Below are 66,406 nucleotides of genomic sequence, written 5' to 3'. Positions count from 1 at the left end.
TAAAAATCCGTTATGTTACTGTGATTAATGTACCCAAAAACAAAGTATTCTTGCAATTATTTCATCGAAACGACACGTACAAATTTGAAAAAAAAGAGGCAGTTTTTTATATCGTTTTGGTATCTGCTTTGTTTTAATTTCAAAATTACAAGAAAAAAAAATCGAGTAAAATTTCGAAACGATCCATTTAAACTAACAAATAATAATTATTTTTCATTTCTCTCGTTTGTGTATCATTCGCAAATTTGGATTGTAACAATGATAATAATAATTATAATAATCTGGCGAAATATAGCGCTATATTTGTAATGGACAGCCTGAGGTCTGTGCCCAGCAGAACAACTGATCGTGGTGGAGAGCACCAGCGGTCATCGTTTGGCCTTCGCTTAACGGCGACTTTTCCTCTTGCACTTCCTCCTCTTCTTCTTTGGTGGCTAATCAATAGAAATTAATCATTTTTTATTCCCAAAATAATTCCAAAATATTCATACCAATAAAACTCTCATCAAATTCACTTTCATAACAATCGAAAATTTCAATTTATTTTTCGTTATCAATAAATATGTGAATCACTTTATGAAAATAATTATTAAATATTATCATTTATGTAAAATTTATAAAATTGTATTTTAAAATGAACAAAAACCAAACATACCTCGGTCTGGAATTTTTATAAGAAAATTATAATTGGTTAGATTTTTCGTAAAATTAATTTAATTTCAAAAATTTTTCATTAAAAATTTAAAAGAAATAAATTTAATTTAATTTTGAATTAATTTATTTTTTCAACTAAAAAATACGGTAAAAACGGACTATCTCCGCCACACAATCTACCATGTGTTTATGCTAATAAAAATAATTCATATTGTAATGATAACGATTATAGAGCGAACGCCACCAGGGGGGCTGAATATGAAATCAATATAAATATAAATTGTAAATAAATAGAAATTATATAAGTGCTATTGAATTATCAAAAACTGGGTAAAAATCTTGAAAACAATATGAAACTTCTAAATTTATTTAAATTATTAAATGACATTTTTTAGAAATAATTTTCCCTTCGTGGATTTTACATTTTCTCACATGGTATATCAAAAAAAAATTATGAATCGATAGTTAATGCTAGTGATTTTAAATTATATATATATTTTTTTCTTTTTTTCACTGCAGAATCAATCCTTTTAATGTAATCTAATATAAAAAATTTATTGTTTGATATTATACTATACTTATGTGGGAAAGAAAATAATTATATATAAATTGTATTTTTTTTTCAGAGATAATTTTTTCTTCATGCAGTTTTTACTTTCCCACGTGATATCACAAAAATAATTTATAAACCGATAATTAATAAAGTTGATTCTACATTTGAAAAAAAAATGTATTTTTCATTGTAGAATTAATTCTATTAATGTAATGTATATTAATATAATAATCAATTCTATTAATGTAATGTGTATTAATATAATAATCAATTCTATTAATGTAATGTTTATTAATATAATAATCAATTCTATTAATGTAATGTATATTAATATAATAATCAATTCCATTAATATAAAAAAAATATATTTAACTATTAATATATAGAAAATTAAATAAATATTTTTTAGGGATAATTATTTCATTGACATTTTATCTTATATGATATCAAAAAAATAATTTAAAACCAAGTTAATAAAACTGGTATCGAAATCTGAAGAGAATCCGTATTTTTTTATTGAAGAATCAATTCTTTTAATATAATGATGTAATCATAATAAGATCATTTTTTTAAGAGTATTATGCTTACCGGAGGCTGAAATTGCAATCAAAAATTAGCTTTATTTTAATATTTTCATATTGTTCAGTATTATAAGAACTTCTATCCTAAACGCCTAAAAGATTTCCCTTGGAGATTATAATGATTTGGTATATTATTTCATAATAATAATTATTATATTCCAAAATTTTATCTTATCATCTTAGGTTGTTTGATTTATGGAAATAATTTAATAATATAATAATAATAATAATACAATGTAATTGATATTGTTTGATTATTGAATATGTATTTTTATTACGGAACAATTGAGAAACTAAAAAGTGCCACATTATTACATAACGTTTTTTCTATTAAGAAAATCAACTTTAAAAAAATGCTCATCATAGCTTCAAATGTGTTATAAAAGATTTGGCCATAATAAATAATATGCTGCCATATAGTGACAAATTAATACACTTTAGTTTCTCTAGCACGTTGATAGATGGCAGCACAAGCCCTGATTCCATTTGTTGATGAATGAACGCGCTAATTTCAAAAAGGCTAATTTCAATTCACAGGTGGAGACAGACTTGAAAGTCTGAAGGGGACACGGTCATTATTGCTGGGGGGGTCACCATGATGATGATGTCAATTCATATATACACATATACATTAGATTAGTCGACTCAACCTTTGGAGCTGGGAGGCAATACCCTCTCCCCCCTCCTTGTAATTGCCCAAATATGGACAGAACTTAATAATAAATTACATCATATTTTTTATGATAATAAATTAAGCTATTACTTCATTTCCCGTGGTTTTCTTGTGCGTAGGGAGTGACATACTTTCCGTATTTCTCGACGCCCCGTATTTTCACGTACGATGTTGTGGATGACCGCACACAACGGCCGTCCCGACATTTTTTTCTGTAAAAATTACCCGTTTTTCCCGTATTTCCAACCAAGCCAATTTGAATTTATATTCTTCATTAAAATCAGAAATTAAAATTATCTTCAGAACTCAAAAAAATTATAATATGATAATTACGGTTATAAATATCTCTCTCTCTCAGAATATTCATGTTACACATTTGTCGTGGTTTAACGTTTACTTTCGTACAATTCATTTTCATCCACTATAATTTGCTGTAGTTTCATTTCCCACCATTGGCGATTTCTCAGGTGATTTTAGAAATAGTTGGCAATTTTGCTTACTTTTAACATCATTTTTAGAGATAATTTTCGGTGTCCCATATTTTGATTTCCAATATCCCGTATTCTTCTCGAGGAAATATAGTTACGCTAGTTATACCGACATTTTTCTAATATTTTCCCGGTTCTTTTTTTTTTTTTTTTTGCTCTTTTTTTCTCGTGTTTTTCGAATTTATCGTCTTACTGTTATTAGGAACGTAGATAATCTGAATAACATTACAGCTATACAAACATCAATGTTTAACTTTTTTTGAACTTGCATGCATTCTAATTCACACATCAGATATCTCCTCACTAATCCATTCCCAGCCAAATTAAAAATGAAATTCGATTTTTTTAAAAAAATTATTTAAAATTTCAAAAAGTCACATGTTTGAAAAAAAAGTTGACGCTCAAAAGAAGATTTTCAGCAATTTCCTTTGGCATCGATTTCTTCTGTCTCCAGATTTTCAATATAGCATTGTATTAACGTTACGGCAATTGGATACATGCGTGAATTTAGGTATTGCAATGAGCCGCATTCTGGATTTCACTGATCATTATCATGACATAGCCTGCAAAGCTAATAGAATTTCATATATGCTATGTACAGCATACCGTAAGTGTGATGCGCATATGTTGTCATATGCTTTCTGTGTGTACGTTCCTCCGACTCTGGAGATCTGTTCGCAAGTATGGAGCCCTTACAAAATCAAGGACATAAAGCTCCTCGAAAACAGAGGTCGTTTACTAAACGAATAGCAGGCATGAGCGGTCTATCCTATTGCCAGAGACTTCAACTATCTATTAGTAATCAATTTTAAAATTTAAAATTTATCATGGATATAAAGTATGTATGCTTACCGGAGGCTAAATGATAAGCCATCATATTCATTACCGCATAATTCAGTATGTATTTCAAACAGTATTTGACATTTTTTTTTAGGAAAAGTAGCAAAAAAAATTTCGTGATAGATATATTTAAAAAAAAAATTAAAAATAGAAAACTTACGGCGGGCTATCGGAATAAATAAATTTTTATTATCAAAACAACATTTTAAACTCTCTTACATTATTATTAATTTCTAAAACTGAATGAAAACTGCAGTAACGTAATTTCCATAATAGAGATAACTTACCGTCGTAGGCTGTTGACATCATGGAAAAGAAATAAAAAGGAAAATTATTGATAATCACACACAAACACGCACACATGCATTAAAAATTATGCACAATTGGCATTATAAGATAATGTCGATGAGTATGCGTAGATGAAAAATAATATTGTCCGCGATAGAAAAAAAAAGACAAGCAAATATGAAAATCTCACCTCAGGCTAATTTAAAGAAAAAAACATACGAGAATTATTAATAATCAGTACAGATCTGAACTTACAAAAATTCATAATTAAAATAATAATTAATATTCGGTTATCTTACTGAATTTCTGAATGTTATAATTTTAATAAATCATACAAATATTACACGGCCATCTTTAATAATTATTATGAGTTAATATATAAGAACTTGGAGAAGTTAGGCTTACCTGCGGCTAAATAAACGATTGAAATTACATAATTAATTTAAAATTTTAAATTAATTGAATTATTGGGGGGATCGATTCATAAATCATTCTGATACTTATAAAATTTAATCGAGATAAATTTTTAAAATGTGAATTTTTGAATTTAAACAATGAAAAAAAAGGTGTAACTTACTGATGGCTGAAGAGGAAAATTACATTTGAAACGGTTTATTATAAAATTAAATGGCTCTATAAGCGAAACTCGCTCCCCGTTAGGGAGCTACCAAACTAGTCAGACCCAGGTATAACATCAATAACTTTTAACGTCACCCTGTCTATAACGTCATTTTTTCCACAAGTCCAAAGCTCCTAGTTAACATGAATACTGTAGTAAATCGAGTTTCTCGTTGTTAGTCTTCCTGCCTTAAAAAGTCATTTTCATTACGTCCCTATGGGTGACGTTAGATCTAGATCGGTAGCACACGGCTTGAACCATCATTATAATACAGCATTAACTTACCTCTGGTGCTGGCTGTAAAAATTATAGAAAACAATATGCATTGAATGAAATTAACTCCTTTTTTATGCAATCAAAATAATGTGCATAATAATGCAAAACCAGGTCCGGATTAACCATTAAGCAAAATAAGCACGTGCTTAGGTCCTCAGGAGTAAAGGGGCACCACAAAAAATGATCAATCAGTACATTTTTAGAAATGAAAAAAATAGTTTTCCCAGCAGTAGGAAGTCTTAAAATTTTGAGAGCACTTGATTGTACAGCTGAAGATTTTTATCGAAAAGAGTAGACCAGGGCCGAAACTAAAGGAGGGCAGGGGAGGGTCTGTTTTTTTCGCGTGCGTGGGACCAGCAAGGGCGTCGAGTTTATTCTTTTTAAGTTAAAATTTACAGGAGGGGGGGGGGGGGTTGTGCCAAATTACACATAAATGTGATAAAATAATAATGTAGATACACACCTCCAAACGACAGTAAATTTCCGTTTCCAGTAGCGGCCCTAAGGTTGCCTCACCTGGGGAACGTTTCTTTTTTTATATATTCCCTAGGGGGACAGAGCGGGGGCCATGGTTGGTCTGGAGGTCCTAGGTTGACACAAAAGTAGAGAAACCAAGTGAATTTCAAGCAAGAACTCGCTTAAATGATCAGTATTTTTGATTGGGATTTTGTTTTGTTTCCATAAAGTAGGCTCGGAACCATCTCAACAGCATTAACGCCCCCCCCCCCAGGTAAAACAAATTTTTCGGAGGAACCCCCCCCCCACCTAACCTACCTATTTATATATCTATTACACAATTTGCATACTCACTCTCTCCACAACATTAACCAGATCAAATTGTTATGAAGCCTTCCCGGCACTCGAATCTTTCCAATCATGGCATCACACACACACAACCACACCCCTGAAAAAATGATCCATCTGAAACACCCCCCCCCCCCGCATCACCTAAAAATACCTGCTTACCAATTTGCATACTTATCCTAAAAAATTATAAACAAATCTATTTGTATTAGAAGAGGGGGGGCGTGCGTTAATGTTAAAAGTAGAGGGAAGGGGCACCACAAAATCATTTGAGTGCTTAGGGCCTTCATATGGGTTAATCCGGCCCCGTGCAAAACATATAAATTCTACATAAAAAGTGCATAAATAGTACAACATTTCTTAAGTGATATATATATATATTCTAGTGGCCCAATACTTAGCACGAAGTAGCAGCTTATACACTGTGTATAAGCTGTGTGTATAAGCACGGTGTATAATCCTGTTAAAGCAGCCTTTATTTCATCAACCGTCCGTCGTAGTTTCCAATTTAAAAAATGCTCAAAAGGCGTACAAAAAATAGCCTGTACCAGTTTACGAGTGGAGCGCCCGAGTGGCGTGGTGGTAAGATGCTGTCGCGGTCCTGGGTTCGAATCGGAGGGAGGATATAGATAAGATATTTTCCCTAACGAACTTGAGGCGACCATGATGATCTTTTCATGGCGAGGACAGTTTACTCTGTAAAGGGTCCTAGCCCCGCACCTCGTGACGTCTTGCTATCTTTCTTGCTCGTTGTAACCTATCACTGCGTGCTAATAAGAATGTAAGGATTGTAATTACGTTGCTCCGTTCTCTATGCGCAGTTGTGCTGGATTCTGAAAGTAGTCAATTCAAAGCAGTATCCTTTTTTCGTATCATATTTCACTTAAAATAAAGCTCCATTTCTTCACATCCCAATACATTTTTTACATCTCTCTGTGGCTGCTTAAATTGCCAGACATGGCTCTCCTTCCATTCTATTTCCACCCGTAGCCCTCTTAGGATACCTCAGTACCGCAAGGGAGGGAGGGATGTCCCACACGCTCGAAAAACACTGAAATAGTACATATCGGTTTGAAAAAAATTACATGCTATAGATTGCAACTTACACTCTTCTGTAAAGAATAAATAATTGCTCAAAAATATATTCTTCGATAATTATTGTAATTATCTATTTATCTATTGCAATAATTACAGAATAAAATTGTACGTTTCATTTTAAAATTCTTGTAAAACATGAAAAATAATCACAGAAAAGAGAATAGAGTTGTTTGTTGATTGTGTTAAACGCTCAAGAATGATTATTTAGCAAAGAAACAAAAATTGAAGTTCTAAACGCCTGACAATCAAAACATTTTCAGCTTGTAAAAAGTTTGCGCCTCCGCCTTTTACAAAAGGAGTTTTTGAAGCAATCCAGCAGTGAAAAAGTTAAATGAAATCGAAGCTGGATGTAATTAAAAAAAACTATTATCTGAATGTCCTGATCAATTAGCTAAGTCTAAAAATCAATATAATAATTGTAGATTATTCACAATTTTACTCACAGGGTCTTCAGAGCTCTGAAATAAGTCAAAATATCAAATTAAACACAAAGTTTATCATTGATACTGTCAAAAACACAGTATATACAGATACAAAATGTCCAACAAGTTGGCTTGAAAAAACGTCCATAAAAAATATGGCTGTCGAATGTGTATCTAAACTACCCAATAAGAGCAATAAAAAATCAGTAACTATGATTGTCTCATCTAAGTATGGATAGCTTCTCGATTTATCCCACTACCCATATCGTATTTCCTGTTACACATATTAGTAGTGCATATAGATAGATAGATAGATAGAACCGCTCACAACCCCGGACTGATGCAAAGCACCTTACTTCCGTTACCTCAAAAGAGGCAGAGTTGTGTCGGAAAGTTAGCAAAGATTTATAGTTGTGGCTCCCCTTGCCCCGTGCTCGCAAGTTTCGAATTACTCGCGTCGTTCTCCCCATGAAGACCGCCATCAACTCGATACAACGTACAAGCCATTTGACAAAAATGGGTGACTGAATCCAATGACTAGGGAGAAAAATTGCACGTGCGCCCAGTGGCACATAATGGCCGGAGACCACAGCCTGGGATTTCAAAAGAAGGGTGGAAAAGACTTGTGGACAAGAAAGAAGAAAAAGAAGCTGGCATGTTGAAGTGGGAGAGATTTGAGAATGGTCTAAATACACAATGCATACAAATTACATATATACAGCGCCTCGACTGTGACGGGAAACGAAGAAACAAAGCCTCCGTCCACAGCGCTGAACAGTGTGTTCTGCTCGCTCTTCCCCTTACAGAACATGCAATATATACACACACAGATTACACACATAGCCCGCACTGCGACGGGAACAATCAAACAGAGCCTCCGTTGACAGTGCTGGGCATTCACATTTGAATTACATGCATACATTATTTACTTTACAAAAATTTCCCTTTTTTATACTATTGGGAATGCACATAAACATTACTATGAAGGTAGTATTGGGTACAAATATCACCCTGAGCTCATACAAATATATATTCAAGGTTACAAAATTACTATCATACTATAAAAGTGCGGCGGAAAAAATCAAACACAGCTCCCGTTCACAGTGCTGGGTGGCAGCGATCACATTTGAATTTCCCATACATATATTTACATAATATATTTATATAATATACACTATTTACATAATATAAATTTCCATTTTTATATAATTGTTGATACACATAAACATTACTGTGCACGACACATATATTGGAAAAAAATGCCATAATGAGCTCATACAAATATTCAATTACTAAACCACCATCATACTATGAAATTGTATATACAAAAACATTCATAATTTATACAGGGTGTATTACTAAAATATTATAGTTTAGCAGCTTATATAAGTGCGCCCCTCTATGTTGAATCTGCATCTGTTTCAGATTCTACTTCCGAATCATTAGTGGATTGTTCCCTGCTTTCAGTTATTATCAAAATAGTTTCTTTATTATTCATCAAATAGCCCAAGACTTGTTGTAGTTTTCTCGTTGCAGATCTTTGCAAAATAATTTTCCGTTTCCACAAGATCTCTCTTCCGCTCGGCGGCGCCTCCAAATGGTATCCCTTTGTGTACTCACACTGTGTAACATAGTGTATCACGCTTCCCGGATGGCCGCATCTACACGTGCTGGTCTGGCTGATTTTGAACCTTTGCATGTATTCACCGAATGGACCGTGTTCTGTGAGGAACATTATTATTTCTCTCGGCATGACTTCTTTCATTTTACCCACTTTTGGTATAACGTCGAAGACCTTTCTTCCAGTTGTGCATATTTGCCAATGGTGTTGCCATTTCTCTGACGCTTCTTTCGAGAGCAGATTTTTAATGTAGGATGCCGGCAATTTCATTAGGTGGTTTTCAAGTTGATGTTTTGTAGCCTCTTTCGCGAATTTATCCGCCATTTCATTCCCCTCAATGCCTACATGAGCTTTTACCCACCGTATTGTAATCTTCCTGTTGTCCATCAGTATTTTTCTAATGTCATGCACTAGGCTATGAGGGGATTCTACGTCTCGTATTGCCTGTATACATGACATGCTGTCTGTGTTTATAGTTGATTTCTCTGCAAAATGTTTTGCATAATTGACCGCCATCCAGATTGCGTATAACTCTGCTTGGAATACAGTGTTGTTATTGAGCAATCGGCAGTTCCATTTGTCCGTTACTTCACCCATGTATATACTGACGTAAGCGGCCCCTACACCGTCCACGGTCTTTGAACCATCTGTGAAAATAATTCGATTTGTTGATTCTTCTGCATCTGTGGTCAAGACCTGCGTCGGCAAAATATCTTTCACCGGGTGATACGTCCATGGTGGATGTTTATGCTCTACATCTGTAGGAAGATATGTTACATTGTTTATTTTAATCTCACGCTTTAGCCTTAAATTTGCTTTCTGTACTTCGTTGTCCAAAAGTACATGTAGTGGGGGATTGTTAGTTAATACTTGTAAAGCACTGTTTGGTGTTGTGGAATAGGCTCCAGTGATGAATAGCAGGAATTTTCTTTGAAGAGAGTCTACTTTTGTTCTTAGTTGTTGTTTGGGATCACTGAACCATGCGATAACACCATATGCTATAATGCGGATGGCGACAACTTTATAAAGCGTATTTCTAATTTTCGTATTAATGCCCCATGCAGGACCAGCCATTCTTTTAAAATTTTGTAAGCATTTCTGTGTTTTCGTGATCAGATAATTCACATGTTTGAACCATGTCAGGTTTCTATCAAACATTATTCCTAAATATCTGATGTTCATATTGTGTCTTATTGGATTGTTTCGCAGTCTAATGGTTGGCCGTCCCTTTTTGTGAGAAATCCACAAGTAATTTGATTTGGAAAATTCGATCTCTAAATTATTTTTCGTGAGCCAAGTACCCAATAATACCATTGCTGCTTTTGCGTGCTCAGTGACCTTGCGGATTGTAGAATCACCAATTACCATAGCAATATCATCCGCATACACTTGAATTTTTATATTTTCAGGCCAGTTTTTTGTGAGTAAGTCATTTATGACAAGGTTCCACAGCATCGGCCCACTACAGGAACCTTGAGGGCACCCTTTCGTTTGAACTATAGTGGCCTCGCCCTCATCTGTAAAAAGTGATATGTGTCTTTCTCTGATTGCATCAATCATTGTTCTTCTCACATTGTCCGGCATTGAGATGTTGAGAAGTTGTTTTACTATTGTTTTATGTGAAATGTTATTGAAGGCTCCCTTAATATCTACTGATATTAGGGCAACATCTTGTTTTTGGCTCTTAAATGTTTGTATGCTGTCATGAATCTTTGAGAGTGCTGTCTCAGTCGAGAATCCTCTTCTAAATCCATGTTGTTTATCGCTGATCCACTTCGTTTTCTCGATGTAGTAGTTGATCCTTTGTGTCAGCAACTTTTCGAGAATTTTGCCCACTGTGTTTAGAAGAACTATTGGACGGTATGAGTTGATATTGTTCGGATCTTTTCCTGGTTTTAGAAATAGTATCAGTTGCCCTTTCTTGAATGCTGTAGGGAAAATATTGAAGCTGAGGCATTTATTGAATAGAGTCAGGAAAAAGAATTTGTGGAAAGCATGTATACTTTTAATCAATGCGTTTGTTATTCCATCAGGACCGGGAGCTTTTTTCACATTTAGTTTATCAATTAATCTATTAATTTCTTGAATTGAGAAAGGTGGATCGTTTCTAGTATCAGTATTCTGTGTATTTCTTGACTGCCTTACAGTATTTTCGTTTCCCCCATTATTTTGGGGGAAAATTTCTTCTAAAATGTTTTGGGCAGCTTGCAAAGATGTTGTTGGATGATCAGGATTTACGAGGAATGTTTGTGGAGGAAATGAACTTGTATTTGTGACAGTCTTGTACGCTTTCCCAAAAGGCTCCGTCGCTTTTTCACAAAACTTCATCCAGCCTTCTTTTTTTGCACTGTTGACTTTCTTTTTGTATAATGCAATTTCTTTTCGATATAATTGCTTTAACCTTATTTGATTGTCCGGATCCTTTTCTCTTTCACACCTCCTCTTTAGTGCTCTCAGACGTTTCCTTTCTAACGTTAGTTCATCATTCCACCATGCGAGGTTTTGAATTGGTGAAGGTTTTACTTTTGGAAATGTCTGCTCACACATGTTAGTAATATATGCCATTAGTTCCTGGCATATTCGTTGAAGGGTTGTCTTGTCTTGACATTTCCTTAAATTGTATTGTATTGTTTTAATTACGCTTCTTGTTTTCAAGTTGAAAACCTTTAGCTTCCTCACTGTTATTTTATATCGTCGTTGTGGCTTTTGGCAAATAGTCGCATTTGTTTGTATATAAATGTATTTATGTCCGCTGAGCGTCACTTTCTCGTCCACTTTCCAAGATGTATTCAGAAGTGTTGTATGCGAGTTCGTAATAGTCACATCCGGCCATCCTTTCCCATAATCCGTCTCGAAGGTGGGAGGAGAATTACTATGGTTGAGGAAATATAAATTGTTCCTATTAGAATAATCAATGAGCTTATTTCCTCTAGTATCTGTTCTATGGTCTCCCCAAAGCGGGTGATGACTATTGAGGTCGCCGCACAACAATAGGTTCGCTTGTGTGGCCAGTTTCAATAGTTGGTCCATTTCTTTGAGAACATTCTCAACACAATCTTTCGGTGAAGAGTACGCACTAGCTAATATTAGATCATGTTGAGGCTGTGAGATTCTAATCGATGTGATGTTGTTACTCGTATGATATGTCATAGGGTGAATGTCTGGATTGAGTACCAGGATTGCCGCCTTTCCATCTCTGGACATCCATCTTTTCCATCTTTTCGGAAATCCAAGCAGTGGCTTCCCTGGTATTCCTGGCTCCTGTAAAGCAATTATGTCAATCTTGTCCTTGATTGCTGTCTCTATGAGCAAATTTATTGCCGCTCTAGTTCGATCTACATTTATTTGTAGTATTTTGAGATTGCCCATTGAAGATGGTGTCGTTGAATAACATTGAATTTGCTCTTTTCGACTTAATCTTGGGTGCTTTTCCCGTCTGTTATTTTGACATGTTATCCGGGAGTTGGCTATTGCTTCCTTAAGGTTATCTTGAGGCATTGTATATCAAAATGAAATATTAAAATAGTTATCTATTATACCTGACTTATATGAGTAGGAAAACGATATGCTGTCTTGTTATCAATTTTTCAAGTGTAACTTCAACTTGAAATTGTTCGCGACTGCCGAACTTATGACCTTTGCAGCCGACGAGTCTGTACATATCAAAGTAATTTGACCTTTATGTTCATCTATACTAGCAATGAACTCATGTAGATTGCTATATTTTAACTGTTCTTCTAAGTCATTCATTACTTGTTTAATCTCCTTTTGGTCAATAGCGTTGAATGTCAGTTTAGATTCATTGTTATCGGCATCCTTATACACGGTATTACAAGCTCTTGTGGTTAGATTTTTCTGATTAGCACAAGAGATTCCTGCATATGTAGTATGGCTGCTTCGAATTTCACTATGATTCTTAAGGTGGCAACGATTGTAGAAAATCAAGCCGGATCCAAATCTGAATGTCGAAGAGGCCTCTCCCTTACAGCTCTGTTCCTCGGATTCATAGACAATATCACCCAAAAGGTTTGAATTTTTCTGATACATTGCTGTTTTTTTATTATTGAAAGTACGTCCAAGGTTCTTGTTATTTGAAGTTTTAACCCCTTCATATGTTTGCGGTTGAAGTCGGTGCTGTTTAAAAGCATCGGCCCCTGGGCACACAACATATATGTACTGCCGGAGGCTTCGGTTGTTGAGTACAAATCTTTGGATGTTTTTACAGTCTTCTTTAGTGTAACAATCAACTGCCGTACCATTTCTAATGTGTCTGATGTTGTGAATTTTTTTCTCAAATTTTTTGATAATAATTTGGTTGTTACTGTTAGTTCGATGTGATTGAGCCAATCTGTTCTTGTATAACAGCACTGAATAGATTTGCCGATTCTTGTTTTTCCTCTGCTGCTTCTTCCTGTAGCTGACTTCTTGGAAAGGATTTTCTGTATTGGAAGAGAGCTCGTCAACTATGATATAGGAAGATGAACTGTCATTTAATTCATCTACATGATTTGATATTATAGAGTCCTTTTGTTGAGGAGGGGAAGATATGGGAATTGATATCTGTGTGATTTTTTCAGAATTAGTCACAACGGGCAAATTCTTCTCTGCCGATTTTCTCGCAGTTCCGTGTTGTTTTTCAAGGCGTTGTCCTTGTAGTGATGGGGAGTCTGTTTGTGTCAAACCACTGAGTTCTTGTTTTACAGTCTCTACAATCCATTCTACAATAGAATCTATCATAGAGTTGGTTTTTTCCAGTGACGCTGCAGGGGGGTTATAATTGTTGCTTAACCACTGTTCAAGTCTTGTGCGAGTTTCAACTCCAGAGATGCAGGTGTTGACAGCTTTAATACTAGTTGCAGTGTTAATTGATGTGGTTGCAGATGGAGAAAATATAACTTTCTCTGATTGTCGCAGATCATGCGATACTTCTGGAATGTTGGTGTTCACTCCAGCCTCTCTGTGAGTTTTTTTAGCGACATCTCTTTGTGGTTTCGGAGGTTGTTGTGGTGCTCTGTTGCGCATTTCACCCATTGTTTCGATCTGTGGTTGAGCTGAGAGACGGTCTTGATGCGACTGAGTAAAAAAATGTTGTGTAGTCGAAGTGAGTGTTAGTTCCTGAGGAGAAGATATTTCTGTTTGGCAGAAGTTGTCCCTAGTAGATTTGAGGATGTTGTCTGCCCAGATATTGATTGCATCAATTATTTTATTGCTTCTTTTGCGTTGTTTAGCGGGAATGTAGAACCCTACATTTCCTCTGCCATTATCACTTGTATAGGAGTTCAAAATTTCCCGAAGCTCCTCCAGGAGTACTTGTACATTTGGTTGGAGTGTTTTATGTGCTGAAAAATCAGTTGAGATTGAAGTATTGGCACCCATCGTTTTTTGTGCATATACTTGATGACCGTTGAGTTTGGGTATGACTTGAGATGAAGCTTGTTGAGAAGGTAAGGTTACAGAATTATTTGTACTCAAATTATCACTGGATTGCATTTCTGTTATCAAACAGGGCTTGAGGAGATCCTCAGAACCTCCTTGACCCCTAGATATGGCAAGGTTCTTGCCTTTTTCCTTAAGTCTTGATGAACTTCGTCTGACAGGTTTTTCAGCTGATTTGGGTGTTCCTAACCGTCGAGAAGTGTTTTTTGTATTCTTGTTCCGAGAGCAAATTTTGTCTTCACATTGAGTTTGTTTTTTGACCCTTATCTCAAGGTTCTCTTTTTTTTCCTTGGAGGTTTTTAAACTTCCTGTTTCTTGGGAAATGTTCATATTGTCAGTATTGTGCTCCTCACTTCTTTTCTTAACTTGAGACTTGACATTTTGTTTACCAGACCTTTTATTTTTTTTTACACTATTATAACTTTTGGAATTTTTATGCGAAGAGAGATTCTGTACTTCTGCTGACTTTTCTTGTAAGAAAAAGTGGCTTTTATCAAGTTTCTCTTTCTTGAAGTCTAAATAGTCAAGCATTGTCTGAAGTTCCTTGTCGTTCCCGGTGCAATCACTTCCCTCTGGTAGAGAATCCAAATAACTGCCTTCATCCCATGATTCAATTGATGAGTCCATTATTTTCGAACTAAAGTGATTTGGTTGTTGGACCGTCGATGTATTTAATGAGAGAGAAGTTCCTTTCGAGTGAGATTCAGGGTCACAAGATATGTCAGTATTTAGTTTACCAAGCAGTTTGCTCCCGCAAGAAAGTGGTGTGTTTGACAGACCCAACTGACTTTGGGAATCATTGTAATTGAGATCATCAACAGAGAGGAGTGTCTTTGATTCACTGCCCTGTTCCTGTTCCCCGGAATTATTCGTCCTTTCTTCTACAGAGAAAATCTGTAGGTCATGTAGAGTGTTATTATTCAATACCATTGAGGGTTCAGTTTTCGTTTCCATTGTTTCAAGATCTATGTTTTGTGTCTTTTCTGTCAATGGGATTTTCACTGCTACTTGACTTATACGTCCATTATAGGCATCAGTTGCCCGAAAGACTTTCCTCTGACCTTCTGAATCTTCTATGCTGAACTTAAGCGAGTCTTGCTTTTCTGGTTGTTCATTATGCACAAATGAAGATGTTTTCTGTATGTTGAAAATACCAATTTTATGTTTCCGTTTTATCTGCTCTGCTTTATTCGAAATTGATGTTTGTGGGTAGCAGGAATTCAGTTTGTAGACTACGTCTGACGTTGACGACGAAGATGAGAGGGAGCCAATCGATGAGTTTGACGACGAGATTGAGACATCTGAGTTTTCCGATGTTGCTAAACGGGAGCTAATATTGAAGGTTTCATTGAAAGACCTGGCCAAATTTTTAATGACTTTGTGAATTTTGGAGGTTTTCTTGTTGATTCGATTATCTCTCTGTTCTTTTTTCTTTTTATCCGGTTCATTGTGCTCGCTTCTCTCAAGATCTAGTAATGGACCTGTCGTGTTTGTGTCCGTATGGAATGGGTGATCTGTGCAGTCTGGTTGATTTGAAGTTCCCACAAGGGTTTCTTTTATGTCCATGTTTGAATCAAATGCTGGGGTCCCTATAGGTGTCTTATTTGACTTATCCATAGTCTGTACAAAACTATTAACACCACTACCAATTATGAAGAATATTAACACGAGAAATTTATGCGTGACCTGACTGAATGGTCACCAAATCATATCCGTTCACAAAAACTATATTAAAATGTTCTCAAAATGTAAATTCAGTACAAAACTATTAACACCACTACCAATAAAAATAACGCCAACACATGAGAAACATGTATGCGACCCGACTGAATGGTCACCAATGAAATTCGTTCACAAATATTATGAAAAATGTTCAAAAATGTAAACTCAGCACAAAACTATTAACACCATTACCAATTGTAAAGAATAACCACTCATGAAAAACATGTATGCGACCCGACTGAATGACCACCCAATGAAATTCGTTCACAAAAAATTATATTAAAATGTTCAGAAATGTAAATTCAGTACGAAACTATTAACGCCACTACAAATTATGAAGAACACCAATACATGAGAAACATGTGTGACCCGACTGAATGGTCACCAATAAAATTCGTTCGCAAAAAATTATAGTATAATGTTTGTCAAAAAACTTTTACCATGGCAAAAGAAAGTCAGAGTTAAAGAAACAATTCAGGACTTCAAATACCAAACATGGCTAAATGCAGTGAAAAGTCCAACAACCATTTACATGTATAATAAAACTTGTCACCTGGTTCGAAAATGGCGAGTCATACACACAAAGCTGGATTCCTTTTAAAAAATCATATCTCACCAATTATAAGAGTTATAGCAACGATTAACAGGTTGAATTATTGCAAATGTTCTGGTTGATGATCTCTGCTATCAAGTTTCGAAAATCACTCACCCCTATGTTGTCCACTTGGTCTTTAAATGTAGTTTAGAAAACCGCTTGAAAACCATTGAAGTTTATATTCGGAGTTTGTAATCATACCATCCACTTCGAACTAATTGGAATGTTTGAACGATCTTCATACCGTTTTGAAGATGACATTCCCGCCGACAAATCAGATGAAAAATTTACACCGATCATCACTGAAAATTTTCAGTCATTGATAGCGGAAGATGATAACCGTCGCCCGTTGATCACGACTGCACCGATATAGCACGCGTGGCATTAACAATATCCAAATTTTTTCCCTACATCACATATGAACCTTTACTCCTACACTTAATAAACAATAATTACGCATTTACTGCTTGCCAAAACCTAATATTCACGTTTTAAAACGAAATTTTAACGGAGCACGAAAATAAACAAACTGCCTCCATTGTGACTTGACTGAGTAGTGCATATAGAAACGTCCTCTCCACTTGTCAATACAAGATTCATCGAAAGACTGGTTATTTGTGACGATGAAGATTACAAGGCAGAAAATTCATCTCCGTGGGGGGCAGTGATGAATTTTCTTCCTTATAATCTTCATCTCCACAAATAACCAGTCTTTCGATGAATCTTGCATATTAATAGTGTTAGAATTCATGACCTCCGGAGGTAAGCTATTCCATTTACAAACAACCCTATTAAAGGAAAAAATTCCTGCGAAATCACACGACCTAGAATTATTCCTTACCAATCGATACTGGTGTCCCCTTATCGAAGCAATTTATTGACGATGTATTAATGTTGCATTTTATCCATCCCTTTGAAAATTTTAAACACTTCGATCATATGTAAACATTCTCAAAAAACCAAGTTTCTCTTCATAGCTTTTTAACCACTGCTGAACAATGTTCAGAAAACCTAAGCAATGAATATTCCCAAATCAGTGACCCTAGTTGCATCCGGAATGGCACCACCATTCAACTCGTAAGTTGAACGTGGGCTGTTCGGAGCAAAATGAGCGACCATGTACTTGCCAGCGTAAATGGTCATGCTCCAATAGTTAGCCCATGCTGCAATCATATTTAAGTTCGTGTGAAGCCCTTTCGCTTTGATTCTCGAGTTCCCATAAGCTTCACATCATCTGCTAATTTGCTCGCAATGCCATCGACAGCCTGATCGAGCTTATCGACAAAAAGTGAAAAAAGAATGGGGCCAAGGACACTTCTTTGCGGAACTCCACTTTTAACACCTGTCCAATCAGAAAATTCACCATAACCCGTTGCGTCCTATTTAGCCACCACGATTCTATCAAGGAATTCACAACCTCCTAGTCCCAATCTCATGTAAACGCTTAAAGAGTTTATCATGTTGGACCCGATCAAATGCCGTCTGGAAATCGAGATAAACAATGTCGACGTTTTAGCTTTTTCGCAAAGCTTTAGTTACGTGATCATAGAAGCAAAGGAGGTTGATTACACAGGGCTTCCCCTTCTTGAACCCATGCTGATTTTCCGACAATACGTTATTCTCTTCTATCCACTTCACCTATCGCCTTTTAATAATAATTTCCGAATTTTTTGAGAGGGAGCTCGTCAAACTCACTGGACGATAATTCAACGCGGTTTCTCTACTACCCTTTTTAAATATCGGGACAACATTAACAAGCTTCCAATCCCATGGGAACGATACCCTATAGCAACACTACTTCTGTAAATCTGTGGAACTGATTGAATGCCCTTCTCTTTTCAAGATGAAGAGAAGGGCATTCAGAGAGTAAAAAAGTGGAAGAAGTGTTCTGTCATCATTTACTGAAAAAAGAATTGCGTTGAAAAAAAAAGCGATAAGGAATAGTGTAAAAAGGAAGTTGAATCGAGATTGACATATCACTGTTAAATTTTTTTTAAAAATGTGAAAATTGAAATTACTCACTTCGGTGTTCTATAAATCCAGCACCAAAATATGTGAGAAAGTGAGAAATAGAATGTTAGAAATAAATCATCATTCGAATAACATGAATCAATGCAGACATCAATTACATAATTACAGTAGACTCTCGACTATCCGGCTCGTGACCAACTGGCCCCCGTACTATCCCGCGTGGTTAAAAAATAATTATAATTCTTCGTAATAAAATGATGAATAATTTACTTTGCCCAGGCGTTGGAATTGCAATCAATTTGTTTGATCATTTAACAATGAAATAAGTTGAAAATTTTTTGTAAGAATTTGGACCACGTTTTACACGATAATATTTTGATAATTTTTCCTGCAATTGTACTCGACATTATAAAAGTCACTAAACCCCCCCCCCCCCCCCGTGAAATGCCATATCTTTTTAGGAAAGTGGTTCGTTAAGAAAAATCACCTGTATAGGATATCTCTGGGTTTGTCAATGCTAAAATAAAAGGCATTTAAGGAAGCGAGATATCTCGTCAGTGCCTCTGGGAATGTTAAAAGTGCATGTTTTCATACTGTACAGCAGGGGTTTTTAACCTTTGGGTCACAGGGACTTCTTGGATGGTCGTAATATAGCCCACTTACAATCCAGGAAAAACGCACATTTCCAAATCAATGAAAAATGATTCCAGAATTGATGAAAAATAATTCCAAAATTGATGGAAAATGAGTCAAGAAGCAGATAATTGAAAATTAAGCAAATAAATAATTCCAGAATTTTAATGAAAATTCAGAATTCCTGACAGATATAATTTTTTTTGAGAATTATTGAAGGCTTTCAATACCCTGCGCCCCCTGTTTTTGACTCGGTATTTGAGTTCAGGCCCTGTTGGCGCGTCTGTTAAAAAATCATGGACTGAGTTTAATAATAGGGTCGAAAAATAAACATTTCGTTATATAATCAGAAATATATTTAATAAGAAGGTTTAAATTAAAAGTTTAACCAATGGATCACGAACCTGATCATGTTATTCATTTCGGGTCGCGGTAGAAAAAGGTTAAGAACCCCCTGCTGAACAGTGTACATGATTTTATGTTTCCTGCAGTTGCATTCGACAGTATAAAATTAATCTTTAAATGTGTACAATATTCTTGACTTCCTTTTTCTGTAATAAATTTTTAAAATGTACCACAAACGTGCGTAAAAACATTTATTAAGTACTCGTCTGTACTTATAGGTCAGAAAACATGAATAAGATTGGGTTTTGGTATAAAAAGGGATAGTTTTTTATGGTATGTTCGGAGATAGAGAGTGAGAATTTATAGAGCTCTGGCCTATCTGGCTTTTTCTGCTATCCAGTCCACTCTACCACCACATTTGGCCTGATAGTCCAGAGTATACAGTAATAAAATTCCATTAATGTAAAAAAATCAATGTTGTTAAATTTCTTTGAATCTTCTCAAATATATCACTTTTTCAAATGATGCAGATTTTCATACTGCAATTTATATTAAACTTTTCTCCATGTCCGGGTACTGATTCCGAAATAAATAATATACAGGCTGTCATGTAAGTCCTAATTCGAGCTTCGTCTCATCATCCGATCGTCGTAGATGTATGGGATGTATGGTTGCAATTTCAAAAATAAGAAAAATGTGTTCAGAAATAATCCTATGAGAGTGAAAATACAATGCGTCTCACCAAAATAAAAAAATCTAAATTTTTATACAGTTCCCCCCACCATGTCCTCTAACTTTCAGTTAGGAAGTTGTTTCCCGTCTCTTCTGAGATAAAAAAAAAATCCCATTCGTTTAACTGTAAATATTCGCTGAGATATTTGAATCCAAAAACAGTAAAAAGTTGGGGGTAGAACAGCATAAATGAGGGGAAAGAAGCGTTGTCCGTTAGTTTATGTTGCTCTCTTTCTCTCAACTTTTCTTCGATTTTTGAAATGAAATATCTAAGTGAATATTGCACTTAAAAACGTGAATTTTTTTTTTTTGTTGGACTCACGAAAGATGGGACAACCACTTTTTCATTGGAAATTAGAGGACGGGAGACCGTATAAAAATTAAGATTTTTTTAATGTTATGACACTATTTTCACTCTCGAAACTCGTACAGAGTGATTCCGGAACACGTTTTGACTATTTTTTTTTAAATCAGAACCATACCTCTAGGACGAACGGTTGATGAGATAAACACCGAATCAGGACTCACAGAACAACCTGCCATGGCCTCCTCATCCTGTAGCCGCGCGCCTAGGCTGGATTATTTTGCGTGCGCCCTGGTCAAACTTTTCACGGGCCTTTCTATTTACATTGAGAAAAGTAAAAAGAGATGATAATTGTCCCGGGCCCTGTCAGCCCCGCCCATGTGAGGGCCATGCGTTTATATTTTTCAATATAATTTCCGAAATAAATGCAATATCACTGAATTCAAATACATCAACTCAAACGTTCACTTACCGTTATCTAATTTGAAATAAAATATATCGATTTATTTAGTACAATGATATTATGACAATGCTTATGACATTATTACAATGATAAATTAATTGACAAATGGAAATAAATTTATGAAACCGATTTGAATAATAAACTTATCGAAATAAAAATACGTGAATTCTACTTACAGTGTTATACTATTATGAAAAAATAATTATGAATTAGTTCATAGTCCACTGTGAACAGCAGTTTTTTCTATTCTTGGGGCAGCATCAGCTCCTCTCCTCACATGTACCATTTAAGGGGGGGGGCAGTATCCATGCAGTAAAACCACTGAGCTATAAGGAAACTGGGAAACTGGAGTGAAGACACGCTATACACTGAAGTGCCAAAGGTTCATGGAGTGCCTCTTAATATCGTGTGGGACCTCCTTTTACACGGCGAAGTACAGCAATATTAAGAGGTGTCCCATGACTTTTGGCACTTAAGTGTACAATAACAAGGACGTGTGTGAGCCGACGCGGAAGAATACAAAAGTGGGCGTGGCGAAGCGAAATAGGCAAAACATTGCTTATTTCAGCATTAAGCGATGGGGGGGGGGGGGGGAAACTTCCATCTTCAGTATTTTTTTGCAGTTGCTTGCACATTATTTCATTAGTATGGTTGTCCGTCTACACAATGGCGTACGCAAAGAGGGGGGGTTAGAACCCCCAGGGGGTTTTGGGGTTCTAACCCCCCCCCCTCCCCCTTGAGCCAAGATTAGTATTATTTTGCAGGAAAAAACGTAAACCCCCTCAGAAGGAGAAAAAATCTGAAAACCCTCCCCCCTCGAGAAAATTCTGCTTACGCCTATGCATCTGCACATACACAAATAGTGATATCATGTTCTGCCTGTAATTGCACCAACCGATGGGGGAAGTCAAAGGAAGATAGCAAATAAACTTCAGTTTCATAGGTAAGTGCACGTGGTTTCGCAAAATTAAATGTTGTTTATTGCATGTAGTTTTCATTTCACATTCAATTTCTGTTTAATAAGCATAATTCAAAATAACAAATTATATTTCACATGAATTACTGTTGAGCTCTGTTTGTAATATTACAGTCTTAATTAGAGGAAAAGATGTAAGTTTCTGGTACCCTTGCAAAATGTGAGAAAACATGACAGTTGTAGAGTCATGATGAAAATAAATCTAATGATATGTTAAAGAATTTCTTATATGCTGTGAATACTGTATATTGCATATGGTTGAGGGCAAAAATCCCTTCAAATTTAGAGAGTTTGTCTGTGTAAAACAGTGTTTCTCAACAGCCGGGCCGCGGCCCAGTACCGGGCCCTAACACTAGTCACACCGGGCCGTGAGTGTGATTCGCAGTTTCATTTTCCCATTAATTTCTGGTTAGTTGTGTGTGCATGATCGGACCTTTCACTTACGCAAAAGAGATTTACCGGGCCGCGGTTTCCAAAGATTGAGAACCACTGGTGTAAAATATACTAGAAAAAGGTCTTCATTGTAACTAGTAATTATTTGATAGCAAAAATAAAAGTGCTCTTGTGAATTGTGATTTTGCTCCATGGACCTGTTTGTATTGTTTATATTGAAAAACTTGTATGTGTACATTCAGGGCCGTCTTAAGAGCATCGTGGGCCCCCGGGCCAAGTGGTTTTTCTGAGGCCCTAACTGGTATATTCTAGAAATTGTTTACCGGATCTCATTTTTGTGAGGCTCCTTTTCTCTTGAGGTCCCCGGGCCCATGCGTTAAGACGGCACTGTGTACATTGCTGTATATTGTAATGGTGGAAATATTCACTGCTACGAATTTTCGAAGTGGAAACTTTCACCAAAATGCTAAACAATGTTAGAAATGTATGTTGTGGTTGTTGTTTTTTTATTTAAAAAAATAGTTCCACTTAAGTTTTTTTTTTAAATGGTATTTTATTTTGTACGAAAGTAAGTATTCATTTTATAAATTTTTTTAAGATGAATAATGCATAACTATTGGCCAAAAAGTGAAAAAAAAAATATATATAGGTCTCGTATTTGGAATTGCCCCCATTGCAATGACACGTTCAGGGAATGTTTTGCCTACTTCGCTCTAAAAGGGTATGATGCGGTCGCGTAGGCGCAAAGCCTCCTAGAAGTAAGTAGTATCTAGGAGGCTTTGGTAGGGGTGACGACTCACACAGTCCTCACTCCAATTTCCTTATAGTTCAGTGAGTGAAACAATAGCTACAGTATAATCGGAAGTTGCTTCGTAATCAATGACTGATCTAAAATAACCGATTTTTTTTTCTTAAATCAAGATCCTAGGAAAGAAACTCCAGAATTTGACAAAATATGTTAAGCATTTCAAATTGCTTCAAGTGTGCAGTTAATTAATTTTTTAATCTATGTATTCCTACATTTGTTTACATCTGGTGAATAGAAAATGTTTTTGTAGCATCAATTAATGTTATATAGTTAAGACAAAAAATTCGATTAATCGATTAAAAATTTTTGACTAATCAGTTAAAAATTTTAATCGGTTCCTAGCCCTAATTTTAATCAATTATGAAATAACTTATTTCATTTATTTTTGAAATTATTCTTTCAATTATTCTTGAAATTATTTCTCTATTTTCGATTTTTGAAGTCATTTCCTTCATATATAATTTATTTATAACATTTATGAATTTATTTTTGACAGCACTTTCTCTGATGTTTTTAGGCTTCTCCGTAATTGCTGCCATCGGGTCACGGCGAGAATCTCCAGTGGCCACATCTGATAGACGGACCATACATTGAAGACCCCTGTTTCAACAGCTTCATATAATCTTACATTATTTTCTTTAAATTAAAATCTGTAAGACATGGAATTTAATGAGTTGGCCTGTCCGGCCAAGAAACGATGGGTTTAGATTCATCGTCACTCATTAAAAAATGATTTACAAGAATTCGAAAAAATTCTTACGTCCTCTTTTTTTCAATAATGTTGGAAGTGTTGAATGATATTATTGCGTGTTCGAATACTTACGGTTCCATCCTACAAACAAAATAAAAACAAGTAAGAATTAATTTAAATTTCATTTCTTTTTTTTTTAATTTATTTCATTGCTAATTTCAAATATTCGAAAACTAAAGATAAATTTGAGTCGGTGATTCCCAAAGTTGGGCGTTAATTTGAGAATGAGTTTTTCTATTAAGGCTTGAAATTTTTCAGAACTTCCACCATTTTTACATCAATTCAAATTTCTTTAAGGAGACAAGGGACGGTCAAAATGAAGATTATATTTCTTTAATGTTTTTAGTTAATGTGGTTTTAAATAGCTTAAACGCAAACAATAAATGCATTTTGGTGAATCTAATCAAATTATCTGAAACTTTTTTATGTTTAATGAGTAATTTATTGAAAAACAATTGCAAAACAAAATTTTTATGTAAAAAAACCAAACTTTGTTATAGAATTATAGAATTTCTCACGAGAGAGGGGTCGGGGAGGTACCCTTTCGGACAAAAGTTCTAGTTACGTGGGGGGGGGGGGGGGTGACATCAGAATTTTCAGAGATACTTTGGTGGGGACATCGCCTAAAAATACCTAAAATAGTTGGGAACCACTGGTAACTTGAAAGAAATGGTATACATACATCCTGTATTTCATAAAATCGAATGTTGAAAATCATAAGACATTAAGACATATCACATTGTTATTAAAACATATCAAAGAAAATTGCGGGATATACACTTCGCACATACACAAATATGTAAAATATTTCCAGTTTTATTCATACAATAAAAGAAAATTACACGCTAAAAACTAAATTAGTAATTGGTCAACTTACTCCGGTTTCCTGCGAAAAGAGAATGTTTTTGTTAGGAAAACACCTTTACAAATACAAATACAAATACAACGCCACAACAGGCAAAATGCCCAACGAGGTGGCTGATAAAAAGATGCCCATAAAAATATGGTTGTCATATGTTTCAAAAATACAGCAACCCAATTAAAAATGCAATTAACACAAATTACAAACAATATATACACATGATAAAATATTATACAATGCCCATAAAGAATACTTATGGTTGTCTTATTCTAAGAATGGATAGCTTCTCGATTTACCCCAACATGTTTATCGTATTTCTTTTTAAACGTGTCAATTGTGTTACAATTTACTACCTCCGGGGGTAAGCTATTCCATTTATTAACAACCCTATTGGAGAAAAATTCCCTGCGACACCATAACCTTGCATTGTCCCTCACCAATCGATACTGGTGTCCCCTTGTAAAAGCAGTCGATTGGCGGTGTACTAAAAGTTCATGGTCCATCCTATCCATCCCATTGAAAATTTTGAACACTTCGATCGTATCTCCTCGACACCTGCGTTCATCCAATGTAAACATATTCAAAAAATGAAGTCTTTCTTCATAACTCAAGCCCCGTGTGCCAATAAGGACACGCGTAGCTCTTCTCTGCACCCCTTCAACCAAGTCTATGTCCCTCTGTAGGTATGGTCTCCAAAACCTTACAGCATACTCCAGTCCAGGACGAACTAAGCCTCGAAAAAGCGGAAGAATGACTTTAGGAGAACGCGAAGAGACCTTTTTGAAAATGAGACCAAGCATTCTATTCGATTTTTTGACAACCGCTGAACAATGTTCAGAAAACTTAAGTCGCTCGTCAATGAGAATTCCCAAATCGGTGACTCTAGTTGCATCCGGGATAGTGACACCATTCAACTCGTAAGAGAACCGTGGGTTGTTCGAACCAAAATGAGCGACCATGCACTTATCTACGCTAAACGTCATGCTCCATTCATTTGCCCATGCTGATATGCTTTAATATATTGGTTGTACACTACAGATTAGTACATAAGTATTACGCTTATGAAGGTGTAGAAACTGCCCTTAATCTGTGTGTTTATCAATCTGTATTAAAAAAATTGTGAAATTCACGATTACTATGCTGCCATTGATAAAGTGCCATCATGAAGGAAGGACATATAGCCTCAAATTTCGCACGAGCTTTGGCATGTATCTGTTCTAGTTAAAGAACTAAAGTTTTAGTGATTTTAAAAAAATAGTCAAATTTTTTGCGTTTAAATTCGATTTTCTCGTTGCGCCTGTGTATTGGAAGCAAAATTACGGCACGTTGAAATACGAGAGAATTTCTGAGTATAACCTAGAATAGCGTTTTATATATCAATATTGTATCCTATTCTTTCGGCAAACTGATGCATGGTACTAATCGAAATTCGGCCACAGGTTGGACTCAAACTAAGTAATATTGTATCGGAAACCGTTTCTGTAAATGACCGTTTCTACAAATGAAGGTGTGATGCGAAAAACAAAGAGTGTCAGCATCATGGTTATATAGTCAGTGCTGTTTCATCTCTTTAATGTTGCGCTTGCCACAACATTAAATGATTTTCGACTTGAAGTATGTAAGTTTGTAAGCTGAGTATACATACTTCAGAACATCACTTTGCAGAGGGACCCATGATGATGAGACATCCATGCATAGAACTCCCACAAGGAGAAACTCTTGCGGGAACTCACTGAATTCTAGCCCAGGGTAGGCGTGAATCCATGGTGGTGTTCATTATGTAGGTTCCTTTTATCGTATTGTATTTTATACACAGACCTACAAATTTCGGCACTTGGGGTATGCCGAATTCTTCCCCCCCCCCTTCCGGATTCACGCCTGACCTAGGGTTACAGAGATCGATCTTATAAAAAAAAATTTCATTTAAAACTAATTTTGACTACTTTAAATTCAAGAAGTAAAAAAGGTCTCACTCCCGGATGAGGGTATGGGGGCCTTGGGTAAGACGGAGAGGGGGTGGGAGCACAAGAAGAAAATATGGTCCTAAGGTGGCCATGTGATAAAAATGGTTGAGAACCACTGCTGCACACTTTGTACCAAAGAAAGGTAGGTTATTCATAAATTTAGAATTTGTGGAGCAATCACATAGGACTACTCTGAACGTATTTCGAGCTTCATTAGAAGAAAATTGGGGAAAGTTTGTTGTGAATTTTTTTTTTAGGAACGACTGTGAGAATATGGAAATATACAGTATACAAAATATACTTACAGTTCTCTATCAAAAGAAGGGTTTAGATAGTTGAAAAAAAAGTCAATTACGTATCAATAAAGAAACACTTATAATTAAATGTATTAAATAAAACTCTCTGGTGACATTTATAGTCTTACAAAATATTCAGTGTTAAAAAAATGATTGAAACTCGCTTGTGAAATAATGAAATGTTATGGATTATATAAAGCTCATTTCCTGAAACCATACTAATGACATTAGTTTTTGTTTGGTAATTTTCATTTCTTCACCTTTTTTTAATTTTCCTTTCTCCCTACTGTTTTTTCTTAGTTTTTCAATTTTTTTTTTGTTTTCCACTGTTTTTTCATCATTTTTCGCAATTTTCTCTATTTTTTAATTTTTTTAAGTATTTTCTTTTTTTATCGGTTTTTTTTTGTATTGCATTTTTTTCCTTTTTGTTTTTGTTTTTTTGGTTTTTTTTTTACTTTTTTCAGTATTTTCCATTTTTATTGAACTATTTTCTATTTTTTATACATGTAATTTTTCTTTTTAAATTATTTTTTTTTTCTATCTTTGCAGTTTCAGTTGTTTTCAATTTTTTTGCATTTTCAGTTGTTTTCAATTTTCTGCATTTTCATTTGTTTTTATTTTTTGCGTTTTCAGTTTTTTTCACTTTTTTGCATTTTCAGTTCTTTCATTTTTTTTGCATTTTCAGTTTTTTTCACTTTTTTCATTTTCAGTTCTTTCATTTTTTTGCATTTTTAATTCTTTTCACTTTTTTTGCATTTTCAGTTCTTTTCACTTTTTTCATTTTCAGTTCTTTTCGCTTTTTTGTATTTTCAGTTCTTTTCGCTTTTTTACATTTTTAGTTCTTTTCGCTTTTTTACATTTTCAGTTCTTTTCACTTTTTTGCATTTTCAGTTCTTTTCGCTTTTTTACATTTTCAGTTCTTTTCGCTTTTTTCATTTTCAGTTCTTTTCGCTTTTTTGTATTTTCAGTTCTTTTCGCTTTTTTACATTTTTAGTTCTTTTCGCTTTTTTACATTTTCAGTTCTTTTCACTTTTTTGCATTTTCAGTTCTTTTCACTTTTTTGCATTTTCAGTTCTTTTCACTTTTTTGCATTTTCAGTTCTTTTCGCTTTTTTCATTTTCAGTTCTTTTCGCTTTTTTGTATTTTCAGTTCTTTTCACTTTTTTACATTTTCAGTTCTTTTCGCTTTTTTCATTTTCAGTTCTTTTCGCTTTTTTGTATTTTCAGTTCTTTTCGCTTTTTTACATTTTTAGTTCTTTTCGCTTTTTTACATTTTCAGTTCTTTTCACTTTTTTGCATTTTCAGTTCTTTTCACTTTTTTGCATTTTCAGTTCTTTTCACTTTTTTTGCATTTTCAGTTCTTTTCACTTTTTTTGCATTTTCAGTATTTTTCACTTTGTTTTTTGAGAATCGTCTTCCTTTTCCGAATTTTTTTTCTTCTTCCGTCTTTTTTTTCTGAATTTATGAAATTTTAGAATAGAAATTCAGAATTAAAAGTTTCTATATTTATCAAAATAAAAATCTGACATATTTTTTTATATTTGTTTAGCTTATAATTTGGCAGAGGCTCTTATACGGGGATATATGTTTCACATATATTAGGCGATACTATAACTCATGTTTATTTAGTTTACATATCTGAATCACTGTACTTACGTTTGACGTCTACAAAGGATAGATAACATCATCGATTAATTATCAGTTTTAACCATCAATATCATTATTGAAATTTTTCCGATGTATAATTAGTAACAGTCAGTGAATATAAAAATTCAAATTCAGAAAAATCTGTAAAATAATATTTAAAAAAAACTTACCTTCTGCAATAAGTAATTTTTGTCGCCATTTAACAAAAAAATTGCAAAATATGTATAATTTATTTCGAATTCTGTCATAGGATCCTTAAATATTAATGAATTACCGGTATGTAATAACATAACAAAATACTTACTCCGTTATAATTGAAGGTATAGGTTGTTTTCTGAAAAAATAGACGACAGAATAAAATAAAATTTATTAACAATCTTTCGAAAGTAATTTATTTCAATTATTTCGACAATTGTGAAAGAAAAAACTTTCTGATGTTCATATGTGTATTTTTATATAATATATCATATTATATTAAATATTTCGATTGATATAAAACAAGAAAAAAAATAACGTGAACTTACTGTCGGATACGTGCGCACATACTGTGAAGTTACTGAGATTGAAAGAAACAGAAGAAAAATAATGAAAAACTTACGGACGGATGCTTGTGCACATACTGTGAAACAACTGAATTCCAGAAAACAAATTCATTATTTTTAATCTTATACATCGATTGAATGATATCGAAAATGATATTTAATATTGAATACGATGCAATTATAAAGACTGATCCCCCATCGGCCGCGCTACGCGATTCTCAGCTGCGTAAAACCGGTTTTTGAGGGGTGACCACGCAAAATCGATCATTGAAATAGAACGCGTTGCGCTAGCCCGTACCTCGAAACTCGTTTTTCGCTGGTTTAGCGAAGCTGCGTATATAGCCACTGGAAACCCCAGCTCGACTTATCCTTCATTTTTGCTAAAAGTGTGTCATCGATACAGTCGCTACAGCCAATAACTGATCTCCCTATGCTGGTTTTCCCCTCCATGATTAGACGTCACTTCGAACCGAAAACTGATTTTTTTTTCACAAAAAAAAAATGGAGGACGATTTTTTGTATCTAGTACTGCCGGTATTTGAAGGTCACCTTAGTTGCGTAACACTGTAAGGGGTTCCGGCTCCATTATTCGGTGTCAAAATTTGTCAAAACTATTAATATTACCACGAAATAAGAAAAATTAAGTTCTGTTCCGCGTAAAACTATGGGTCACAGAATGACTCTTCAAACACTTTTTAGCTGCTCACAGCGAAGATTCTTGTTCCATAGACTGTCTTATGGACACCCTGTATATCTCGTACAATCTCGAATCTTCGTCAGATAAGCACATCATCACATAGGTTATTGTCTTTTCTTTTTTTTAAATTTGAAAAAATATCTTCGAGAATTACTGGAATGAATCTAGGCGTTATTCTCGATGCGCCAAAAAAGCAGCAAGTTCGATAAATGCGTAATTGTCTGTAGCTTGCTTGACCAAGGGCTCCTTGAGACACCAGGCTGATTTATTCACCATCTTTGAGCGAAGTGTGACATCAGTATAAACAGCCAATCGCTGTTCCCTATAGTGCTATTTCAACGATTATACGTCACTTTCAAGAAAAAAACAGGTTTTGCCACTCCGAGATGGAGAATAATGAGTTCGCCCGCCTCTCTAGGTATGCCTTAGCTTAACCTATTCTAGATACACTAGATTCTTCTTCTCGGTGTACATGAAAACATTAGTGTAGACCTATATATTCGCCAGTGAATTTCATAAGAGATCTAGTACTCTGTAAAACCAGACACGACCCAGGCTCTGTCCCTCCCGGGATATAAGCCTTTTACCCGTGTGGGTTGGATCGTGCTGGGGAGAATCAGGGGTGCCGGGCCGGGGCGCCCACTGGAGAACAACCGGAAGGAGTCATTGTCCGACACCTCTGACTCTCTGTCTAATGTCCTAACTGCGAGTGCGAAGCCTGGTCTTCAGGGTTTTCTTTCTTCTAAGGCGGTGGCAGCAGCTTCCCCCGCCCAGGCAGCCAGCCCCAGGAAGGGGCCCACAAACCTGAGCACCACCAGACCCCCAAGACCCGATCCCAAAAATCCCCTGTATGCTTTATTTATTTTGATGAAATGTACAGTTTGTCGCATATGATATGTTGTTTCGTGGCAGCCCCACGCGACATATGCCTCCCCGGGGCGCGGCGTTCGTATTTACGTTGTTCCGTCACGTGACAGATTCCCGTATCGGGGAGCGGTTGGTGTCTTCTATCTGTAAAGTTTATAGTTTGCAAGGTCTTTTTTCAGTGGGAAGTCTCCGTGTAGCCAACTCTGATGGCTCTGGTAAGCCCGTCGCTTCTCCGTGGCCAGCCCAGGTGCTGGGCCACTTCTTCTCTCTCGCTGGCTGGTTGGCTCAGGTGAGCCCGTCAGAGATCTAGTACTAGAGCCATTTCTGCTGTGAACAGGGCCGCTCTTATCAGACCCGGTGCAAAAATAATTTCGGTGCTCTTTAGCCCCGATTCTATATATTTAGTGAGAAGGGATAATTGACATACAAAGATTAATGCATTATCGCAGGAGATATACAGGAATGCTGAAAAATATAAATATTGGAAATATATATTTGATATATGTATATTTTTTTCACATACATTACTGTAAGTCCGGGGCCCGCTATGAGCGGTTCTGGCTGTGAACAAGATCAGTACCAGGAATCTATAACTTAACCGTACATGCACCTTCAACACACATTCCTCTACGGAATTTCTAACGAATTGATACATGTCGGAACTTATGTTTTCAGTGAATGTTTGCCCCCTCCCTCCCCCCCCCACATATTAATATTGTCAGAAGTATGAGTATTTCGTGTTCTACTGGTGGTGCCATCTGTCTTTTTTATTTTCAAGTAAAAATGGGAAGTGACCAAGTTTGACTTTATGTAAGTATCATGTTGAAGATCGAAGATCTGTCTGCTCTCTGCGTAGAAACTTTTTCAAATGGGGGACAGGCTCGCTTCAAAGTTGGAATCTATGACTTGATATACATGGGGCACACATTCATACAGAAGTACACAGTTTCCAGTTGCTGTAAAACAAGTAACAGTTGAAGACACGGACTACAACTGCTGATGCTGTACAGCAGTTCTTACTCAAGGACAGGGATACTTACTCACAAGTTCGCCAGTAATTTGCGGCACGAGGAATTATGGAATCACCCCCGTATATACGTTTAAGGGACAATTCTAGGTTATTGTGTGTGTGTGTCGCAGGGAATTTTTCTCTAATAGGGTTGTTAATAAATGGAATAGCTTACCCCCGTTAGTAAATTCTAACACAACTGACACGTTTAAAAACAAATACAATAAACATGTTGGGGTAAATCGAGAAGCTATCCATACTTGGAATAAGACAACCATAAATACATTTTATGGGCATTGTATGATATTTTATCCTGTACGGTATATGCATTGTTCTTCGTTTTTGTAATTATTTTTAATTGGGATGGTGTGTATTTTAGAAATACACGATATCCTTATTTGTTAAGGGTATCTTTTTCTCAGCCACCTCGTTTGGCATTTTTCCTGTTGAGGCCTTGAATTTATTGTATTTGTATGTGCGGCCCTAACATATCTATGTTGTCTGAGTTATGACTGTTTTTTGTTGTACCGGTGCTGCCATCTACCAACGTTTTGAAGTGGAAATGACATATGCCTGCACTTTCCTGTTATGTAAGTATGGTATTGAGAGTTGCTGTGCTCTCTACTCTCTCTGCAGATAAACACTTTCAAACTGAGACCGTGTTGGACCATCACCACCTAGAGATAGAAGGCCTTCGCACTCTGCTTGTAACGTCAAGTAAGTAGTCCATTTTCCCTCAGAATATTCAGGGGAAAAAAATTCCCTGCTCGTGCCAGTATCAACGTTGCGAGGAAAAGAAATGATCGGACTCAGAGTTGGCGATGTCTATGCCCCACATCCAATCGCGGTATTTGTGAATCAATCAGGAAGATTCTACGCCAAAATAAGAAGAAACGAAATAGGATGCTGTGTTTCAAAATGTGGCAAACTTGCTAGGTAGTCTGAATGACGTTTATGGCAAACACTGCAGAGGCCTTCTATCTCTAGGTGGTGATGATTGGACTCCCTCGGACACCACGTTGAGAAATTTTGAGCCTTTCTCTAGCAGTGAGTGGATCTGTACGATTGTTAGTTAATTTTATCCACTCTTGAAGAATCAACGTGCATATTTGCAAGTCTATCTGTCAGCATGAAATGCAATCCTCAATTTCATTGCAAATGTTTGGTTTTTTTTTTTTTGTGAGTACTCTTGTCACCCTTATTTATTTTACTCTATTTTTATGTATTTTTTATTTTATTTATTTATTTTATTTTATTTTTGTTTAAAGAGTTCACGTGCATAAAAAATGTGTTTTGTTTCATTTAAAGGGGGAAAAAAGCTAGATGACTTCGCGAATTCCGATTGCAGTGGTAAACATGTTTTCCTCTAGAGACGAATCGTTCATCGTAATAAAGATATTGAACAACAAGACAGAGAGAGAGAGAGAAACAGACAAACAATTTATCCCTTTCTAATATGACTCCGGAAATTGCGCAAAGGCCAGGTGGAATGACTGGAATTTTCAAATTTTCAGCTGCGGACGTTTATCTCGTTTAGTCGTTTCATGGAAAAGAAACCTATGCATTTTATGAGATAATTAGTATCATAGTGTTTCTTAACCCTTTTTCGGCCATGCCCCTCCCCCTTTATAACATACTTTCTTCTCGCCCCCCCCACCCCCGGCCAATCCAGAACCCCCTCCACCCTTATCCAGAATCAAAGGTGAATTTATGATTTGGCCGCCCGGCTCTGGTTCTGGTCTAATTTTCTTGGTTGCCCATCTCTTCCCCCAGCTTCCCCCCCCCCTCCGATCCCTGTACAAATACACCTTTGTCCAGGGCGGAATTCTTTCCACACTTATTGGATTAGTTTTTCCAAGTAAATGTATAAACAAAAATTTTATAAACAATGTCTCGATCTCCAGACACATACGCTTCAGTGAGATTCCGTCTTGTGCAGGTTCTATGCAGGCATTTATCACATCATGGTGGAAGGGGGGAGGGTCCCAGTTTTGGGGTCCCGTACTAGTTGGAAGTAACAGCTTACAAATTTTCATGCTTACTCTCGAAAATAATAGAACTAAATCTCTCATCATGTAGGCCGTCTATTCTATGGACATGGGCCCATGATTTTAGGGGGCCCTGGTTCTGTGGGAAAATAAAAGTACTACTGAAAAAAAAAAAGTAGCCACGTTCTTTCCCAAATATTTCACTTGAAAGCCTGATGTAAAGAATTACATCCGGATTTACTTTTCACAGCTCTCTGTGGCCTCTTTAACCACCTGTCATGTCTCCCCCCCCCCCCACCTTTCACTTGATTTCCTCCCTTGGACATCTTAAAGTACTATAGGACTACAAGGGAGTCATATGACCCCCGTTTCAGAACCACTGATGTAGAGTGATGCATTAATGCTGGAAACATTTTCAGAAAAAGCCGGAGAAATTAAATTTATAACAATTGATATCTAACGCCTCTCTAGGTGGAGGACCGGGTTCACACAATACCACCTATAGAACAAGGCCACCACACGAAGCTTGTGACGTCACTGAAGAAGTCTCAAATTGCCATTGGATATACTGCAAAAAATGGTAAAGATATCGCATGCGCCTGCTATATAGAATGGCAATAGGTGAAATGGCCTTTTTCAGTATTGCGGAGGCCTTCTTCTATAGGTGGTATTGACACTGGCGCGATACGGCAATAAATAAATAACTACGATAAATAAATTATACAGGGTGTCCTGTAAATGCTATCATGGCCTCTATCTCATCAACCGTCCGTCGTAGAGGTATGATTCAAATTTAAAATATGCTCAACAGGCGTTCGAAAATCACCCTGCAATGGTTTTGAGAGTTAAAATACAGTGTGTAGCAAAATAAAAAAAATCTAAATTTTTATATGGCCCCCGTGTGCTCTAACTCCTAGTCGGAAAGTTGTTGCCCTGTCTCTCCTGATGCAAACAAAAAAAAAATCCATGCTTCTAAGGGCAATATTCACAGAGATATTCGAATCATACCTCTACGACGGACGGTTGATGAGATAAAGGCCCTGCTAGCACTTACACGACGACAATATATATAATGGTATGTTGTAGACTACTACTACTACTAAACCAGACATGTACCTCACCCATATTACTCTGCGGAACTTCTAACGAATTGGTACATGTTGAAATGTGTGTGTGGGCGCGTGTAGTGAACCTTCGGTGAAGTTTGCTTCCGTGTAATATTTTTATGTGTAGTGCTGCCATCTGCCATCAGTTTTTCTAACTATGCGTGAAGAGTAATGATTGAGAACCTTGGGGGGGGGGGGGGGGGGTTCGAGTAACTTGGAACTCAGGTTCCGACACCTATGCTCTGCACCACCAATCACTCTGAAATATTGAAAACAATTTTACGACAACCGCCAGTGTTCATCAACTGATTTTCCTCTACGTATAATATCGAAAAGGTTTTTATTGCAGCGAACTCCGCTTAATGTGGAAACATTGGAACTCGGGGTTTCTGATAACAATAATCGATTGATAACTACATCCGAAATAAATCCAAAAGCAAATTTGATAACCATACGTCCGTTCGATTGAACGGGATGTATGAAAACGGGACGACGAAGTTTTCTGGTATTGTTCAATCGTGCCGTTTTCTTTTTCTTATAGTTCTGAAACGGGATTCTTTTTTACTTTACAAGCTAAAATCCGTTTGTTGTAATTAGAGCCCGGATCATATGCACTAAAAAAGTGGCAAAATATGCTTTAAAAATATGCAAATATGCATTTAAAAATATGCAAATATGCATTTAAAAATATGCAAATATGCATTTAAAAATGCAAAAATATGTACTTAAAAATTACAAATAGTGCGCCTAAAAATGCCAAAATATGCACTTAAAATGCCAAAATATGCACTTAAAATGCCGAAATGTGCACTTAAAATGCCGAAATGTGCACTTAAAATGCCAAAATATGCCCTGAAAATGCCAACATATACATTAAACACCCCTGAAGATGCACTAAAAATCTTAAAAAGTCAAATTTCGAAATATATACAAAAAAGAGAAAATATGCATTAAAAAAATTACCATGCAAAAAAAAACAGATATGCTTTTAAACTGCATCTTTCCTATTTCTCCATGCGTATGTATTTTTATTTACAAAAAAAATATCCCCTCACATATACAGGGTGATCAGCAAATAAGCCCTTATTTCAAAATTAAATATCTCTACAACAAAGATCAATAGAATTATGCGGTAAACGGTACGTTTATTAGCAAAACTGTAAGAATGTCGTACAGAAATTTCGAAAATTTAGTTTCTTTTTTTTAATTTTTTAAAATTTAAAAAAAAACAAAACTGGAGATTTTGGGGTTCCGAAAATCCTCATTTGTGTGGAGAGAAACCACTGCATTCGCCTAAAGTTACTGCATGGGCTGCGGTATGCGTCAGAGGCATTATCGGCCCCTTCTTCGTGCGAGAAACGATTACTACTGAACGTTACGTTACAATTTTGGAACAATTTGTCAGCACACATGGCGCATCCCGCAGCCCATGCAGTAACTTTAGGCGAATGCAGTGGTTTCTCTTTACACAAATGAGGATTTTCGGAACCCCAAAATCTCCAGTTTTGTTTTTTTTTTTTAAATTTTAAAAAATTTAAAAAAAACCTAAATTTTCGAAATTTCTGTACAACATTCTTACAGTTTTGCTAATAAACGTACCGTTTACCGCATAATTCTATTGATCTTTGTTGTAGAGATATTCAATTTTGAAATAAGGGCTTATTCGTTGATCACCCTGTATATATATATATATATATATACCGCATATGTAACAAAAATACCAGTAACAAAACAATTTCGACGCATATGCACATATGCATTTGCATATAATCCGGGCTCTAGTTATAATTATTCAGGCATTACTAAGGAGGGTTTGACACTGTCTGATTTGTTTTACGAATTATGATAATTTATTTCAACGTACAGGACGCTTCATGGATCCGCTGAGAAAGTATTTCAACCGAGTGTCTGGATTATAACAGCTACTACTGACCGAATAGGGCATCTCTGAACAGAGTACGAAAATGTTCATAAACAAGTGCGGAGGTACACCTCCTGACCTCCTACATGGTCTTGCAGGTTGATAATGATAACTTTTCGGGAGGAAAATGGATCTTATTCAACCTTGCTTGAAAATGAGCAAAAAATAACATTTTGAGTGACAAAAAAAATTGATAACATAAACCGAAGTCCTGATAACTGCGAACTCATCTTTTTCCATGTTTGTGATATTGGTCCGTTCCGTACATTGCAAAAAATGATGTCAATACCCAAATGATAACATTATCCGTGATTTTAGCAATCGGTGTCTACTGTATATGTCAAAGGGAAGTAGATAATCTCAAAAATCAATGGAATATGAATGAAGATAATTAATACTATAATTAGTTGGTTTTTTTTCCTAAACTCTCATAAGACTAACCGTTAAGTTAATCAATTTCAATGCTTACTCTTTCTTTTCTTTGCTTCCGCATCTGCAATGGGAAAAAATGGAAAAAAAATTCATATAATACACACATTATATAATTTGATTGAATCATAGAGTTGATATAATTTCCGCTACAGATACATAATTAAAAAGTCAAAACAATAAATCCTGAATCATACACTTACTAATATTTTATAATATTTGTGAAATTTTATAAAAGTCTCCCCAGTTTTGAAGAAGGAGCGACAAGTTTTTATATTGAAAGCTTGCATCGATATTTTTGTGCAAGTATTGCTCATAAATCGATTCATGTATTTTCATTCAAATACATTCACAGCGGCAATTTTTCCCGCCATCGAATAACACTTTATCAACCGTAATATTCATAAAAACCTGACCATGATGAATTATTTTCTGGTTCTCTTGCGGATCAATGAACAAATTATTCTGAATAATATTTCCCCCACATAAAGAAAGGGGTTTTACATTGTAAGTAGATGTCGCTATTTGAGTACCTCAAGCTGCATCCACAAATCCTAAGCAAAAGCCAATTTCCTTCCATTATATCCCGAACGCAGATTTCATTTCTTGCATAATCTTTATGCCAATTATAAGTAAGCTACTGCGTATGTCTTTTTTAGGACAGATGCGACCGGAATTCGTTTCATAAATAATCAAAGTAAAACGAGACAATATTGAAACATGCCCGCCGGACGGACTGGGTTTCAACGACCTTGGATAGAATGCATGCAATATAATTATGTATTCAAAAAAAACAAGAAACGCTGCTTGTGTGTTGGCCAAAGTGGAGATTGTGTCGAAGAACAAAAAATTTCTCCAAATATTAGCACTTTCAGGTGAAAAAATACAGGTATGAAATACATGAAAAAATACTGAGTTTACTTCATAATACAATGTGTATATATATTTTCAGTATTCCCCCCCCCCCTTTTTGGCCGGCTTGCCGTGAAAATTGTGGGACACCGGCTTTTTTTTAATGCTAGTGTTTGGTCCATTCCCGTATGGTACTCTGGTATGCCGGAAACACGTAGGTTCACTGAGGTTCACGGAATACATTCAAAAGATCGATAAAAATGACATCCAGTGGCCAAAATGTTAGGAACGCCCTGCTACTAATATCGTGTGGGACCTCCTCTGGCTTTGATGACAGCAGATATTCTTCTAGGCAAAGACTCTATGAGTTGCTGAAACTGTTGAGAAGGAATATTAGCCCCATGCTAACGAAATGCCGGCTCTTAATTCCCTCAGATTAGAAGGTGGTGTTTCGGAGCTTATAACAGACCTTTCAACATCGTCTAACAATTGCTCAATTGGGTTGAGATCGGGTGACTGGGAGGGGGAGGGGGGCACTGAAGCAATTGAAACTCTAAATTATGTTCCTCAAACCAATGAGGTAATTCCAGTCCTGTAGGAAGGTGCATTGTCCTGCAGGAAATAGCCATCATCATCAGGAAACATTATGGCCATAAACGGGTGCACGTGGTCAGCAACGATGTGGAGGTAGGCGCTGGCATTCACGGATGTTTCCAATGGAAATAAGGAATCAAGAGCATACCGGGAAAATGCTAATCGACTATGATTCCGCCACAACCCGCTTGAACAGTTGCCATGTGTCATGCCGGATATATGACTTCGTACTGTTTGCGTCACACACGAATCCTACCATCAACGTTATGGAGCAGAACTCTGCACACAATGCGCGTCAGTTGCCTGGTGCCGCTTTCGTTCACAGACGATTTCAAGCAAATTGAAACGTTAACTGGTGCTTCTGACAAGGGGAAAGGTTTTTATCAGCAAATACGGTTTATTACGTCAGCACACGTGCAACACAGACTTGTCGAAGTTGAGTGAGGGATGTTCCTAATTTTTTGGCCATTATATTATATCCCATTCCATATATAAAGTATATGGCCATACATTTGGCCATTCAGTATATCAACTACTGAATAACTAAGCAAATAGAAATAAAATAAAAGTTTATCACTGTGGCGAACACGTTTTACATGAAAATTTGATATCTATAAGGAAAGTGGGGCATATTTAGTAAGGCTGGTCTGATTAATCGATTAATTGGGTCAGTTAATCGATCAATTACTAATCGAAATTAAAAATTTTATTTGAGTTAATTGACTCGATCAATTCGATTAAAATTTTTATTAAAATTTTGTGAATTAACTTAATTTTTTTGAAAAAAAACCGACTAGATGTCATAAATCATGTTTTATACAGTATAACATTTTGGATAAGTGACCATATTTAAAACATTTGAATCAATATTTCAATGAAATTAGATTCAACGGAACTTGATGATTTCAGTTTCAAATTGAGTTTGATTGGAATTTTAGAAGACAAAACCAAAATTTATTGTTTCAACTATGAACAGTTTTTCTTTTTCCGTATTCTTGGAAACATCCTCACAAGTGCCATTCGAGAGGAGTTTCTACGAAAACAAGCAACAGTATAATCGAAAGTTGTTTTGAAATCAGTGAATAATAACTAAAAATAACCGATTTCTTTTAAAAAAACGACAACATCCCAGTGAAGAAGTTACAATTTTTGGCAAATTCCTATATTTGTTTACATGTACAGAATAGGTGAGTGATATCAATAAAATATGTTTTTTACCATCTCAATATTATATGATAAAAAAAAATGCGATTAAAAATTACATTAAAAATATTCGATTAAAAATTACATTAAAAATATTCGATTAAAAATTACATTAAAAATATTCGATTAAAAATTACATTAAAAATATTCGATTAAAAATTACATTAAAAATATTCGATTAAAATTCAATTAAAAATTACATTAAAAATATTCGATTAAAATTCAATTAAAAATTACATTAAAAATATGCGATTAAAAATTACATTTGAAATATGCGATTAAAAATTACATTTAAAATATTCGATTAAAAATTACATTAAAAATATTCGATTAAAAATTACATTAAAAATATTCGATTAAAAATTACATTAAAAATATTCGATTAAAAATTACATTAAAAATATTCGATTAATATTCAATTAATCGATTAAAAACCTACCGTGCCCGTTCAATTTAAACTGAGTTAAACACTTGAAACATTCAGACCCAGATTGTTGAATGATTGGTGTCGTGACAACAATCCGGGTCTGAATGTTTCAAAGCGCAGTGTCGTTTCATTCACGCGAAAATTACATCCACTGCTTTACGATTACACCGCAAATATAGCAGCGATAGAAAGAAAGAGCAAGGTAATGGATTTAGGTGTAATTTCCAAGAGTGATTTGAACTTCAGCGCTCACGAGGAAAGTGTCTTGTCAAAGTCCAACCAGTCACTTGGCTTTCTCGTAAGGTCGTCTGGGCCATTCAACTCAGTTCCAGCGATGGTACGACCGTATTTCGCATATGTCTTACTCTCACTTGAGTATGGCTCATTGATATGGGGACCATATTCCTGCAGTGATGAGCGTACGTATTGAACGTGTACAGAAAAAGTTTTTGAGGTCATTATTCCGGAAGACTTTTGGTGTAAACGTCCCAGATGCGCCTTTACTTCGGATCTCCTCTCTTTTTCCAAGATGGCATCTCTCGATAGCAGACGTACAAAGCGAGATTTCTATCATTCCTTCACTAAGTTCCTTTTTCACAAAGTTCTTTACGACAGAATCGATGACTATTATCTGACGAGCCTAATTAATATCTCCGTGTCATCTCGCGAGCGACGGGTTCATAGTTCCCGAAATGTTCTTTATTTACCTCGTGCACTCACGAACATTTTAAATGCTTCTCCAATTGTGCGGGCATGCAAAAATTATAATACGGGTGAATTCCCAGGTATTTTTCATAAAGATTCCATGTTCCACTAGGTGCTATACGAATTTGTATATATATTTTCTTGTTTTCTCATCTATTTTCGGTTTTTCATTCTTTATTTTGGACATTTTGTCTTCCCCATATTGAATTCTCAATGTGTGCTTCCGTTGCGTATATATATTTTTGTATTATATGTTTATTGATGATTTTATTTTTAACGTGTAAATTCGATGAATTATTTATTATTTTGCTTTTCTATTTTCCATTACTTGTATTTTTCGTATTCTTTATGTCCGTGTGTTTCCCATCGCTGTAATTGGGCTCAGCCTGTTGAGATGTGTAAATAAATAAATAAATTAATTAATTAAAGTAATATTATTATTTACATCAGCATCTTTGGCTGTAGTTGTAGCAATATGAATGAGTAGTGATAGATATCAAACAGACATAAATGTCAAGACTTGAAGTAGTTTTCGGCACATACTTTTTTTTTCTAACATGTGGTTGCCATGCGATAGTTAGAACACGCTTTTCTTTGGTACCTAAGGTGTGAGCAAATGCTTGACAAGGACGATTTTCTACTGTATGTTCTAGAACAGTCTGAAAGTTGAAATCTCTATTGTGTTAACATATGGTTTGCAGATTACGCGTGTTCTCTTAAAAAAATCATATTTGTTTGGGAGAAAGCCATATCCTAGAATTCAAAGTAAGAAAAACAAAAAACACGCGAAATAAAGAAATTGAAATATCATTGTCAAGAGACGTTGTGTGTTCATCATATGCAAGGATTTTTTTTTATATATATATATTTGCTATGGAAAACGGTGGTGTTGTGGACACACAGAAATCAATGACAACTCATTTCACATCATCTAGTTTCGTGAAGTGCTTCTCATCCGGAAATACTTACTGTATGAAAAAGCAAAAGTGGTCGTATTGTGTATTGTGAAGGGGGAGGGACAATGTGTAAAGAATTTGTTATATGTCCGGCAGCCGAATAGGAATTTTCATCGAAATTTTTTTCATTGTTTGTATTTCATGTTTAGAATATGTAGATTCATAAAATTGCGGGTGCCCATGCACTACCTTTGGGCAACTCTCAGAACTCAAGATGATGGTCATCCCTACATTAACTATTTAGGTTCCATGAAAATTTGTACTTATTTTGTCTGTCATAAACATGTTTTCCTCATATATTTATAGCTAATTTTAGTTGAAATTACCCGAATACATATGAAAAAAATTATTTTTATATGTAAAAAATTTAAAATTAGTAAACATCTTAAATGTATAGTTTCACTGAATTTATAAGAAACTAGCTAAAAAATAAAATTAGCAAATTTTTGTGTTAATTTTCATTTTATATTGTAACTCATATTATTTAATTATTTTTAAATTAACATTCAAGAGAAGTAAATTAATATTCTACAATTTTGACTTCTTTTTCTCATTTCATCAGAATCGTCAAACAAAGCTGTTGAAACTAGAGATAGCTCATGAGACAGAACTTGTCTACATTTATGTTACGAGAGCTTGCTTGCAGACCAATTACACGACAACAAATTATTTGGGTGTCACATATCTTTGCATTACTAGCTTCAACGTGCTTCTTTGTAACAACCATTACTGTTACTTTTACAAGTATCCGGTCGTAAAAACTTTTGGGACATCCATTCTTAAAATCTTGCATTTGCATTGCCCCAATTTCTACTGCATCATTGCAATTTATGTTGTCTGGACACAATCAATATAATCCCTGCCCAGTGCTCAGATATTGTAACTGTACTTCAAATTGATGAAAGGTGTATGACCATTATTGTTTGAATATTTCCTGTCTTTCTGGCCAACTTCCAATTGCTTACACGGGGTTCAAGCTTCACTAACGTCTTCAAAATTTCAACATTAGCTGTTGATATTCTGTCACTTCTCAGAAGACGAATCGAAATTTTCTTATTGAAACCTTTGGCAATATTTACAGTATTGACGGTGTGACATGGCATTGAGTATAGACACTCGCAATGTCATGGCTCGTAATGATGGGCTTGAACGCCCATCAGCAGGAACATTACCACGCCACAACGGTTATGCATAATGAAACTAGTCAGACATTTTGTGAGTGTGACTTCATGAATCAGAGTTTTTATGACTTTATATATTGTTATTACTCGATAGGTAGTAGTAAACTTGATCCGATTGTCCAGTCATTTACATATATCAGTAGTTCCCAAACTTTTTAAAGTGTGACTACACCCCCCCCCCCCCACACTTTTGACAAGAATTTTATCGCGACACCTATACATGGCATGACCATATGTCCCTGTTTCCGGGATCATCAACACAGCCGCAAGTTCGGATGGAATGCGCATCTTGCGCATCGTAATGGTGCAGAGTGGATAACTTGGTAAACAAACTCAAAGTTACCATTACAAACACAAGGGCTAGTGCAAAAATACTGTCGGGTTTCTTCGTAGGAGCCCTTCTTCATCAAAAGAGCTTCATAAACGACGCACTGACGTTTTATTAATTGTTCATAATCTGAAAATATAAATATTTCCTCTCTCTATGCACATTCACATATTACTCATCACTGCGTGTTTATAAATTTTTAAAATATTTTAAAATCGGTTGATTGTTTCCCGAACCCCTGTACAAATATTAACATGATTCATTAATTATTATACACGTAGAATTTGATAAAATATCATTATATAATACATGTATGGTAAGTAGCTGTTTGGCCTAAGTTAAGGAATTTTTGCTGAAGAGTGGCGAAAAACAAAAATAAATTTCTTTATTCGAACATTTTCATTTTGGATACCTCTCAAGACTCCCCCCTTCCCTTCCCCTCCAAGAAGCACCCCACACTTTGGGAACCACTGACGTAGATTAAATTCCGCGTTGAAATATTACGTAAGAGATTAAAGGGGGAGGGACAAATTGGCGCACGTTATTTTAAAAAATATATATTGATTTAAATCTCTGGAAAAGCCTACGCTAATCATCAAAACACATTTAATGGTTTTAAACACAGAAATTAGTAAAATAAAAACGATTTTAAAACTCTTTGAACAAGATTTTGGCTTTTTTCAACGGTGCAAAGTATTTAATATTTCTATACGCTACGTTTTCTCGTTTGTTTTTAAATTTAAGTTTGGGGGAATTAAACATATCTGTCTGTATCGCGTTCACTTCATGCTCGCATAAGTATGAGTTTTAAAATAAAAATAGATAACTTCCTGCAATTCAACTACAGCATACAGGGTGATTCTAATTTCATGGGACAAACTTTGAGAGGTGATGTAAGACTCTTAAGCAAGCATCTTTGATCATAAAATGTGTGGTCGAATCGCTATAACAAAGATGGTAGAGGGTGATTTTGGTGAGTGCACAACAGCACTTCACCAAAAGCAAATGTCATATTCTACTGACGGATTCGCTGCAATAAGTGCAATTCATCATCCGATGGGCGCAGGGTATTATAATGTTGACCTTCTCATGGTTCAACCTCGTAACGCAAATTCCGTCACAAATCATTATACTGCTTGATCATTGGTGGCGCAGCACAACCTTGATGGTCCTTACACCACTTAAAAAACAAACTCCAATCCAATTCAAAGTTGCACATGTACTCTCGAATTGTTGATAGCACACATCGCAGCAAATCCGTCAGAAAAATATGATATTGGCTTTTGGTGAAGTGCTGCTGTACACACTCTCTAAAAGCACCCTCTACAGCCTTTGCTATAGCGATTCGAACGCACATTATATAATCAAAAATGTTTGTTTAGGTGTCTTATATCAGCTCTTGAAGTTCGTCCCATGAATTTAGAATCACCCTGAAATATGTAGATCATAATTTATTCAGGCTAATTTAGGGTCAGCTATATTGTGCAGCAACAGAATGACATCAGTTGAGTATTGCAGATATTTAATTATCCATCAATAAATTTTTGGTTTTCTGAAAGACGGACTGAGATTTATTGATCTCAAATTGTGAAATATTGACTGAAAAAACACGTGATATCATTCGAATACTGAAATTGGCCACTATCATGTTCCTAAGGAACAATCAGCTCTCGGTGCAAAAATATGCTATCAATGAAGCACATACAAGCTTTGAACGCATCGAATTGGCTTTTAATATATATATTTATTTATTTATTTATATTTATATTTATATTTATATTTAATGTTCGATAATTTTTTATCACAAATTATACCGTTACTGTACACTTAAAAACTTGTTTTAATCTCTCTTGTACTGCACAATATCATAAACAACGTTTATGCAATATATATATTGGAACTCTTGGTTTTCCAGCTCTTCATACATACAAGAGTTTCAATTTTTTTCAAAGAAAATTTCTGAATTTGACCCTTAAAAGATTATTTCATGAAATTGTTGAATCAATCATGAGATAATTTACGGTTTATGTTATTAAGTACTCAAACCCGAATTTCGCAAGTTCGCTAAATGTTATATCTAAAAATAATGATAATTTTATTCTTATTAATAATGCATAAAATCTATAAATAAAAAATGATTTTTTTTTTCTAAACTGACCATTCACACAAACAGTGAGAAGAAGGGCGATGCAGGCCACGACCAGTGACGTCCGAACAGCCCTCATGGTGGTGGTGGCGACGACGGCGATTTTAGATGTCTCTCTGAGGATTGCCGACTCCTTCTTAGCAACTTATTCTCAGAGAAATGCTAATATAAGAAAAAGATTTGCAAGCAAATACGATACAACGCATGCGCATTAGATCAAAATCCTCGGAGAAGAGAGTGAAAAGAAAAATTATTCACATCCGAAAATATATTTCTCTTTTATATTATCATCAAATCACCAATCATAAATTACAATATAATCTGTATTATATTGTAATTACTCGTGTGAAAAGGAATATTTCACTCTTATTTTCTTCACAATAATAGAATAAATTTTTAGGTGTTTATTATATACGTATATTTGAGGACTGCTATTGAACTCTATTCAAATATTGTAAGTTATACATCTATAATGACCATTTATGATTAGACATTTCAACATTTCGGTCTGGCGGAATTCATTTTGCTATTTTTATTTTATTTATTCTTAAATAATATACATAATAATTTTTAAATTTAAAATTTCACACTTCTCTTGAGAGTTTTTTTTTCTTCATAATTTATTCAAATAAATTCAATAATCGCAATTATGATTAATACATTCTCGTTGCACGTGATAAAATGTTAGAAAAATTTACTGATGTTGAAAATTTAAGATTACGTAAACAATTATAAACAGTTTTTTAATGTTTTAATCTTCCTTATGTGGATCATTACAATTCGCTGACCTTGACGACAACTTCTGGTTTCATAGGTCCCAGTCTCGGTCCTAACACGGGTGTTTTTTACGGTCTGGAATCGATTTTAGCCTGTACGTCTCCACTCTAATGAGCAGTCGTAGTGCGACAAAACAAACCATTTCATCGAATAACAACTGTGTAACTACTACCTCTCTGTACGCATACCATCTTTTCGCTGAACATACGTAACCTGCGTGCTTCCTGTTTACCTGATACCAATACCACTAGTAGAAATGTATTTACTTATCATTAGGATTCAGTTTGACCATCCCCTCATACATACATTAGATTACGAAATTACTCTCATCTATGATGGAGACATCAGCTTCGTCCGCAAAAAATATCACAATTGTAATCAATGGATATTTTTTGTTCATCAATGTCAGAGGCTTTTTAGCCTGCGTGTCTGAAGGATGACGAAAATCGACAGTGTTTTAGTAGTTGTCTGATGAAAATTTGCTCTATTTAATCATTGATGTGGAGGTCGTATAGCCAATCGCTTCTCAATGCGTGGACCATGCGGCCAGGAGCACAAAGAGACCCTAAATTATTGAAGGCTTGTCGAAGACGACTTTATTTCCTCGTTTTCTTTTCATTTCTTATCATCGAGTATTGAGAAATTGCTTTTTAATTAATTCTGAATTATCCTTAATTCCGGAATTGTTTCTTTTATTAATTCTGAAATTATTTCTTTCATGAATTCTGAAATTACTTCTTTCATCAATTCTGAAATTATTTCTCTCATTAATTCCGAAATTATTTCTAAGTTACAATAAATTCTGAAATTATTTCTTAGTTCCAATAAATTCTGAAATTATTTCTTAGTTCCAATAAATTCTGAAAGTGTTTCTTTTTTCTCATAAATTCTGAAATTATTTCCCCTATTAATTGTGAAATTATTTCCCCTATTAATTGTGAAATTATTTCCCCTATTAATTGTGAAATTATTTCTTTTTGTTCCCATCTATTTGGAGATTGATTATTTCTATCATCAATTCCGAAATTATCCTCTTCTATTAATTTCCCCCTTGTTTTCTTTTTATTCATATATTTAATAATTATTTAATTAATTCAATCATCAACTCAATGTTTCTAAGGCCGGAATTACACTATAAAAGTTTGATGAAAGATCTTTACAAAACTTGAAGAAAAAAAAACAGTAAACCTATTAGCTAGCTACTTTCGTTCGAATGTAACCGATAGCTTATTGGTTGCATTTTTCAAGTTTTGTAAACGATCTTTTATCACACTTTTATAGTGCAATCTAACTGAACAGCCTAAATGTTTCATGCCGATTCCGTTTAGAATCATGTTTAAATCGTAAACTTTTATGATTGAAATCATAAAATACTTTGTGAGAAAATAAAATGAAAAACTGTAAAAATAGTTGTTTTCAAAAGTTTTTTTTTTTCTATTTTGCAAAACATCTATAAGTAAGAAAGAACTCATTTATTTTATTTTTTTATTTTACTGAACAAACAGCACAATGGACAAAACAGACAAAAAGAAAAAAAAATTACAAACGAACACTTATCGACCCAAAGAGATATAAATAACCCCTTCCATATGGGTCGTATTAATAAATTACATATAAAATTTCTGGGCAACATACAAAGGTATATTTTATTACAATTGCTGCAGGCAAGTCACATCAAATATATTGCTTTTAAATTTTGTACTATAGTCTGATATGTTGGATTACAGATATATTTTCCTACAACAAACATATATAAACAAATTTTACTACTTAAAATTTACAATTTCATTAACCATCGAATGAGACGAACCGCTCAATATCTGTTATTTCCAGTATACGATCCTTTATATCCTTTTTAATCTTATATATAATGATTGCTGATGTCCAATAATATCATCAAATTCTCTACATATTCTTGGAGCAAGAAAACATATTGATTTTTTGAAAATTGTTTTTTTTCGGTAATGGTATATGATATAGATATTTTGATCTCATAGTGCTTCTTTGTATATTCACTCTGGAATACCAATCAGGATTCTTATACATGAATAGTAAAACATTATACAGATAAAGTTGACGTATATTAAATTGGGTTAATGATACTCTATTATGTGAAGAACTGTTGGTTTGTAGAATGTCACGTCGAAAACAGTCAAAGATTATCTATAGTATAGATTGAATTTTTATATATTCCCCCAAACTTGTAGTCCATATAAAATATGTGGGAACACCCATGCAAAAAACATTTCTTACAAACTTTGGTGTGAGATGATAGCCTTCAATTTATACGTCATCTTTTTTAGCAGAAATTTCTGTATTATATACCATTGATATTTTGGAAATACTGTATTTAAATTATGCATATGTTTCAGACAAACATGTTGATAGCCAATAATTTTGTAAGAGCAGCTGCTCAACTTCCAATAGAACATAAGCTTCGCAGTCAATATAAAAACTTCTTTTTTCACTGACTCAACCTTATCAATTAGCATATGAATTGAAATCTTTGGGGAAAAAAATTGGAAAAAAAAATTCAGAATGAATAATGACTTCATACATAAACGCATAAAAAATCATGTATATTACAGGAATTTGAAAAAAAAAATCATCTTTTTTGAATATTAGATAAATAAAAACGAAATAAATTATAAAAATAAATTAATTTAAACTCAATAAATAAATATATAAATTTTTGAATAGATATATTCAAAAACATTCAAACTCAATTTAATTTCAACTAAATTATGAAGATAATCACTTATAAAATGATTTTTATGTAAATGTTCTTTCATTTTATAAAAACGAAAAATTACGTATGGAAAAAGTAATTAAATCAATCAAAAAATCCAGGCCTAATCAAAAAGAAACATTTTTCCACAAAATTTGAAATATCAGAACTCATTTTTTCAACCTCTTTTTTTTCCATAAAAAGATAGAGAAGTGCAATTCACACAATTATGATAACACAACATCACAAAGAGAAACCAGACGATCACGTAAAATGCTTATTTATAATTTATTAATAAATCTAAAATTTAATGTTCAGAAACTCATTTCAAACTGATCTTCATATCAGAATTAATTTTAATAAAAAAGATAATTTTTTATTATATATAATTTAACATCCACACACAAATTTAATTTTTTTTCAATTTTTAGTTCAAAAACTATAATTCCATTTATACTTAAACAATTATTTTAATTATAAAATGTGATTGCTATCGGAAAATTTTGATTTAAAGATTTAATTTTAAATAAAAAAATTTCAAATAATCTAAAAATCTAGTTAATTATAAAATCCGAAGGAATTTATCTGTTTCTCTGATGAAGAAAAATTTTAATAAGAAATTTGTGATTTGGCCGACTATTTCGCGTATTGGCCGAGAGGTTTGGCCAAAGTCCGATTATTAGAAATTAGAAACGACTAGTGTTTTTTCCTACTTTGTCCGAGCATTTCACAAAGTGGTTGGAGATCCCTCGCTAAAATTCGATGTACCTATGTAAGACTGTCCGGTGAGACGGCATTTCCATTGCTTTTGGTTTGTTGTGCAATTTCTAAATGTCATAGAAGTTCACCTTGTTGCAACGTGTAATGACAATAAATAAAGTATAAATAAATAAATTTAATTTCGTGGCTTTTTTCATCTGACTTTGGCTGATGACTTCATGCAATTTCGCGAACTGGCTAGCCAAAGCCCGGAAGCAAGAAACTGATCGGACATTGGCTAGTCGATTTACAGCGAAATTGGCCAATACGCGGAATCGGCCAATCGCAAAATGGCCTATTTCGGGCTTTAGCCGTAGCATATATACAGGGTGAGTACTATCGACCGCCCAATAATCACGCACGTGATTTATTGTCAAAAAACTAATATCGAAAAGTGTTTTCACCGTTTTTGATTTCACCAATAATTATTGCGTTACAGTTCCTTAAAAACTGATGACGTCACTTTCGAATGCCAAATTTACCGAACGTGCATCAAACGTATACCTTGGCGTTTTTAATCTGATAGCAATGCTATAACCCCGAGAGTAATCAAGAAAGCTGTTCAAACCAGTGTTTTTTCCCCCCTGCCCTTTCCCTCAGAAAAATTGACAACCGTGAAGAAAAGAAAACTACCACATTTTACCAAAAAAGTGTTGATTTTGGGAAAACAATTTTTCCAATAGATCTCGTTTGAGTAACATTTTACATATCTGGTGGTAAATTTTCCAATATAGTAGGGTGAAGGTAACACGTAATAACAAGGTTAAAATCACTCTACGCGAAGAGGAAAAAAAGGCCAATCGTGAAAGAAAATAACTCAACTTGGCTTCTGACGGGATTGAATTCCCTTGGCTTCTGACGTTCATTTTCAATTAGCGGCAACCAGCTGCATGGGAAAGTTTTTTTTTTCGTTGGGTGTTCGGCACGTAAGTGGTCATTAGAAAACTGAAGCGTCATAAAGTTTCGAAACGAATTTTCATATTGGTTCGATCGTAAAACAGAAAACAATTTTCTATATAACTTTTGCACAAGTAATCACGTGTGTAATTATTGTGCGGTCGATAGTATACATTCTGTATAAGCAAATAATAACTTGAGTTAATTACGTAATAGATCAATTACTTGATGATATCATAACAATCACTCTATATTTATCAGCCGTCCAATGGATTATCGGAATAAGTATTACGTTTGCTGTTCATACCGATTATCAACAGGCCATACGTTAGTATCCCTCCAAATATGGAAAAGACTAGCCTCTCGTTAATTTCGGTCACTTTCCAGGCGGTCAAATGAATCAGTTCCTTCTCCTCAAAGGCTTTCAAAATTTCTAAATTAGCCAAAGTTTTCTCGGGAACCGTCCGGTTGCCTTGCTGAACGTGCCTGATCAAGATATCGTCGTACACGTATCCGAAGTAGTACTGGAACTCATCTAAATTGCCGGAGAGTTTCACAGTGCAAGTCACGATGGCAGCCCACTCAAGGCCACTGGATACGGCATTCGGTACGAGGAGCCTAAGTACCAGGAACCTAGATTCTAGAGCGAAAACAAGGAACGCGAAAAGGTGACAGCAGAAACCAGCGACTTGCAGGAACATGATGAAACTGAAGGCGTTTTCCAAATGCCGAAGGCAGTTGTGGATATCGTCGAAACGTTTAACCGTCTTCTTCAGGTTTCTCATACGATTCGCGTTCATGCCGTCACGGAATTTATTCAGAGAAGTCGCGATCGAATCTCTGAGGTCTAGTACAACGGTGCAGTACCACAACGTGGTCAAATGGGAAAATAAGAAACCTCTGTCGATTTGCCACAGAAAGAAGCAGATGAGATATGTTTCATTCTGGTATGAGAGGAGCGAATCGCAATAACCCAATGTAGCGATCCTAATAGCTAACGACCGATCGACATCCCTTGCATTATGAAAGATCAGCTCAGTTAAGGGTCGTACAAACTGGACAAGAAATATCATCGACGTCAAAATATTCATGATCACCACTGTTTTCTGCCTACGCCTTTTCAAAACCACAGCTAAGCAGATAACCATGGATTTAAGCTCTTTCCTATTGCGATAGAGGTTGTACCAAATCAACACAGGAACTAATGAAACATACAGTTGCGAGAACGCTGACATGTCGAATTCCCGGTAAACCGTGTGCACACATTGCGCTATTACTACGTACGTATTTCGCAGTAACTCGAATATCACACTAGCTGTTATAAGCAGTTTGCCAATTCCACTGCTGGATTTGGGGTCGAAGACTTCGCGGAAACCGATAGCTTTGAAAAAGACTTCCAATAAGAAACCAAATATCTTACGTCTACTCTTCGGTTCATTAACGTTGGTCTTCGTAGGCATGGTGCTGGTAATAACCATCGGGGGATTAGAAAGAGTGGTGTCTTGCAATATTACACCGGACATTCAGTTAGAAGAAACTAGTTTTGAATCGTTATTCAATTTTCACAAACACCAACTGTCAGATGGGACAAAACACTAACGCATTTTCTCGGTAAAAAATGTTTCAACGGACCACGATATTTTGGTGACAGTTATTCAATTTTTTTATGGAGGATAATTATTACCATGGCGTACAATCATAAATTCACTTTTGGGATACATATCGATAAAAGAATTTTAAATATTCAAGATGGAAAAAACTCATGTAAGAATCTATTGAAATGCATGTGTATCGAATACACCAATTGAAAAAAAAAATAAAAGAATTCTTTTCCGTATTACGTGAAAAAAATGACTTTAATGACTCCACGACAGTCTTCTACCGACAAAAATTCACAATAAGGTTCGAGAAATTGCGAAGAAAATATCCTAAAGAGTTCCACAACCTACAATTTACTATTGTAAGCTCTATTTTACACATTTCTTGTTACATTCCTATTTCTTGTCACACCATTACACAAGTTTCTACGCATCTTGTATGTGGATATTTTTTTGTATTGGAAGAATTACTATGCATAAGTGTATTATTTATGCAAAGTGATGTACTTTCCATGGAAATTTCAAGTTGTCACAAAAAACAAATGCATAAGCTACGTATATGTGAGTTTGGCTTTCACATTATTTTTGATTGCAATCACAGAAAGTGCAGGACGACTATGCTTTGTTTTGTTTGCGAGTTTTATACTCTCTCTCTCTCATCTCTCACGTTGTTTTACCATTTACAAATAACAACTGTTAGAATTTCGAGGCAAACTTCATAGTTCAACTAATATTATTGCTTATAAAATAACATCATATCATATTTGATTTTTTTCATGCAACACATTAAACAAAATCTGATCATTACTTCCATCAATCGAAGAATTATTACAGTTTTATTTGATAGGTGGCGGAAGAGGTTCTAGTTCAGTGATGTTTCTCAAGTGCAATACACACGGTGATTCTAAATTCATGGGACAAACTTTAATAGTTTTTTGGATGCTATAAAAAACTAAAGAACTCAAACTGAAATTGCCGAAAAATATTGAATTTCTCAAGCTAAGGTGTCAAACATTAACAAAAATTCTGATGAAATTGAAACAGATTGGCGAAAGAACTGAAGATTGATCAGAAAACGAAAGAAAAATTAAAATTTTGAGGGGTTTCGACTCATTTATAATGAAATAGTTTCATGCGGAAAGAGTCAAAAATGCATTAATCAACGGCACAATGATTAGAAGCAAAAGAAATAAATCACCAAAGATTTTGGAAAACTGTTTGAAAATTTCCTGCTTCAAAAAGGTGCCTGCAAAGGAACAACAATTTGTAGTTTACGACATTGAAAACTATACTGACGGTGTGAAACGGCAATTGTGAGTGTGAATTGTTCCCCGTAAAATCAAATATCCCGGTTAATGTGAAATCATGTGCTGGAACCGTTTATATCAGTTTAAACGGGCCGACTGAATAAATGAACGGCACGACTCTGCCACCCGTTGCCGAGATCTCTTCCAGCCCAGTTCCATAAGGCCGGGATTACACTATAAAAGTTTTGTAAAAGCTCTCTGATAAAACTCGAAAAATTCAACCAATAAGATCACCGGTTGCATTTGCTCGAATGTAACCGATGCGCTTATTGGTTGAATTTCTCCAGTTTTATAAAAGATCTTTTGTCAAAATTTTAGTGTAATCCCGGCCTAACAGAAGAGGAGCTATACGAATACACTAAACAAATGCAAATTCTAGGTAATGCAACCGATGACCTTATAGCTAGCATTTGTCAAATTTTATAAAAAGACTTTTATCAAAGTTTTGTAGTATAATCCCGGCCTAAAAAAAATTAATAACCCATGATTTAAAGGTTACGGGTCACTCGGAACATTTCTCATACATGAGAAGAACCTTTTCCTCTAAGAAGTTTCTTCTATTAAATCCTATGCCGTTGTTAAGTCGAATCCCGTTTTAACGAATACCGTTATAGCGAGAATCTCGTTTTAACGAACACTTTCCTAATTTCCCCCCCCCCCCCAGATAAGTTCACATAGGAACAATACAAAAACCTGGAATTCCCCTTTATAACGAAATTTCATTATATCGAAGTGATTTCTCCGGTCTCTTGGAGTTCATTATATTGGGATTCCGTATTTCATTATAACGGGACTGTATTTCTATTGGCAGATCTAGAGCGTCGACGTTTCGTTCTTGAATATTTCTTTGACCAATAGCATATGTGTAAAAAAAAAGTTTTCCGATAACCATTTTCAAAGAGAAAACAACTCTCATCGATCTGTTTCGTCACAGATCCGATTGATAGTCATTATGGAGGTCTCGCAGAGAAAAGGTCTTAGCGTAGTATCTTTAAAACGAGGGATTATATTTTATTTAGGTGTTTTGCATTCTGCAATCCCACATACATTGGTCATGGGAAATTATGAACAAACTGGTTGGGCTTTCTTTAGCATATATATCACTCCCTTGATCATGTTTCATGCTCTCAGATGTCAAATCAGCAACTTCAATAAAGTGATTAGATTACTCAAGAAGAATCGGAAACTCCAGCCTCATTCGTCGAAAAACAACGTCAGACGTTTGATGACTGCCGTTCTAATCATGTCCATGTTGCATAGTATCATGAGTTCGATATTCTATTATTTCAGTGATTCTTCATTTTACGAAAAGTCGATCATCGAATGGGCTTTCGAGATACATTCCACGGACATCCAGAATTCCCGGAAGCTCCGGGCGTTCCTTCTCGCATTCGACCTGGCGGAAATGTTGGCCGTAACAATTGTGTACCCTTTGGAAATGACTCTGCCTTATTGTCAATTATGTGAGGATCTTACAAGCAGCGTGGCTACCATATATCCCGATGCAGCCACGCAGAATGGATTTCTGCGTCCCATAAAACTGTTCGCGAATTCGTTACGCATCGCGCGTCGGGTGGAAAACGCTTTTCGTTTGACGCTGCAGCTGTTTCTCGTGCACAGTGCGTTCAACTTGTACCTAGTAGTTATGATGATCGGAGGAAACACTGACTACCATTGCATCTACATCATAGTACCATCAATTATAAATGTCTCTATGCTCTGGAACATTGCGCATACTACTTCGATTGCAAACTCGGAGCTGTGCAAGGCAAGATCAGCATTCAAACGAGTCTTGAGTGAACGAATCTTTTCTGGGGTGTCGGGACCCAAGGGTAGTTTCAACAACGATTCTAACGATGTGATTATTCTATTATTGAGAAGCATGAGCTCAAAAAAGATAACGTTTGGCAAACTTTGCGACAAACATTCATTTGATGAACGATTCCTATTTCATTTCGGCTGCTCCCTATTTACATACGGGCTACTGCTTGTCGGTTTAGGCATTCGATATTGAGCAGTTATATTGTTGGTAGTGCTAACAAAAAGTGCAAATGCAGGGTGCACAGCTGACACCTCGCACCGCAAATTGTGCACTGTGTACACCTCAGATAAGTCATTCGTATTACTGCGATTGCTTGTAAAGTAATTAAAGTAAAAAAATTAACTTTTTAATATGGACACCCTGCGCTCAAAAACTCGAATAAAATTTTGTTGCCTTGTCCACGGCCGTAGCGGGGGGGGGGGATATCTTGGAGGTCTGGTTCCCCCCCCCCCCGAAATGTGAGAAAATGACCGAAAAAGGGGAAAAAGATGACCAAATCTATTGTTCTATCACTTTGGTCCCCTCTCGAAATGAAAGTGATCCTCCCCCTCCCCCCGAACGAAATTTCTGGCTACGGGCCTGGCCTTGTCTCACCTGAGGCGTTTCTAAGTGCAATATTCGCTGAAATATTTGAATTCAAAAATCGCGGAAAGTAGGGAAAAACAGCATAAAATGAGTAGACAAAGCGTTGTCCGTTAGTTTTTTTTTTCTTTTTTCCTCAATCTGTTTTCACTTTTTGAATTCAAGTATTTCAGCGAATATCGCACTTAGAAATGTGTTTTTTTCCCCCTCAATAGAGACACATCCAACTGCGATTTTGAAAACAGAGTTGGCGCATAAAAAGTTATTTCAATAACTTATATAATCAATTACATTATGAATGACGTATCTGAGCTTTACACGTTATTTAGATACCTTTTCTAATTGGATGTATTCCTCTAGGATCAATGGTTCGCCAGTAATTTGTGGTGCGAGCTGTAGCTATGCACCCTGTATGTATGTGCATGAACACTACCGTCAAAACACGTTCTTGTTTCCTTGAGTGTTTTTCCATCTGTTTAATAAATCAATGATTTGAAGATTTTTATGTTAAATTATTTTTTCACATGAAATTATGTTAATCTGTCTCTATCGTTGAAATAAAATTGCCATTTAATCATATTGTGAGCAAGAAAAAATTATAACTTCCACCACATGACTGATTTACAAATACAAGGGGCCACAACAGGCGAAATGCCCAACGAAGTGGCTGACAAAAAAGATTCGCGTAACAAATATGGATGTCGTATATTACTAAAACATTGCTCAATTTAGATGCGTAAATTGAGTTCGAAGCCTATATGACTATACGAATCCGTAATATTACCTCGGCGTTTCTCAACCTATGGTCCGCGGACTTGCAAAAAAACATTACTCTGATTAAACTAAAATTATTTCATTATATGCAACTAATTCTGATTATATAGGTGATGATATATGTGTGTTCGAGTTGCATGTACGTCCTAACGTATTTATGCTGTCAGAGTTGTGCTTATTTCGTGTTCTTGCTGGTACTGTCATTTGTTTTCTATATTTTGAAGTCAGGATAGTGAATGCTTGAATTCTACAAAATGCTGTGGTTGCTCGAGAACTGCACTTCCTGTTCCGACATCACTGGTTTTTGATTAGTAGCTAACACACGAAGCATATCTCCAATTATGTGATGCTTCCATTGGAAAATCAGTTATCTATTCTTTTACCCTGGTGAATAGCGTTCTTTCATATATTAAGTACATAAGATGATTCTGCCAAAAATATTTAGAGCTGAGAAAAACGACTCTTATAGAACTCCTTACAGACCTCATTGAAGATCATTATGGAGATCTTGCAGGAAGAAAGGTTACAATACAATTATTCAATCATTACACTTCACCCACAGTTAGAAAAAAATTGATGGCAGATGGCAGCACTACACATAACAAGCATTACATAGAAATAAACTTCACGTCAGGTTCACTACATATTCAACGAACTTCACCCACGTTCTCTAACTTGTTAGCTCGCGCCACGTGTTTGAAATATCATTTTTGGTATGTTTTATTTCATTTTATTTTATTGTTCAATCTTTTACATGCTCGAAAAACTGAATTATTGAAATATGCGTTTAATTAATGCCAAAACTAGGCTGACCATATTTGCTCGATAAAAATACGGGGTATCGGGATTCCAAATACGGTAAAATACGGGACATCGCCAATTGTCACCTGAAATTACGGGAAACCCCATATGGCGGGAAATGAATCATTGCTACAAATTGCAGCGGATTAAAATGATTTCCACGAGATAAAACGTTCACCAACACAAATGTGAGATTTTAATTATTTATAGCTGTAATTATCATAACATAATTTATGAGCTGAAAAATAATTTCAATCTTTGACTTCAATAAAGAATAAAAATTCAAGTAGGCTTCGCGTAAAAAATGGGAAAAACCGGTACACTTTTGCCAAAAAGTCGGGATGGCCAGAAAAATAGAAAATAACCGGGACGGTTCAAGAAAATACGGGACGTATGGTCACTTCAACCAAAACTAGCAAATATCGATTGGGCAGTCAATCGATTCTGACAATTTCGGACCTTTGAAAAAAGAAAAATCATCACGGCACTGACACATGGAGGAAAGAATAACAGGAGGTGACGCGACCAGCGCCTCCGTTGAGAAAGCATGGGGAATCTGGGTTGCCAGATGAAGCCAGTGATCGCTCTATTAAAGGGACCAAGTAAGCCCAAACAAACCGTGGCTTCCCAGGCTTTCCTATGAGAAACATCCCCGTTTTTAAAAATCATTTAAAAATTTACTATTCACTTTAGGAACTCGATTTTTTCCCCTCAAATTCTTTGGATATATTTATACAATTGAACGAGAGCTTTTACAATTTTAGTTGTTATTTGTTTTCGAATATTAACTTCAACAACATGGAACCTTTTGCAAAAATAACCAAAATTTACCCATGTCTTGTGCCACAAAATTTCTTCTCGGCATTTTAATTTTAAAAAAATTATGCCAAAGTATGTAACACCTCAGTGCTGAGAGAAAGACAATGTTTAAAGACACTTGAACAAGCGGTGTTTGAAAAAATCTGACTTTTTTTGTGAAAATTATATATGCAAAACATTAGTATATATAATGCCTTTCAGCTCTTTATATTATAAAATATTGTAGAAATATTTCTCCATTCCAGGCAAAAACTCGAACACAGACACAATTTTAGATTTCAAATTCAATTCGAAACTTTTTTGTCAAATTTTCGTACACATACCACTTTAAGAGCAAAGTAATTGGCACAAAATGAAGAGGAAAAAAACAGCCCAGATTATTTTTCTAAATATTATAGGCCAGAGAGATGACTTATCGCGGCCGTAAAAAAAGTTTTTTATTTTTTAATATTTTTTTCTCAATACTACATCTACATAGCGGAAAGTTCGGATGGGCGGCATATATTTAAAGTGATACGTATTCAAGAATATGACAGTGGAACGGAAGAAGGGTGGCGAAATTTGTACAGCCTACAGGCAGCAAAACCATAAATACACAGTGGCGGACGACTTTCGAGCACTTCCAGTACTTTGAGGCACGGGGGCGGCAAAATGCTGTTTGCCCCGGACGGCTGAATCATGTTTGCCCCGGGTGGCAAAAATCCTAGCTACGGCCCAGTCAGAAGGTGCTCGAGCACCTCAGAACTGATTCAGAAATCAAAATTCCTTATGTAAAGCTTAAGACGAGCGCCCACGGGCCTGAAACACTTTCGAAATGTCCCGGATCTATCATAATGATGAACGAAACAAAAAGGCAAGATAAACAGTTAAAAGAAAAAAATTATGAAATTGCATTTTATTGCAGCTTCATATTATTTTAATTAATCATATTCCCATAGACATTAATGTGATGCATCAAATTTTTAAAATAAATTGAAGCACTGAACTAAAAACTTATGACGAGTCGAGAGTCGAGAGTGAAAAGGGATCTTCCCCTTTTTCAAAAATAAATTAAGAATATAACAACCACTTATATAAGGATAAGATTTTATTTTTCCCCTTTATTAGATCATGTAGATTACCTGAAGACGCATTAAATGGTCATGGTGCTTAAATTTATTTAGTTATTAATATTTTAAGAGAATTCGATCCGGCAAAACACATGTTAAGTATAGGGAAAAGAACGGTTTGTTTGGGCTTACTTGTCAGCCCATAGGGTTGCCACAACGGCTTCAATTTTCGTTCCTGATGTCACCTCCTGTTATTCTTTCCTCCATGGCACTGACACCGCAAATGGAGAAACTTAAGCCATTTTTTTCCAAGTAGGTTGTAGTCGACAAGGGAGTTGTCATCATGGAGGAAAGAATACGTCTTTTATTATTCTTTCCTCCGCGGGTTGTCATTCATTGCTCCGTGATTTTTTTTTAATGTTTGCTTTTTTCTTTTGGCAAGAATATACAACGACCCGTATTCCCCCCCCCCCCGGATATCTAGACATAATATAGTCAGATCGCTTTCATCTTGCAATTTCCTCAATGATATATGGTCAATCAGTTTTTTCATGTTGTAAAGAAGTTATTTACATTTTCTCTTTGTCTATGAAAGGAGTGGGTGATAATCAAAGCTGAATTACATAAAGCCCTGTATAACTGAAGAAGAAGAAAGCTGAATTACACCCTGTATAATTTGGATTGGAAACTTTCAAGTCCATCTGCGTTTGTTCGCCTTCTGAAGAAGAGAGAAGGATGGAAAATGTTGGAATTCCTGTGTGTTCTGTGTTTGTGGTAACTTTTTCGTTAGCATATTTTTTATGACATGTTCTATGCTCTTGTGTTGGGTGACCATACGTCCCATATTTCTCGGGACAGTCCCGGTATTTTCTGTTTTTTTGGCCGTCCCGACTTTTTGGCAAAAGTGTCCCGGTTTTTTACACGAAGCCTACTTCAATTAATTTGTAATTACAACTATTATGAGAATATTAATCTCCCACATTTCCCTTGGTGAACGTTTTTTTTTTTCGTGGAATACATTTTAATCCACTGCAATTTGCAGTAATGCATCATTTCCCGCAATTTCAACAATATTTAGCAACTTTGTTTGGTTTTGTCGTCGTTTTTGGCAATAATTGGCGATGTCCCGTATTTTCCCGTATTTGGAATTCCAATGTCCCGTATTTTTCTCGAAAAAATATGGTCAGCCTACTTTTGTGGAATATTTTGCTCAAACAGGGGATGGCCCGAAGGCATAAAGCCCGGTATAATCGAAGAAGAAGAAACTTGAACAGCTTTGGTGTTAATCGCTTTTATTCGGAACAAAGATGATCCGTTCTGTCAACATTGTAACGTCCCTGAAACATCAGAGCATTTTGACTGTGGTCAATATGCTCATATTCGTAATATAACTTTCCTTAGATGTAAGCCTCTCATAAAAAACTGGAAAACTTTTTGTGCTGTGCTGAAGGATCAAGCTACTCAAGCCCTCGAAAAATTTTTGTCCTCTTCCAATCGTTTTTGAACCGTTAGTTTATTTTGGTTGTTTGTTTATGTGTAGCCTGACCATATTTTTCCGAGAGAAATATGGGACATCGCCAATTAATGCCAAAAACGACGTCAAAACCAAACAAAGTTGCCAAATATTGTTGAAATTACTAAAAATCACAATGGCGGGAAATGATGCATTACAAATGTATTCCATGGGAAAAAAACGTTCACCATGACGAAAGTGGGAGATTAATATTCTCATATATAGGCTGACCATATTTCCTCGAGAGAAATACGGGAAATTCAGATTCCAAATACGGAGAAAAAACGGGACATTGCCAATTATCGTCAAAAATGTCGCCAAAACTGAACAAAGTTACCAAATATTGCTGAAATTACCGGAATACCAATATGGTGGGAAACGAAGCATTACTGCAAATTGCAGTGGATTAAAATGAATTCCACAAGAAAAAAAGTTCACCAAGACAAATTGAGAGATTAATATTGTTATTTATAGTTGTAATTATCATAATATAATTTAGGAGTTGAAAAATAATGTGAATTTTTGACTTCAATAAAGAATAGAAATTCAAGTTGGCTTCACGTAAAATATGGGAAAAACCGGGACACTTTTGCCAAAAAGTCGGGATGGCCAAAAGAACAGAAAATACCGGGACTATCCCGGGAAATACGGGACGTACGGTCACCCTACTCATACATAGTTGTAATTATCATAATAATATTTATGAGTTGTAAAATAATCTCAATCTTTGACTTCACTAAAGAATAAAAATTCAAGTAGGCTTCGTGGGAAATACGGGAAAAACCGGGACACTTTTTCCAAAAAGTCGGGACGGCCAAAAAGACAGAAAATACCAGGAGTGTCCCGGGAAATACGGGACGTATGGTCACCTAATTTATGTGCTATCAGTGGGTGGAGGGGGGTTTTCCTTTTTATTTTTGGACTCGCATTCATCCAGAGACTTCGCGTCTCTCTTTATATGTGATCTCCTACATGCTGTGAACACTCATCCTCACTACAGGGAATGGCCATAGATGCTGAAAACCCTGAATAATCAAGTCAAGTCAAGTTATTTGGTAATTCCTCCCTGAAATTTCATTCTAAAGCCAACCCATAAAAAGAATTTGTATTGTTGCCAAAGAAATAGAGATTCGTTTGAATCTTTTTGGACCGGTGGTCATTGCCGCTGGAGTGATTTCAGTGAACTGTGTGTACAATGTGCGACGAAAATGATGATTACACAGAGACTGTACCTGACCGAAGTAAATCGGACTATTATTGTAAAGTATGCCATTCCTACATGAACAGCTACCAAATGTGGCAGAGCCATATAGCCGGTAAGCGTCACTTGAAAAATATGAGAAAGGACGTCGGAGAAGGTCCGTCGAAAGTCAAAACCATCAAACTTGAAGGGGAACGGGCAGTCATTCAAGACTTACTCGACGACTGCGATGAACCTCTGGTTGGTCTGCAATACCTTGTGGAGAGGCAATCCCCTGTGAGGGACGGAGAGCACATGTATCACTGCCATTTGTGCCAAGGTAACTGTACGAAGATAAACGTCGTAGAGCATTTGGTGACCGGCAAGCACAGAATTCTGTTTTTCAGGCACATCAAATCGGAAACTGCGTCATATCTGGACAGCATGAAGCACCTTAGCAAGGGGTCGTTGGATCTCTTACTGGAAGATGCTGCTCGAGAACATGAAAGCAAGCACGGGCGTGAATTGGTGCAGGTGGAGCTTCGAAAATCCAGCGACTGGAGCAGGCCGGCTCGAAATAAGTACCCTTCTCCTGAGTCACGGAGCAGAAGTCGCCCTGCTTCGAGTTCAAGAATGTCCCGTGCACAGAGTCCATCGAAGTCTGAGGACAATGCTCGTACTGAAACACCATCGGTCAAAGTTAAGGAAGAGCCAGATGTCCTCACTATGTCTGATGTTGAGAAAGGTATGAAAAGATCGTCGTTGGATCAGAAATTCAGGTTGTGCCAAACACTTGTTGCGGACATGAAATGTGACTCTAAAGAAGAATTACAGAAGGCTTTTGAGGTCTATGCAGCTATAAGTAAAGTGTGTGTTCTCCCGCAATTGAGGAATCTTCCTAAAGAACTTTTAAAGAGGCTCTGTCTGGATGTTACACATGATCCACCCACCGTAGACGAAGCAATGACTGATATTGTGAAAGGGAAAAAATCATATTATTTTACAAAACCTCCTAAAGAGTAATGTGGAATGTATTTAAAAATTATGTTGTCATGTGTCGCAACATCTTGAGAAAAAATGAATTGGCGTGCTCAAAGCATTCGACGTGAGTTTTGGGTTATAGAAAAGTTGTATCATTTCTTCCAGTTATGGTGTATCAAGGTTGATACCTGGCGTAATGTTGTCAGTGAATGAGTGCTATTTTCTGGCGTGGTAACTCAAGTTAGTTGGTATCAATTGTATTCATTACAACGCTCATCAATTGTATCACAGGAGGTTGCGATACCCTCTCTGTCCTTATCTGAACCTTTTCTAATGCAAAGATGTGACATATTTTGCATAGGTGACCAGGAAAGAACATTGTTACTAAAGGAACTACTAACCTCTTGGCAAGAATTATTGAAAAATAATTTTAGTAGTTCAGAATCTGCTATTAACAGATTCTCAGTCTAATCAGCCCTTTGTAGACTAAAATTTACCATAGGTGAGAGATTAATCATTAAAGAAGTAGAGTGAATAAAGTAGATGTTTCTCTCCCCCCCCCCCCCTTTCCTCCTTTGTTTGATGTGGATGGTTTTTGGAACTATAAAAAAACTTTTGATTACAAGTTACTCAGAGTTGACAAGCGTTTCACAAGAGGAGCAAAAATTTTAACTAGGTAAACAAATGCTGCCTTGCTAAACAGATTCAGACTTGATAAACATTTCTTACATTATAAATAGTGCATATACCCTCCAAAGCAGAATACGCCAAAATCTGTGATGTAAGTCGCAGGACAATTAGCGTTACTGCAGAACAATCTGAAGGCTGCAAGAATATTTCCAGTCAGCCAAGGGCTTGTTGCAAAACATTCTGCTTTGGGGCATATACCAAAAACTCTTAATGAGCACTGGTCTGTATGAGACGTTGCATATTTGCCTTGTTTGTCCAGTGCTGTAGAGTTGGCGCCCGAGTGGCATGGTGGAAATATGCCGTCTACCACCGTGAAGGTTGCCGTCACGTTCTCAAAAACCACGTTCAAACCTGAGGGAGGATACAGATAAGATATTTTCCCTGACGACCACTGATAGACAGTCTTCATTTCCAACCCATCTCATTAATGGCAGTAAATTGTAATATAACAATATAGCCAGAGTTGGTTGGAACTATAAAAAAACTTTTGATTACAAGTTACTCAGAGTTGACAAGCGTTTCACAAGAGGAGCAAAAATTTTAACTAGGTAAACAAATGCTGCCTTGCTAAACAGATTCAGACTTGATAAACATTTCTTACATTATAAATAGTGCATATACCCTCCAAAGCAGAATACGCCAAAATCTGTGATGTAAGTCGCAGGACAATTAGCGTTACTGCAGAACAATCTGAAGGCTGCAAGAATATTTCCAGTCAGCCAAGGGCTTGTTGCAAAACATTCTGCTTTGGGGCATATACCAAAAACTCTTAATGAGCACTGGTCTGTATGAGACGTTGCATATTTGCCTTGTTTGTCCAGTGCTGTAGAGTTGGCGCCCGAGTGGCATGGTGGAAATATGCCGTCTACCACCGTGAAGGTTGCCGTCACGTTCTCAAAAACCACGTTCAAACCTGAGGGAGGATACAGATAAGATATTTTCCCTGACGACCACTGATAGACAGTCTTCATTTCCAACCCATCTCATTAATGGCAGTAAATTGTAATATAACAATATAGCCAGAGTTGGTGAAGTAGTGTCATCGAGTTAGAATTACATGCAAAGTGCATGTAAAAAAAGCAAAGTCATCAAAATGTTTCATGTAAATTTATTAACATTTCAGCCCAATAATTATCAATTGCAGTCACAGGGGAATGAAAAATATTCATTGTGACATGTAGAATTCAGTATGAAATGTGACGATGAATAGTAATCAATAGAAAAAATCTGAAGAACCGCAAATTATTTTGAAAATGTCAATTCATAAAATAATAAGTTTGATTAAATCTTTGTTATTACGTCACTGTTTCCACTAGGGATGGGACGAAAATACTGAATATTTATTTTCTTAAAATTCATCACAATTATAAATGAAATTGTAATTCTTAATAAAATTGGTAATTTTTCTCAAATTATTATTTGAATAAATATCAAAAAACTGGTAATTGGAAGATTTTTATTGCCGTGATATTGACAATCATTTCTTTTTCCAGCACTTGTTACAATTCTAACATCTAATTAAGAAAAATGTCTCGACCATTATTTACTCTCAGCTAGTAATACGTCATAAAATTTACGAATCATTTTCTTGTTTTCCCTATCTAGATGTTATTTGCATCTTTCAGTAGCTCAATGCGCATCTTGACTGGTACAACCTTCAGTTGATGAACTTGTTTAGTTCATGCTCATGCCCATATTGCAGTCAGATTTGTTTTATTTATCTTAGAAATTCATCCTGACATAAGCTCTTTCTGAGAAAGGGATATACACAGCAAAATATCAGTAAATTTTTATATGACGTGATGTCGCTCTCCACTTGTTAATGCAAGATGTACATAAAACTGGATGTTGTGGAGATTTATTTTCGGAGATGTCGATTTTTTTAAGGAAGGGGAAAAAAAAACTTATCGCTTCCTCTACCGGCAGTCGAACCCGGGTCCCTCGTTTGCCGGACGAGTGCTCTCACTAAGCTACAGAGGAAGTAGAGATTTTTTAATTCATATTGTGTGAAGCGTATATATATGCTGAACGGGACCGTGCAATGGCAACACCTTGTAGAGCAAGGCCGTCTGCTTTAGAAGGTATTGGCAATGGACAGTCTGACACAAAGCCGCTTGAAAGGTGCAGCAATGCTCTTAATGCAGCTTTAGTCTGGCATGATCAGCTAATAGCTCATGGACGACAAGCCACCAGATAGATATATATGTATGACATGATTCCTTAAAAAATCAATATATCAAAAAATATCACAACATCCAGTTTTCTGTATATCTTGCATTAACAAGTGGGGAGTGACATCATGTCATATACAAGGGCGTGGGGAGGGGGGAGACCAGACCCCCCAAGTCCCCCCCCCCCCCGAAA

General features: G+C 35.6%; 1 long non-coding RNA gene across 3 annotated transcripts; it reads right to left on the bottom strand.

Moving 5' to 3' along the window:
* Window positions 1–29,118: 29,118 nt before the first annotated feature.
* Window positions 29,119–59,885, bottom strand: LOC149077127 (uncharacterized). 3 transcript variants are annotated; one of them, XR_016194144.1, is made up of 5 exons: window positions 59,871–59,885; window positions 45,778–45,927; window positions 37,414–37,437; window positions 29,339–29,370; window positions 29,119–29,148 (listed from the first exon to the last, which is right to left on the bottom strand). It is a non-coding gene; the product is annotated as an uncharacterized LOC149077127 (long non-coding RNA). The 3 variants fall into 3 exon arrangements; XR_016194143.1 differs by lacking the exon at window positions 59,871–59,885 and adding an exon at window positions 46,554–46,568; XR_016194145.1 differs by lacking the exon at window positions 59,871–59,885 and adding an exon at window positions 46,543–46,557.
* Between the last annotated feature and the right edge of the window lie 6,521 nt (window positions 59,886–66,406).

The sequence above is a fragment of the Pholcus phalangioides genome, unplaced genomic scaffold, assembly GCF_987345545.1.
Source record: "Pholcus phalangioides strain wild (caught in Gottingen) unplaced genomic scaffold, Ppha-v1.0 ptg000015l_1, whole genome shotgun sequence".
Lineage (NCBI taxonomy): Eukaryota > Metazoa > Arthropoda > Arachnida > Araneae > Pholcidae > Pholcus > Pholcus phalangioides.
This window is presented reverse-complemented; position numbering and strand designations above follow the sequence as displayed.